Source organism: Euwallacea fornicatus, chromosome 28, assembly GCF_040115645.1.
Source record: "Euwallacea fornicatus isolate EFF26 chromosome 28, ASM4011564v1, whole genome shotgun sequence".
Taxonomy (NCBI): Eukaryota; Metazoa; Arthropoda; class Insecta; order Coleoptera; family Curculionidae; genus Euwallacea; species Euwallacea fornicatus.
The window spans coordinates 1-54,615 of NC_089568.1; the positions used below are offsets into that span (position 1 = coordinate 1).

The window sequence follows — 54,615 nt, forward strand, 5'->3', positions numbered from 1 at the left end:
AGGAACTATAGCAAAACTTTTGGGGTTCGAGTATAAGGTTATACCAGCTAATACTTTGGCAGTGTCTGATCGCCCCGCAAACATTTTTAAGGTAAATGCTATAAATATCGATTGCAGTATAGCTGAAAGGTCTTTTTTAAATGGTACACCAGTTCATGTAATACATCAGTTTTTTCCCAGTGTACCACCCGGTTTTAAAATAATTGAAACTCCCCAGAATGTCATTTATTTTCTCGTAATTGTGAATATTATAGATAAAATAACTGTAAAACTAGTTGATCAAGAAGGTAATTTGATTAATTTTCAAGAAGAATCCGTGACGTTAAGACTTCATCTTAAACGCTTGGACTCGGGCTGGTAATTTTGTATAATAGAACACCAAACCTAGATTTTGGCAGAACGCTTAATATCCTCGGTAAACAACAAAACTCTGATAGTACAAAAAAATACACAAGAGGGTTAACACCTTTGAATAAACGGTTTCTTATTTCCCTGGGATTTACATTAAAAAATGGAACATATAAACGTTCAAGAAAAAGTTCTTATTGATGATTCAATTTTGAGTTGGGAAGTGCTCTCTTTTGAACCATTCAATCCCACTAAATTGGGGTTGAATGATGAAATTAGAATATCTTTACAACAAACCGGGAAATATCCTTTACCATGCAAAAGTGAACTTTACCTCGAATTAAAGGTTACTAAAGAGGATGGTATGCCACTTACAAATACATACTTGATAAATAATGCCGCTGCGTTTTTATTCAAAGAGTTGAGATATGTTTTAAATGGAGTGACAATTGACTCAGTGCGAGATATTGGTATAACATCAACCATGAAAGGTTATTTATCATATAATTTAAATGAAAGCGTTAAGCTTCAAAATGCTGGATGGTATCCAGCGGAAAAAAAAAGAAAAAATCATTATGGTAGACTCTAATGGAAATGTTTCTTTATGTATTCCTCTCAAGATGTACTCTGGTTTCTTTGAAGATTACAAGAAAATAATTTTAAATTCACATCAAGAATTAATTCTAGTTAGAGCCAACGACGATTCCAATGCATTGGTGCAAACAGCAGAATCTACAGAAAAACCGAGACTTACGATAACAAAACTCTGTTGGAGAGTTCCACACTTGACAGTAGCAATTCCACAGGAATTAGCACTTACAAAAATTATTGACAAAAATATTGACATCCTACTAACTTTTCGAAGTTGGGAATTAGTTGAATATCCGGAGTTATTAGAAACCACCAGACATAATTGGCCGGTAAAGACATCAACCAAAATTGAAACTCCTCGCCATGTTATACTTGCATTTCAAAAAGATAAAAGAGACAATCTTAAAAAGGATATGAGCAAATTTGATCACTGTGACCTACGAAATGTAAATGTCTATTTAAATTCTGAAAGATATCCGTATGGTGATTTGCAACTGGATTTTAAAAACAATAAATTTGCAACGCTGTATGAAATATTTTCTGAATTTCGTCAGGTTTACTATAATAACACACAAGAATCGATTTTCACTCCATCAGAATTCAAAGATAAAGCACCCCTTGTTTATATCAATTGCACCCATCAAAGGGATTTACTTCAAACTGGACCAGTCACTATGAGAGTGGAATTTGAAACTGCAGAAAAAATGTCTGATAAAACGACGGCCTATTGTCTCATTATTCATGACAAAATATTTAGTTACAATCCACTTACAAAAATTGTAAAACAGCTTTAAATTCCCACCACAAATGACTATGTATATTAGGTATTAGAAAAAATATTGGGTTTAATTGAAAGATTGTTTATAAAAATACTACAAGTCATTTTGAGCATTTTGGTAAATAGACTTGAATCCTTTTTAGAAAATCCATGAAATCTTAAATGTTGGATTAGAGAATATTCTATCATGAAATCTACTTTCCTAAAGTTTGAACAATTAAAAATGTGATGACAGTTTTGAATATTCGAAGATGTAAAGATAACAAAAAGTGTTAAAGAACTTTAATGGGCATGCTTGCTAACAGCTATAAAATGGAGGATAATTCCGCAATACATATCAAAATGTTTTCAGAATTCAAAGTGAATTTGTCTATTTACATAGAAAATTTACAAAAATTAAAGCAACAAATTAAAAACTATACCAACAAAAAAACAATGTTTAAAAAGTTTGAAGAATTAAAAGTATGAAAGTATTGGTGATTGATGTGCAAGGGTTTTTAGTGGAAAATAAATTTATTCCCAAAGAACTAGCAGCGATAGCGATATAGCGATGAAGAAAAAATATGTCACTATATTTTTAAACCACCACACAAAATATCTCTCCTATCACCTGAGTGCTATAAACAAGCGGTTTGGTTAATGAGGAATCACCATCGGCTTCCATGGGATCAAGGATATACTCCCATTCATGAGTTTTCCAAGATAATAAGAAGTTTAACAGAAAAAGCAAAACATGTGTATGTAAAGGGGAAGGAAAAAGCTGATTATGTTAGAAAGTACTCAGTCAAGCCGGTTTTAAAACTAGAAGAAGGATTAAAAATTCAACATGCAGAAGCTAGATGTTTGTATCATATTAAATCTACATGTATTTGTGCATTATCTAATGTCTATTTTTTATATGAAAACTATTTAAATGTTTGAATAAAACCAATTTATTTAATAATTCTTTAACATCTTTTATACATTTTATCCTTCATTTCCTGGTTTCTTTTGGTATAAACTTTAATACTTCATCTAAAGAATCTTCTAATCCTAAATCTTCTAACGTTGTTAAAAAGGTTCTTAAATCAGATGTATGCAAAAACATATTACAGGCTTGTACTGCGTTTCGATATTTTTCACCGATTTCTTTACATTCTTCATATGTATATAATTTTTCCATTCCATATATGGTTTCGTGTTCTGCATCAAACTTCAAATCTCTAAAATGTTGGGCTAAGTTTTCTATTGATGAAACCAAATTAAAGGCTGGTTTTTCTTGAACATAAGCTGACCACATCTTAATCGATACTGAAATACTGTAATACGTGCAGTGTATTATGTTGTCAAATGATATTACCATATTTTGTTAACTATAATCACTTAGATAGAGGAAGTCATTGTGATGGAATCTCAATCTATCAATAAAAGTGTTATTTTTGTAATAAAATATTAACCTTACATAATATTATTGATTAACACTATACATCAGTCTTAAAAACACTGATAGTTGTAAAATAAGGTTTGCCTAAAATTATTCTTTCAAAGAGAGAAGATTAAATACTGTTAAGACAAATTGATAAAGCAACTACTTTGGGTAGGTATAAGATATTATTCACTCTAGGGGATCAAGTTTTTTATTTTTACATTATTATTGAATGCAAAAACAGAAAATTAATATCAAAAAGTTCCCATATGATTACCATACAAGTAAGTAAAAACCCAAAATTGGTTAAACACCTAATTTGGGATGGTATAAGATATTATTCATTTTAAAAGATAAAGTTTTTTATTATTACATTATTATTGAATGCAAAAAACAGAAAATTGATATCAAAATCTTGTCCATTAAGGGATTATTTTTTATATGTCGGTGCTGAAATAAATACGATCGGATCGAGCACTTCGTCATCATTTTAGTTTCATCAACCAAACATAGGAAGTGTAAAATTTATTTAATACTTCTATTATAACATGTGTAGCAAACCAAACGTTTATTTCTTAAAATCACTATGTGAAGAGGGTCCAGCTAATATACATCATCAAGTGGTGATTGGAAAAAAATCCAACCAACAACCAATTGTGACACTTCTTCAGGGGGCAAAACAAATTCTAATTTCACCAATACTAGTGGAAGATGAGTTGGATGGTAAGGAGGAGGAAGAGGAGCTACACAAAATATTATCTGAAGGTACAACAAATCCTTCTAATGATTCAAAAACTCTTCAGAACCTTGCACAATCACCACTAATATTGGATGAAATAGAAGAGGCCATAAGCAATTTAAATAATTCTTTATGTTGTAATGAAAGCACTGAAGCTCAAAAATGGGTGTTTGAAAAAAAGTAATCCAGAGGAAATTATAATGGACGAAAAAAAACAGCAGGACACGAGAGCATCTCGTTGGGAAGAACATCAAAAACGTTTGACTTTGCTCGAACAATCCATGGATGCAACCAAAGATAAAATAAAGGATCTTGAAACACTAATAAAGCTTCAACAAATAAGAAAAAGAAAGTTAATCGAACTTTATTCGAATATAAATGAAAAAGAAACACTTCGAGAAAAAATCAACAAAAGAAAATTGTAAATAAAATTTTTACCTTTTATTTTTGTGAAACAGATATGGACAACAAATCAGAGATGTTTCAAGAACCTCTTTCGAACCAAGTAAATGATGTGAACCAGGATGTAGAGGCAAGTCGATCACACGATGAGAAGCGGGATGGTCAATCAACTTCCACCCCTTTAGTTGATGAGAGCTGGGACATAGAAGAAACCCCAACATACAATCCAGAATTATATGTTCTCAACAACCCAATCATTCGAACTATAAGAGGAAAAACAAAAAAATTAAGAAAACAGTTTATTTTAAGTGAGCGAGAAAGGTGGATGAAATTTAAATAAACCATATATTATTTAATACCGTCTTTTTATTACCTAATCACAATCGGAATCAAACATTCGAATGAAAATTTTAATAACCCCTATAAGAATATATTCATCAAGAACAGGTAAACCACCATGTTAATATTCATCGTTGAATGAGACACACACACACACACCCTTGTTATATGATTAAAAATATAAATATCCACTTTATTATTCACTAGTGTTTATTAAGTCACTTTACACATACTTAAATAATAATATGATGTCTGTATACTTTATTACAAAAATAACACTTTTCTTGAGAGTCTGGGGGTCCATCAACATGTGTTCTCCATTCTGGTCGATTATAATGAACAAAACATGGTAACTTCACTTGAAGGGCAAAGTTTGTCTTATATTCCGTTGGAAGTTTTCCCCAAATATCCAACAATTCGAAAGAATTTGCAAATTGTATTAGATAATCTATGGGTAGAGATTTAAGTTCTTCTTGACTAAAATTTCTCAGTGACTTTTCTCCACTCATATGTGTCATCATAACAGATACTGAAGGACAACAATTCATGCTTTCGGACAAGATGTTTCGAGTTACTAATTATTCTGTGACATGTCAAAAATAGTTTATGGAGAAGTAAAGAGGTGGGGGAAGTAAAGTGGTGGGGGGAAGCGAGCCAAAATCGGTAATAACACACTACTGATCTCTCATGCAGTCGGGAGTCTCAAGAGCCGCAAGGCTCCGGAGATGGACGAGATACCGAACGAGGTCTTGAAGCTGTACCTTGGGGCAATCCCCCAGAGTATGGCAGATTGCGTAACGCGCATCTTGACCTCGGGCGTGTTCCCCAAAATTTGGAAGAGAGCCCGTCTGGTGCTGGTAGAGAAACCGAAGTGGGAACCGAGCGCGGAACCCTCGTACCGGCCCATTTGCCTAATCGACGGACTCGGAAGGATTGCGGAAAAGGTGATCAAGACCAGACTTCTGGAAGAGGTGATGGCGCACGGAATGATAAGCGAGAGACAGTGTGGGTTTGTGAAAGGCAGGAGCATCATTGATGCCATGCTGACCGTGACGAAGATCGTGGAGGACATCAAGTGGAAACATTGCACACAAGCGGGCTTCTGCGTTATGGTAACTATCGATGTAAAGAACGCGTTTAACACGGCGCCGTGGGACCTCATCATCCGAGTGATGAAGAGGTCCCCTATAAGCAGGTACTTGACGGACGTCGTCCAGTCATACCTGCAAGACCGATTTTTCGAGTTGCCGAACGGGGAGGTCCGTGAGTTGTCGTGTGGTGTTCCTCAGGGATCCGTTCTTGGTCCCGTCCTGTGGAACCTGTTCTACGACGAGCTGCTGACGGTGGGTTATCCAGACGGCGTCACTCCGGTGGCGTAAGCGGACGACTTGTCGTTAGTAGTCACGGCAAGGGACAGGGAAACTCTGGAGAGGAGAGTTAGGGGGGCCATGGAACTGGTCTCCGACACGTTCCGAGCCAAAGGTCTCAGCATGGCTACGGACAAGACAGAGATGGTGCTTCTGGTGGGAAGAAGATTGCTGAGGAGCTTGAGTCTCTAGGTGGATGGTGTCAGGTACGAAAGTCAGGAATGTGTGAAGTACCTGGGAGTGTGGTTCGGTAGGGATACTCGCTTCGGCGAGCATAACCGCCGAACTGCCGACAAGGTGCGCGGGATTCTACGGAAACTCGAGGGAATCCTGCCCAGAGTAAACGGATTGGCGTTTGAAAGGAGGCGAGTGCTTGTGACGGCGGCGGCGTCGGTCCTGCTGTACGCGGTTCCGGTGTGGCACACCGAGCTGACGTACCGAAAGTACAACGCCATCTTGGAACGAACAAACAGATCGCTCGCAATCAGGGTGGCGTGTGCATACAGGACGGCTCCGGGCGCGGCGATGTTGGTTTTGGCTAAAATACCGCCGGTGAGACTGCGAGTGGAAGAGAGAAGAAGGGTGTGGGAGCGAGGTAAGAATTCAAGGAGTGAAGCGAGCGATTGGGTGATTAGCGAATGGGAGAAAGAGTGGGCCAAGTACGATGGCAAGATGAAACTATTCGTACCCAGCGTAAGGCGGTGGTTCGAATGTAAGTGGACAAGACCGGGTTACGCGCTGTCGCAGGTGTTTACTGGGCACGGTGTGTTCGATAAATACCTGCACAAAATCGGAGTCGAAAGAAGTAACCACTGCTGGTTCTGTGGGGACGAAACCGAGAGCGTGACGGACACCCCGGAGCACACGCTGTGGAAGTGTCCGCAGTGGGAGGGGTATCGTGTGGAGGCCAGGGAGAGGGGACTCAACCTGGAACGAAACATGATCGAGCGTGAATTGGTGGAGACAGAGGAGAAGTGGATGGCATTTGAAAGAATGGTGGGAAAGATCATGTGGGATAAGATTGTAAGAGGGAGAGAACGGAAATCGGAAAGAGTGCAGGAGCAGAGCAACCTCGGCGGCACATAGTCCGCGAGCAGAGTGGAACGGGCCCTGAAGGAATGCCGAAAGGCGATACCGGGGCGAAGAGGGGAGGTGGTTTTAGTGGGTAGGCGGGCGACATAATGGTCGGTCGAATCCCACACTACCTGGCTGCACGTCGAAGCCAGGTGTCTTAAAAAGATTCCCACCTCCTCGCAAAAAAAAATTAAAAAATAATAAAAAATAACTGAAATTCGCGAAACTGGAGGATTTCGACGTCTTAGCAGGTCGTAAAAACAAAGTCTAAAAAACTAGACAAGGCCTCTGAAGCGAAGAAAATAAATGTCCCGGCGAAAGAAAAAGTAATTGTAGCACAAATGTGCAGACTTTGAGCCGAGTTCGGTCCCGAAAAATGATTGGCGCTCCACCACATACAGGGGATGTTGCTGACGAGTTTCAAAAAGATGATTCAGTTCATCTTCTGCGACAGTCCGAAAATACGGATTTTCACTACCAAATTAAAGACAGCCGAGGATAAGCACTCCACCCTGACAAGAAAGAAAAACTTCGTGATGTACGCAATTGTCGTGAACAAATAAAATGAAAACACGGCTGAAACGATCAAAAAGATTAATTCATCCTTTGGGCAGGAACGCCAACAAGAACAAAATAAAAATCATCAAGTTTAACAGAGAGGGAAACCTTACGATTACCATAGATAAAGACGAAACGACACTGGAAGAAATCGGCAGAGACGTCGCGAAGTCTCTCAGGAAAGATAGCGTATGCTTCCTGAAGGAGCGATAGGAGAAGCTCTTTATTTTTAACAGAGGCATGGGTGCTTCTGTCTCTAAACAGGAAGTATTCCACACTCTTAGGGCGGTAGTTTCCGACCTTAAAGAATCAGAAGTCACGATCAGAGAAATGCATCCGTACGCATGATCGAAAGAAGCAGTTACCGTGCGTCTGCATGAAAAGGACGCGGCCCCTATCCTACAAGGTACTTTGCGCAGGGCACTCGTCAGGTCCAAATTCCAGCGGCACCTGAAGATGGAATGATGCGCGAAATGCTGAGCGCATGATTGTATTTAAATAAGGTGGTTACCAAACCAAATGATGAGCTTTCACATAGTCAATTTAAGGTAAATTAACGTTATTTTGTCGTTCTGTAATGGTAGTGTCAGTGTTGTTTGGCGAGCGTAAGTCGTAATGTGAATACGACACAGATGTCGTAATATGAATACGACAGGGCCCCCTGGGGGTTGGGTGGTGAGTCCACTTTAAATACCTTCCACATCCTAAGGTGGGGTGCGCGTCCGAAGGGATGCATGGCTGGATGGGAGTCCAGTTCCTAGCGGCTCCGATAGGGTTCACCCTCATCCAGTGAACATAGGTGTGGCGAGCCTACGGATACCTAAGTTGGAATTGTACTAAGCCCCAAATGCAATTTGTCCAATCACCCTATCCTTGATGAATTTCGACTCCACGGAGTGTCCTTGAACTTATCCAGCATCCTGGAAGAACCCATCCTAATATCCTGTACTTACTCACGATTAACCTGGATTGAAGAGAAGATGAGAAAGGAATATAAAAGAAAAATGGTGAGTGACTTTAAACAAGAGGTATCCCAGGCGGGTATTAATCCCACCATTGGTTTCGATCGAGTGAGAGTCCCGGTGACCGATGCTGGTCCAGTGGATTTTGGGGAGGGCCAAAACCACTTTGGACAAGCAAGGACAGGAGAGAGAGGTAATGGAGGGGAGGGGAGGGTTCGCAAGGAGCGAGAAGCTCAAGCGGACGTCAACCAAGGAACGGAGACAGGTGAGTGAGGGAGCGATGGGGGCGAAGCTCTCTGGAGCTTCCTCAGAAGAAGGACCTCCTCTTGCGAGTATACCCTTGGGGGAAAAACGGAGGAGGGTGGAGAAGAGCTTCTCCACCATATATGAGGGTAGACCCCTGGTAAAGGTTGTGGTAGAAAAGATGCAGGTCCTCGACCACGTCGTGAAAGCGTTGCAGACAGAATTAGGAGCTGCTTGACACCGTGATGACGATGAGGTGCGCGCTGCGAGCTGTGGTGCGCAGTGAAAGGGCGGAAGAGGCTGAGAAGAGGTGAAGGGGAGGGGTAAAGGCAGCTACCTGTACTACGCAGACGGACACTCCAGAGGAAAGAAGGGTAGAGGAACAGCAGGACAAGATCCGTAACCTAGTCGCTTCTGGGGAGCTGCTTGAGGCTCTCCGGTAGAGGTGGGAAGCGGGTCATTTCCTACAAACCGAGGTGGAACACGGTGACCCCATGTCGGAGGAGAACCATAGTGACTTGGAAGTAGTAGTGGGGGAGAGGGCAGTCCGCTCAAGGAGCGGGTGTTGGCCTAGCTTCTTGAATTGGTGGAACTGGGGGACAAATACGAGGCGGGGACAATGCCCATCCTTGTGTAGTCCTGCCGGATGCGCAGGGGAAGGAGGACGGAGACGCTGGAGCGATACGTCTTCTACCGATAACTGGGGGGGGATCATGGGTCCGGAAGAGGTTTTCGGAGCGCTGAAGGAGGTCGCGAAAACCGCCCAAATGGAAAGGAGAACGAAGGTGGTTGTCCCTCAGGTCTCGGGATCTGATCCTGGGAAACTTAGGAAGCTGGGGGAGCTCGCTGTGGAGGGTAGCGAGGTTAAACTCTGTTTCTATTTGCAAGAGGCCAAGGAGACGGATAGGGGGAAGGGAAGTAGGGAGGAAGAAGGGGTCATCTTTGCGGCGAGGGAGGAAGGAACCTCTTACCTGGAAGTCCTGAGGAGAGTTAGACAGGTGGTGGCCAAGGGAGGCAACGAGGTAAAGGAAGGGACCGTCAGGGAAATGAAAAAGGGTGAGGTGCTCCTAACGGTATCGCAGAGCGAAAAAGGGGGAGAACTGCGTGAGCTGCACGCCAAGGAGCTGGGAAGAAGTCGGATGATGGGAGGAACGGGGAGATCTGCGGCCTTCCTCGTGCACGGCCTGAACGAGGTTGCCACGAGCGAGGAGATGGTTGGGACGGAGGCGACCGTGGCAGGGGTGGAAAGGTGGTGGCTAAGGCCGCTCAGTCTCAGACCCAGCTTTGGAAATTACCAAACCGCCACGCTCCTTGTGGAGGGAGAAGCAGGGAGGAGGATGCGGAGGATTATAGACCTTCAGGTGGGCATCTCCAGGTACCGTCTGACGGAACGGCGGGAGACCGGCCGCTGCTTTAGATAATAGGAGGTTGGGCACAGGGCGGGCGAGTGTAGGGGGGGGGGCCACTCGCGAAATTGTGTGTGAAATGCGCGCAGGGAGACCACATGATCGCGACCTGTCGCACCAAGAGATACTGCCCCCTATGCAAGGAAGGGGAGCACAGTGCCGGGGGGGCAGGGTATCCAAGAGCGGAGGGAGACAGAAAGTTGGGGGCGAACCCAAAGATGGGTGCAAACCCGAGGCTGGGAACGAATCCAAAGCCGAAGAGGAACTCAAGGCGGGGGGTGAGTCCGGAGTCGGGGGGGAACCTGCAGATGGGGCTGAGCCTGTGGCATACCTTGTTTAGGTCAGTGATGGAATTCAATTACCTAATTCTTCCGTAATAGTTAATGGTTCATCTATAATAATGTCGACATGTAGTTTGTTTATAGGTGTTTAGTTGCTAAGATAGTTTTATCTCAAGTTTTAGCAAACCACCATTTATTATTGTATTTTTTAAATATTTAGAATAGTTAGTGTATGTCATAGATTTAGATATATTAAGTTTTTGAACACTAACAAAAACCAGTTATCAATAAAGTCTCTCGTCTTCAACATCTTTTAATACAAAAGATTTTTGTTCGTACGTATTACGACATACTATTTTTCTGGGAAATGCAACAAGATGCAATGATGATGTGTTGTGTCATCATAAAGGTCTCGTCGAGTTGATTAATTTGACACTTTGTTTAAGAAATTTGGTCCTCATTTGCTGAAGTTATCGAGCTTCAAAATTTAAAGTCACAAAATTTGTGTGTTTGAACACATAAAGTACTGTTTATCTTAGAAATTCAACAAGATGCAATCATGATGTGTTATGTCATCTTAAAGATCTCATCAAGCTGATTAATTTGACAGTTTGTTTAAGAAATTTGTAGTTTATTTGCCGAAATTATGGAGCTTCAAAGTTTGAAAAATCAAAAAAGTTGCGTGTTTGAACACATAAAGTGCTAGTAAAGTTTGAACATTAATATTATCGGCGAATGAGCTCCAAATGCCTTCAAAATTGAATCATAGAATTAGTTCATCGAGCTCTTTCAAATGACTAATAATGCTACATTGCATCTTGGTGAGTTTTCGAGATAAAAAGTAATTTATGTGCTCGAACATACAACTTTTTTGGACTTTTCAAGCTTTGAACTTCAATATCTTCGATGAATGAGCTCTAAACGCCTTCAAAATTGAATCAAAGGATCACCTCGATTAGTTCTTTCAGATAACTAATAATGCTATATTGCATCTCGGTGAGTTTTCGAGATAAAAAGTAATTTATGTGCTCAAACAGACAACTTTTTTGGGCTTTTAAAGCTTTGAACCTCAATTTAATCGGCGAATGAGCCCTAAATGCCTTTAAAATTGAATCTCGGTGAGTTTTCGAGATAAAAAGTACAATAGTTTATTTGCTCAAACACTCATATTTTCCGACTTTTCAATTTTGAACCATTATAACTTCGGCAAATAATGTTCAAATTTCGTCAGTAGTGACTCAAATGAATCAGCTCGGCCTGCTCTTTCATATAACTTCGAAGTTTTGATAGTAACTTACTCATTTTTCGAAATAAAGAGTAATTTGTGTGCTCGAACAAACATATTTTCTGACTTTTCAATCTTTAAACCCCAATAACTTTGGCAAATAATGTTAAAATTTCGGTGCCGTTGTGCTGATTAAGGAACAATTTCAAATTATTAACAATTATTTTCGTATGTTAATTTCATTCCCTAACAGATTGCAGTTCTGTTCTACCGACCGCGTCAAATACGGTTTCAAATCTTCATCAATTTCATGTTAGAACCAGCCACAATTAACACATTCTTTCACTCTCCATGAATAATGGCTCTCTTTACTCATCTTTTAAGCAACACCGCGGGAGTTAAAAGGAGCTCCAAGATAACTCATCGGTAATTCTTAACAATAAACTCCACGCCAGTCTCGACTAGATCTAACCGAGATTAATCCCTTTGTAGAGGCTCGGGCGAAAACGTTTCGAGGACGAGCTATGGCGGACGGTGACATTCTTGTCACCACCTTCAGGATCTCTAATGATCGACCGCAAACCCCCGAACCAACCTCACTGAGCACCATCTGATTTCTCCTATTAAATGACGACTGACCTCGCAATTTGTCATGATTCGATCACGTGAAGGGAGAGAAAGTATTTGGCAGTACCCACACTTGTTATTTGGTGCCTTATTGAAACTCGATATACAGGACGATTCGTAAGCGACGCAGGACAGGTGCGTGTGGAAGACCTCAGCACATGTCTATTTTTTATATGAACTTTCTTCTAATGCCCGCGGTTGCTGAGGGTCGACTTCAAAAGGTGAATAAAAAAAATTGAAAAAATTCTGTATTTCAGGAAGGCCGTGAATTACCATATTTGTTTCATTGAGGTCTTCACTTGCTGGAAATTTGAAGTGGCTGAAACCCCAAATCAGAGGGGGTTTAGGGCCCCTTAGAATTATATGAATTTTTTGAACTTTACACACCTTGAATTTAACACACCACTGAGATTTAACAACTTGAGAGTAAAGTTAATTTTGCTCTTTTTTGTGCTGCTGCGCATTTTTTGAGAAAACGTTCGTTATTAAGAAAAAAAATGCGATTTGGCGTCGAAATCAATCAAATCGAGCAGAAAGAAATTACGCGCCTTAGAGGCAAAAAAGCCATGTCCGACTGCTCTTCAATTGTGCTATTGCTGAAATGCGACTCTTGTCAATTGCAGCATTCTCATTTGGAAAAAATCTGCAAAAGATAAATAAAAATAGGTTTCATTATTAATAAATGCTAAATAAAGTTTATACAAACGTTAACAGTATAATTACAGTAAATTCCGGTCGTAAAGTACTCTGTAGGGAGCAAAAATTGGGTACTCTGCAACCGGAGGTACGCTGTAAATATATAATAAAAAAATTCATATTTTTTACATCTTATGTATGTTACGCACATACGCCTTTATGTATCTTAAAGTTTGAACAAATCTAATTGCACGTAGTTCCTCACGTACACATTATATAAACTTTTGAGTGTAACACATATGAACGAATACGTGAATGAAATTTTCCAAAAAAAAATCCTCGACTACTTCAACTTTGTTTTCAAAAAGTACCTTCTGTGACGTATCGTTTGTGTCGGTAACGTCACTCGTATGCAAAATATATGACGTCGTCAATAAATTTTTTAAACGACACCCCCGACTTTTTTTTCCGGCATGCGAAGGTGCGTTATTTCTACTTCATGACTTATAGGAAATTATTAGTGTGTTACTCAACAAAACTTTCGAGAAAATAAAACTGGAAATTTGAAAATGAACTATTTAATTTATTTCAATAAATGCTCAAATTGAGCACCGTTTTGAATTCGACAACATCCTGAGAGGTCAACAATTCCTGGTTGGATTCCGTGTAAAACCTCCGGTACAATATTGTTGCATTGAATTCTTATCCTGTCTTTTCGCTCTTCAATGTCGACCGGTGTACACTACATTTTCAAGGTGACCCCAAAGAAAAAAATCTAACGGATTGAGGTCTGGAGATCTCGGCGGCCACTCGATGATACCACATTTTTCAATCTATTTATTCGGAAATATCTGATCAAAATATTCGCAAACAATGACAGAATAATGTGGTGGAACCTCGTCCTGTTGAAGGCATAAAGGCCGTATAAGGTTAAGGGGTCAATTCGGCTCTCACGGGCGATCGATTTGAAATTTTTACCAATTGTCCCTATCATTCAAAGGACTTACCACATAAAATTTCAACTTCCTAAGTCTCACCATTTAAGAGTAGGATGGGGTTGAGGGTGAAAACTTTAAAACGCCATATCTCGGGAACTATTCATCGTACAGTGTAGGGCAAAATGGTGCGTCTTTCAGTAAGCACCTTCTTATTTTCATATACTTGCAAATTTATCGGTTGATGCCAAAGGGCCGAAATCTCAAAAAAAAGCTTAGGTGGTTTTAGAGGAGTTCGCATTTTGGTACACTAACCATTTTTGCACATTGTGTAAAGGACCTCTCGAAGTATCTACCCACGTTAAATCAGATTTGTACCAAACTCAATATTTGAGATATAACAATTCAAAGTATACGCAGACCACGATGCAAACAAACACGGTATTTATCGCAATAAACTATTTTTTCTCACTTGTCGTCTTAGTATATGTCAGAAGAAATTTCCTTCTTATGAAAAAGAAATAAAATAAAACACAAATTTACGACAGTCTTCTTTATTCGACAACGATTGGATATGGAATGTCCCGTCGCAAGGTGTCGGGGTCATTCCAGTGTATCTGTTTTTCTTCAAAAACCGCTACACCATCCACATTCTTCTCACGCTTACACCCCTTAGTCATTCCTTTTCACACCCCATATGATCTCCAAGGGGACACTTTAAAGTGTCCGTGACATACCACATGTGCCCAAGGATAAGACATAACACCATCCTTGTAAGATAGCAGATTTATTGCTCTTGCTTTGAACGAATTAATAACCAACCCCGTATCACTTTTTTTATGAAAGCTCACATATACCTGTACGCATTGCAATAAACTATTGTGCCTAGTGGTGTGTACCTAGTATGTATATTTGTTATGCCAACGTTCACATCTTGCTAAATGCTGGATAAGATATTTGGCGTATCGATTGTATGGTTTATATTATTTTTTCGATTACGAATCGAGTCTCTAAAAGGGAAAGAACTGATTCGCTAGTCTATGCGATCAGACACCTTGTATTTTTTTTTGTCATTAAAATCTCGTTACCGAATCGTTAGTTTCAATTTTAAAAATTCCCGAAAATGAAATTTACACACAACATAACTTATTTATTTGGAAATTTTCGATTAATTTTTCGCAGTTTTTAAAAATTTATTATTATTGTTGAGGTATTTTTTTTGGTCTCCGTAGAGAACAAGAAATATACACTTCTACAAAGTAGTGAGAACTTTATTGAGTAGATCCTTATGGTACGAGTGGCAAAAATGAACTTACTTATAAAAAACACCGGGCCAATGCAATTGACCTGCCAGTTAAGGTTCTTAGAATTAGACAATACACATGTGCAAGCAATAAGAAAGAACTTTCACCAAGAACTACCCCAGTCTGACATCTATAATAAAGGATTGCCAGGTGAGTTCCCATATGGCCCTTTCTAGAAAGAACCAAGTAAATCGCTAAATTCTTGCAACATGAACAAAAGGCAAGCAGAAACAAAACATTCAAAGTACAAGCAGTGTAGCATCATAATTTCAACAATTATTTATTTTAAATTATGGAATCTAATGATTCATTACCTTCCACATCAGGTGCTGTTTTCTGCTGCGTTAATTATATGAATTATATGAATTTAGACTTATAAGTTATTGATATTTATATACCTATACTTTGAATCTTTATATCCCAAATATTGAATTTGGTACAAATCTGATTCAACGTGGGTAGATACTTCGAGAGGTCCTTTACACAATGTGCAAAAATAGTTAGTGTACCAAAATGCGAACTCCTCTAAAACCACCTAAGTTTTTTTTTGAGATTTCGGCCCTTTGGCATCAACCGATAAATTTGCAAGTATATGAAAATAAGAAGGTGCTTACTGAAAGACGCACCATTTTGCCCTACGCTGTACAATGAATAGTTCCCGAGATATGGCGTTTTAAAATTTTCACCCTCAACCCCATCCTACACTTAAATGGTGAGACTTAGGAAGTTGAAATTTTATGTGGTAAGTTCTTTAAATGATAGGGACAATTGGTAAAAATTTCAAATCGATCGCCCTTGGGGGCCGAATTGACCCCTTAACTTTACACGGCCTTTGCGTTAATCACTCTTGGGTTGTTTATATCCAAAAATAAGTGTGTCAGTGTAGGAACCAAACGTTCTTGTGAAAATCGAAGGAATTGGAGGCCATCTAAATTTCCGTTGCAAAAAACATCATATTATTCTTCCATAGGTTAATTTTCCCAAAATACTCTGAGCCTCTCTCACCCATTGAGGATTTTCTGATGCCCAGTACCTGCAATTCTGACCATTCACTGCCCCATTTAATGTGAAAACAGCCTTGTCGGAGAAAAGGACATTTTTGAAATAGAATTAGATGATAGTTATTAATATTTATCAAAACCTCGCAAAACCATATTCTTCAATCTGAGTCGTCTTCACTTAATTCTTGTACCTGGTGTGATTTGAAAAGATGCCATTTTCCTACCTTCAATATTTTATTCACCATGGTAGACATGTGGTGAGAAGATTTTCGCTAATCTGACGAACGCCACTGTGTGGATTTTCTTCCATGCTCAAAAGAACATTTAATTTAAGCTGTTCATTAAATTTAGGAGCTCCATTTCCTGGTCGATCGTTAACAGGTTCGGTCTCTCGAAATTTCCTTTCCACCCTACCAATTGTCTATTGCGTTGTGAACAACTCACACGCTTCTTGAAGTGATGGGTCTCTCTGTACCTTATCAGCATTAAAATTTCAATTCTTTGGGCAATCGTTAAGGTCAATTCTGAAAATAAATGGAATCAGAGTTAAATGTGACAATCCCCGGTATGTAAATGCAACTTTGTTGCTAGAAATAGAAGAATTTTATTTAAAATATTTTCCAAAATTTACATACAAAATCTGTAATTATTTACAATCTGTTTTGCTACCTTTAGTACATTTTATTCAGTAAAAAAGGCACCCGAGGGACTGTTTTTGATTCACAAAGTATTCGTGTTCAAATGAGGTAGTTTATTTTCGGATTTTGAATTTTATTTTCTCGAAATTTTTGTTATGTAATGTATTATACTAAGAATTGTTAGGATTATAATAAACAACCATATATGAAATTTGAATTCCTTTCGGCATCTTTAATGTTAGTTTTAAGACCAATATCGTTTTCTACTGAACGCATCATTCAGGTGATAGATTTGTATGTTTGCATAATCAGCATTAAACTAATGATTTTTGTTTTTGCCCTTTTTCAGTTTAGTTCAATACAGTTAGTCATTTCTAAGCTTTGATACCATACACTAGTTTAATAAACTTCTTATTAAAACGTTACGAAGGATTTTTCTTTAACAGTTACTGTTGGGTTATGAGGATAAAAGAAAAAACACTAATTCTTAATGATATTCTATTTTCTGATATGCGCGGTCCGATAGAGTTTAAAGAGTGTCTTATTATATCAGGACGTAGAAAATAAATGAATTGAATAAACAAGCATCGCTCTAAAAACACATAAGTCGAACCTGTGTGTTTATACAGGGTGTCTCTAAAAGGTTTGTACAAAATTGTACCACAGATTTCAGAGGTCAAAACATGACGATTTAACCCAATTTACCTTAGTCCAAAAGTGAACGGTTTTCGAAATACAGGGCGTCAAAGTGAAAAGAAAAAAAAGCAAAAAAATTAGTTTCTTGGTTGGTAATGCTGCTATCTACACAAAATGTCGTATCGGGCGGTTTTTGGGGATAAGAAATCAGAATTCGTTTACATTTTCGATGAACAATGTAGAGGGCGTTGTCAGCGCTCGATGAACCCTCTTTAAAAGGGCATAATTTTTTCATCACCCGGTATAAAATTTATTTATGACTAAACTTGTGTTTTCCTACATTTTTTAAGGAAAAAAGATCTCTTGTTAAAAATCTCTACAAGGCTTCCTTCTTGAAATATTGGAAGCTTAAAGTTCGCTGCATGTCTTGAACAATAATTTTAATGTACTACATATCTATTCTTACAGTTGGATCGAAAAAATCAAAACTTTAAAAAATCTTCAATTCGTATCTTTACCAATATAAGTGACATAAATTTACTCCACATCCTGCGTACAGTCTAAGTTCGGAAAGTGTAAACGCTACCAAGCCGACATGGACACTCTGTCGGGATTTTAAGAGTTTGCGTATACATGCTAGAATATAGGGGTAACGCGACGCGCAATCGGTGCCAACGGAGTAATATACGATTCCGTTACTGAGTGAACACGTAGGAAAGGACCAGTATTCAAATCCGACAAAGTAACTGGTCTTAGGTACTGAGTACAAGATGATATTGTTTAACTGATTTATTTTACTTTTATATTGTGACTCCATGGTCGCATAGCCTGTACTACTCTCTCGCGAGCCACCAACCTCCTTTTATCATGAACCCCAGTCGCGAATCTCCTGGGGGTGGCTCTCGAGCGGATAGTGCACCACAACTCTGTGGTGCACTATCCGCTCGAGAGCCGAGCACTCCGAGAACCCGCACCGACAAGTGACACACGTGTGGCAATTGACGGGGGTGGGAATATCAAAAAGCCGTTAGCTTAGAAGAGAAAAAGGGAAACCCCAGGAGATTCGCGACTGGGGTTCAGGATAAAAGGAGGTTGGTGGTTCGCGGGCGACCAGTACAGGCTGTGCAATCACATAACAACTATTTAAATAAATCTGTAAAAAGTATCATCTTGTACTCTGTTCTGAAATCCAATTCCTTGTCGACACCGACTGCGCGTTGCGTTACTCCCAATTCGATCGGTATACGCAAGCACCAGGAATCCCGACAACTCTAATCAATGTCAATGAGGTTAACTCTCTAGAACGATCTCTCGACTACGGCATCGCAAACTGTAAATGTTTTGTTTCGTTTTGTGTTTAATTTTAACGATTTGTCTTTGATTTGCGTTTGCTGATGTAATTTACTCAGTTTTAACAGTTTTAAAAGCATTATAAAATTCTATGAAGGCCCACCCAAACACTAATTATCACTATACAAAATGTTTTTTACTGCAAATTACATACATGTAAGATTTTCGGTTCAAGGATGAAGAGAAACGACACAATTTTCAGAGCACTTCTTTATTCCCCGTGAACCAAAAATGGAATCCCTATACAACCCGGTATCCATACACAGAACACATCCCCTCTTTGTGAGAGAACCGATAAGATGGAAGGGCCGTCCACCCTTTTTACCACGGGTACCAAACCCCTAAACGTCATTCTCACCTACGTTAAAGGAATTTATAAACAACCCACTCTTCCCATGCTAATCTGGGAAAGAGTTTGGTACCAAAAGTCTGTACCATTTTCAGATAATGCTAATTAATGATCTTAACATAAACAAGAAATGCGAAGAGATTCATGACAGCCTTTTTACCACTTTCTCGCACTTATCTTGGGAGGAATTTAGAGCCAGAACCCCATGATATTTTCAGATAATTGATTAATTGTTTCAACATGGATAAAGAATGCTCACATACATATCAGTAGTCTCTTGAGCCTGAAAGTGAAATTGGGTAAGTTATCCCTGATATATATTTGTTCAAAAAGTGCATTTGCTTTTTTCCTTTTAGACCTGTTTTGCAAGCGATCGATTTCAAAGTTGATGAGCAGCGTTGATGCATGAGTAAAAAGAGAGTTATGTTTTAATTTTATGAGATTGCCTGAATCACAATAAAATGTTACATTTTGTTCTTAGAAGTTATCCAAATTGTCATTTCATTTTGGTGTATCCGATTTTGATCCAGTCGATAAAACCTTGTTAATAGAGGAACTTATAAACAATGAAGAATGATATTAATCACTGTACCTCGTCGCTTTGGGAAGCTGGGAATGCTGAAAACGTTCCTTGAGATACAGATAAACGAAAACGGACAAAGTACCGAGCCATTCTGGAGAGGGCGAATCGCCTTCTCGCACTCAGGGTGGCCTGTGCTTACAGGACGGCCCCGACGGCGGCAGTGCTTGTCCTGGCCAAGATACCGCCGGCGAGAATGAGGATTGGAGAGAGATGCATGACTTGGAAAAGAGGGGGAGCACAGGGGAGAAAGAGGGAAGCGAGAGAATGGGTGATGAGAGAGTGGGAAGAAGAGTGGGATAAGTACGACGGTTCGGTGAAAACCTTTGTGCCCAGCGTGAGAAAGTGGTGCGAGTGCGAATGGACGAAAAGTAGCTACGCGCTGTCTCAGATATTCACCGGACACGGTGTCTTCGGCAAGTACCTGAAGCGAATACGTGCGGAGACGAATGCGGAGTGTTGGTTCTGCGACGAAAGGGAGGACACTCCGGAGCACACGTTCTGGAGATGTCCAGAGTGGGAGGAATTTCGTGCGGAGACCAGGGTGGGAGGACTCGCCCTGAACCAAAACACGATAGGGCAAGAGTTGGTGACAAGCAGAGTCAAGTGGGGTGCGTTTGAGAGAATGACAGAAAAAATAGTGAGTGCTAAAATCAAAAGGGGGAATGAAAGACAGAAGAATGGGGTGCAGAACGTCGAGTCCGCACCTAGTCCGGAGTAGCGGGGTGCCCTGAAGTAATGCTTAACGGCGGTTCCGGGGCGGAAGAGGAGAGGTGGTTTTAGTGGGTAGGCGGGCGACTTCGGCCATTCCGAAAGCTCGAATCCCACACTACCTGGCCCCAACCAAATCCTGGGTCAGGTGTCTTAAGATTTCCACCTCCTCGAAAAAAAAAAAAACGAAAACGGACAGGCCATTGATCCTAAGGCTTCGGCTAATTACAACATCTTCAAAAACAACAATTTATTAATTTTCCAAAAAGTAGACTTTTTGGAATCAGTTTGTCTGTCGAGCCTTGCTTACTGGAATATCCTATTTTGCTATTGTCAGTTTGTCTGGAGCTAATAACATTTTAAAGTTTATGTTTTTAGAGAATCATCCATTTTTTGAATTTTACGGTTTGACTGAGACAGAAGTAAATAGTCTATTTGAAAATTTTTTTTATAAATCAAAAAGATCGCGATTTAGTTAAATTACATTACAACGGTTATTCTAGTTTGAGCTAAATAAAATTATATTCTATATGGTCAATTCTGAATTACTTGAAATTTGGGCGTGTAGAAAGTTATTGGCAACAATCTGGTTTACTAGAACGACTTGAGGAGGTTATGCTGATTCCTAAAATAAAATATTTAATTGAGATATTGCTTCAAACAAGAGGGATTTATAGGGGTAAAATTCTAAAAAAAATAAAATTGGACGATATCGTGAAATAAAAAAAAGTCTTTTGGCACCTACTGATTCGCAACAATTAGGTCTTAAGGATCCTGCTCTATATATTTCGTTTCTTTTACAACAGGGTTATCTCACCTACATAAAAAGAATTAGCGATGAAGAATGTGAACTAAAAATTCCCAATTTTGAAGCAGCAAAAGAGTTCAGAGAGGCTATAACCAGTTTTTATGATCAGTCACTGGATCAAAGTATAAATGATTGTGCAAATGAAATTAATAATTTATCTCCAAATTAAAAAAAAAATAGAGTTTAACGATTCGCGAAGTCTTTTCAAGAGGCGATTGAAAAGTTAAACGATAAAATTATAAAAAATAACAAAGATGTCTTTCATTGCTTGTTATTTAATGTTTTGTGCAAAAGCCATTACTCGATAGGTACAGAATTGTGTTTTCACAATGGCAGGCCCGATTTAATTTTATGTCGTGGTAATTTAGGTATTATTTTAGAACTAAAGTATAACAAATGTTCTAGTGAAGTGCTATGACAAATTATTGATAATAAATATTTTGATTTATTCGAAAAGAAACCACGTTTTGATAAGATTGAACAGCGTATCTACATAGGAATAAATGTTGGAAAAAATATGGATGTTAACATGAGTTATCTTCACAATGGCGCAAACTTAGATCAGGACGAACATATTTAACTTTTAAGAATCTATAAAATTATGTCTTTATCTACAGTGTTGAAAAAAAGTATGGAAACTTTAATATATTAACATTTTTCTATAATATATTTAATTGAAATTGAACCTTTTAATGTCTAAAAGGTAAATAAGTCTACTTAAACAAATATGAAATTCCATTCTAAAAATAATTTTATTATTGTCAATATTTTTAACAAAAACAAAAATGTGCTGGAAAAAAGTATGGAAACTATTCATAAACAAGTTTATTTTTCTCTTAATGGTGTGCGATCTTCCAAAAGTACGGTGTATTTCAATTGAATCTTGTTTCCACAATGCCCAAAAGAGCATATTTCTCGTTTGACTTGAAACAAAAAGTTGTTGATTTATATCAAATGAATAAGAAGAAAAGTGAAATTGCAAGATCTCTTCTGATTAGTAAAAGTGCTGTGACGAAGATAATAGCCAAATTTAAGAAGCAGGGCAGTGTAGAAAACTTGCCCAAGACTGGTCGTCTCCGTAAAACCACCCCAGAAATTGATAAAGCGATATTAAGGATTTCAAAACAAAATCCAAGAAAATCCTCTAGACAAATTACTGTTGAAATTTCGGAACCGTTTGATATTCAAATAACCAGCAGTACGATACAAAATAGATTAATTAGTGGAGGACTTCATGGACGTGTTGCAGTAAAAAAACCATTATTATCCCCAACAAGAATCGAAAGGCTCGAAGGCTGTTTACGAGAAATCATCTGCATTGAAGCAAACAACAATTTAATACGGTCTTTTGGAGCGGTGAAAGCAAGTTCTACTTGTTCGGATCTGATGGAAGACAATATGTAAGGCGCCCCACAGGTGCTAGATTTAAAGCAAAATATCAAATTCCCACCGTGAAGCATGGAGGTGGTAATGTCCAAGTTTGGAGTTGTTTTTCGAGATCTGGCGTTGGGCCGATCATTCTAATTGAAGGGCGTATGGATCGATTTCAATATAAAGACATTCTAGAGAACAAAATGTTACAGTTTGCAGAAGAAGAAATGCCGATTAGATGGGTTTTCAGCAGGACAATGATCCCAAGCATTCTGCAAAGATACTAAAAGAATGGTTTTTGCAGAAAAATATTACCAAACTTGAATGGCCATCTCAGTCTCCAGATTTGATCCCAATTGAACATTTGTGGAATATTTTCTATCAACGGATTCGAACCCATTCAAATATTAAAAATTTGAAAGAACTCTTCGAAATAATTAAATAGGAATGGTCTAAAATACCAAACAAGACACTTCAACAATTAATAGCTTCTATGCGCAAACGATGCCAAGCAGTTCGAGATGCTAACGGTTACTCTACAAAATATTAATAACTTTTTTGTTGTAATCGTGTTCTTAAAACGTAAAAGTTTTCATACTTTTTTCCATCACTGTAGATATACAGGATGTTAAAATTTTTTTTTTTAATATTTAAAGAGGTAATAGTAAGGACTAAAATAAGCAAAAAAGTCTTGGTAAACTTGTTTTGTGAATAAGTGGTAAACATGGGTCCGCAAAGTAACGGTTTCAGAGATATGGAAGGATATTTTTTTTTACCCAATTTTTTTATATTGCAGAAACTTGAATTTTCTTATCATGGTATAAACATTAAGTATTTAATTGTTGTCTGTATACAAGTTTTCATTTGCTATGGCTGTTTACTCTAACGCAGAATTAACCGATATACATTTCATGTATGGTCGTGCTAACGGCTTTGCCACCAAAGAGCGACGACTTTATGCTGAATTTTTATGCTTATCCAAATCGCCAGATCCCTTCACATCGTATGTTTGGTATAATTCATCAAAGATTGCGTGATACCGGTTCATTGAACAAACAATGCTATTTTTCCAGGAGATCAAGGTGAGTATCTCCTAGAGTAGAAGAAGAAATTTTAGCACGGATAGAGCATAATCCAGGGACGAGTGTACGAAAAATATCAGCTGCGTGTTCCTTTTGTTTGGATAACCCTCTACGAGGAGCTATTTTATCCATACCATGTACAACGAGTACAGGTCTTAAATCCAATTGATCATCAATCACATTTGGTTTTTTGCCGTTGGTTTCTAAGCAGTAATGCTGAAAACCCCCATTTTCTGGCCAACATTTTTTTTACTGATTAGGCCGGATTCACACGAAATGGAGTTGTTCATTTTCACAATACACATACTCTGACTTTCAAAAAAACCGCAACACCAAGAAGAACACATCGTACACGTTTGAAATTCTGGCATTACGTCGGGTCAGGTAATAGATAAAAAGATCAAAATATCAAAAGAAAATTATTGTGAATAAGTGAAAAAATTTAATAATAATTTAATAATGGGTGGTATCTCCTCTTAAATTAATACATTCCTGTAAGCGACGTGGCATTCTTAGAATTAAATTCCTGTGGTGTTGTATCCCAGGCAATCTGCTCTGCTCGCGGAGTTCATCTATGGTCTCTGGAGGGCGAGCTACACGTTGTAGTCTCCGACCCATTATATCCCATACATGCTCTATTGGGGACAAATCTGGAGACCGAGCTGGCCAAGGCAAAGTATCCAAATTTTCAGCTTCCAAATATCTCAAAGTATCGTTGGCTACATGTTGTCACGCATTATCCTGTTGAAATGTGCTTCCAGGATGGTCGTGCATGTGTGGTACAAGAACCGGTTCTAAGACACTATTAATGTACCTCTGAGCATTTAATCTATCATAAATGAAAACAAGAGGAGACCGACTACTATACTGGATGGCACCCCAAACCATGACACCTGGTGTTAAATCAGAGTGACGCCTTTCCAAAAAGTCCAAATTTAATCGCTCTCCTCTGCGCCTTCTAACACGTAACCGTCCATCAGATCGCCGTAAACAAAATCGGCTCTCATCACTGAACACGATTCTTCTCCATTCATCCACCCATTACACTCTCAGACGACACCACTCCAGTCGGGCCACCCTGTGGTTTTGTGATAATGGAAGCCGACGCATAGGACGATATGATTGATATGATTTAGTCCAAAACTTCGAATTCTGCGATACATGGTACTAAGGGAGACCCTTCGATTTAGGGTGGCTACCTAGTTAGGACCAAGAGACAGAATTGTTTCAAACGTTGCTGAACGACGAAGTCGCCGGTCTTCGCGTTGGTTCGTCATTCTTGGACGGCCACTACCACGATGACGATTTACTGACCCTTCATCAGACCAATCTCTCCAAGCTCTTAACACTGTTGATGCGTTTCGATCCAATCTACGTGCAATTTCGCGGCAAGGTAAACCTGCCTCATGCATACCAACAATTCTTCCCCTTTCAAAGGGAGTTAACTGCCGATAAACTGCATTTTGGCGTACACGAGGCATTTGGCACAACCACACATTTAATATGGTACTAACAAAAGTACCTTTATCGCTATCCGCCTGTAAAAAAATTTGCAAAAAAAACGATCGTCACACATAAAAAAGTAAAGGAAAACTTCATATCGAATTAAAATACGAACTTGAAATTTTTATCATTTTTTTCTCTTTACAAATCTAAAATCATACCAAAATTTCAAATACATTCAATGCGTTCTTCTTGGTGTTGCGGTTTTTTTGAAAGTCAGTGTATTTCTGCAACTAAGCCTTAGTCATGGTTACATGCTACAAGTCAGTTAATAAATCGTATTAATGTTTAAAGGGTTGTCCTAATTACACGACTTTCGGGAAATCCCACGTGTTTACCTTGGTAAGCAGGTATCTAGTCCATCCTGGACTCTCGTACAATAATTCGCGGGTGGTATCTCCAACCTCCAAGGAAGGAACCCCTGCATATCGATCAACAGACGGCAAACAAAAAGTCTGTCGAAAAAAAAACTGCGAATTAAAACTGGAAAATATTATTCCAACAGTAAAGCACGGTGCCGGTTCTCTGACGGTATGGGGTTGTATGTCCGAATCTGGGGTGGAGAATTTGGTCTTTATTGTAAACATCCTGGACCGTTTTGGTTATCTGAATATATTGAAAGACAATTTGATCCCCTCAGTTCGCAAAATGTGCTTACAAGACCAATGGATTTTCCAGCAAGATCGAGACCCGAAACGTACCAGTGGGATTGTTAGAGAATGGCTACTCTATCATGTTCCTCACCAACTTAATTCTCCACCCCAATCACCTGACACAGACCCTATAGAAAATTAATGGGATTATTTAGATCGTCGAGTCAGGAAACACAAAATTTCAAATAGGAACGACCTGAAGAGAATTCTGCTGGAAGAGTGGAACAAAATACCAACAGAATATTTAAAAAAATTAGTAAGATCAATGCCCAATAGACTAAAGGCCGCGTTGGAAAGTAAAGGGGGACCAACAAAATATTATTTTTATTTATTGTTACTTTTTCTAAAATTAAAGTTATCCGTATGTATACTTTTTTGTCCGTGAAATGAACGTTTTGTTATATTTTTCAGAGATTTGACTATTATGGTCGATAGATTGATATAGTACGTTGTTATACAGGGTGTCTCTAAAAGGTCTGTACAAAATTCTACCACAGATTTCTGAGGTCAAAACATGACGTTATAACCCAATTTACCTTAGTCCAAAAGTGGACGGTTTTCGAAATACAGGGCGTCAAAGTGAAAAGAAAAAAAAGCAAAAAAAATTATTTCTTGGTTGGTAATGCTGCTATCTACACAAAATGTCGTATCGGGCGGTTTTCGGGGATAAGAAATCAGAATCCGTTTACATTTTCGATGCACAATGTAGAGGGCGTTGTCAGCGCTCGATGAACCCTCTTTAAAAGGGCATAAATTTCTCATCACCCGGAATAAAATTTATTTATGACTAAACTTGTGTTTTCCTACATTTTTTAAGGAAAAAAGGTCTCTTGTTAAAAATTTCTACGAGGCTTCCTTCTTGAGATATTTGTAGCTTAAAGTTCGCTGCATGTCTGTAAACAATAATTTTAATGTACTACATATCTATTCTTACAGTTGGATCGAACAAAATCAAAACATAAAAATAGGTTACAAATTACTTGAAAACATAGATACCAAACATAAACACAAAAAAATTATACTTTTAGTAGATATTCGAAATGACCACCATTGACTTTTTTTTTACTATAAATGTGCGCAACTATTTAAATCAACAGTACCCACGAAGATGGATAGGTAGAGGAAATGATGCTCCGGTACAATGGCCACCGCGCTCACCGGATTTAACTCCGATGGATTATTTTTTATGGGGGACTCTCGTCGGTTACTCATCAGTGGTTGTTCGAAAGTAAGAAATTTTGGTATCACCATAAAGCCCTTCAAAAAACCTTTAATTTGATGTATAACTCGACCCCCCTTCCCATTTAAAATTTCAGGGGTGGTTCATCCCCTGCCCAGGGGGCGAAGGCAACCACCGTAAATATCTAATAAAAAATCTTCCCCCTCCACACTAAAGTTGACGTGTCCGAGCATTTTTGCATAACTTTTTTATTAACCGAGAAAACAGCTCTGTTTCGTTTTAGTTGGCGCACCCTGTAGATTAAACTTTACATGTAATATTTAGTAATAAAATGTTGCTATTTACGAAAGTTTTTTCTCGCGCTGTATCTTCGGAACAAAAAGGCTTCTAAAAATCATCAAAAGGCAAAATACTCTAAGAGTAGTCTTTCAAACAACCCTCTGGACTTTTGACGTTTGTTTGATGAAAACCCTGTGTATTAAAGTGTGTATATTTAATTTAAATATATCCATTTATTATCTCGAAGAGTTCTCGGTTCAATATTTCTAATTTTTCGAAAACTTCAAGTCCAGTGTACTATCAATAAATCTAATTAAATGGAATTACCTGTAACCCCACATTTACCAGTAAGGACATTTCAACTTTTATCCAGCACATATTCGTTGTGCTGCGATTTGTGTCGTTGGTCGCAAATCTCAGACTTTCAAAACACTTCACTAATTGGTACATATGTCCATATTTTTCATGGTTTATACAACTTAAAAGCAGGTTACCTTACGTAAATCTCTAAAAAGGACACTAAAAAAAAGAAACTAATTGTGAGTGAACAGATTTTGTGACCTTTTTAATTTTTTCAATACAGGCGAAATTGAAAATTGTACAATTGACACCTCTTGTGTTTTTCAGTTATCTTATAAGTTATCAAGCAGGAAAAAATGGAACCTTGCACATTTTTTTAATGTAAAATCCAGTCTTCTGCTCATTTTTTCTCAGATCTCCTCTTTTTCAAGAAAATTCCCAAAGTTGAAAATTCTTAATTGGGGAATCCTGAATGTCAATTGCTAGTCACATTCTACTCACTAAGAGCTCTCCAGAAATACAGGGCGTTCCCGAATTGTACGGCGTTATTTGGACTATGTATTCTCTGGTACAAAATAAGGAAAAAAAATTATTCATTTGCGAATTCAATCAACTCTACAGGTTCCACGATGTTTCAAAATTGTAATCTGTGATTATCCACATTTTTTTTTGTGTAAGTTTCTCATCTTTTAACAGTCTCACAGTCACCCGAGCGCTATACGAAGTACCTAAGAATCATGGATTCGTCTGGCTGTATGCGCCATTCGACAGAGGCCATTTTGAACAGTTCCCCTAAATGCTTAATGGTTTAAGAAATATCTTTATGCCAGTATATCGATAATAAATTGACTTAAGACATACGCTTTTATGAACATTCTTCTTTATTTTGTATTGGAGAATACACACCACAAGTAGTGCTGCGCAATTCTGAAATTGCGTGGGATCCGTAGATTTGATCGAATTTATAGATAAATTAATTTATGAGGAAACTAAACGAGATTCGGCCAAAAGTCAAGGGACATTAAATTTAAGGTAATAAATTGAAGATCTTAATGAAAAATATTAACGTTTGCCAGTGGTGAACTAGCAAATATTTTTAAAGGATTTCATGTACTAAGACCTCAGTGAATTCACTACCTTGTAGAGTAGTTAGGGACAATCTACTCTCGTATTCAACAGCACCTATTATCGAATACGCATGTAAAATTTAAAAGCTTTATTTGCAATAGCTAAAACAATAAAATAAAAACCGAATTTTTTCTTAACTTTTAACACCCGGCAATTCCACTACCGATCAGATCGGATACATACTTACATAGTATATGATTTTTTCCCTGATTTTGTACCAGAAAATACATAGCTCAAATAGTGCCGCGCAATTCCTAAGCACCCCGTATAATAGTCGGCACTGTATTTCAAATCGAAGGTTAGAATTCACATTTTTTTTAAACAGGCTTTGGATTGCCAGTAAGAAGTATTGAATGGTGATTTATCCAGATGGAATGCCACTTTTCAAGAAACACATGAGTTAGTTCAATTTTTGTCATGAAATATTTTTTTATTGTAGTCTAACAGGCACGGAAAGTGAACAAGGTAAGCGTTACGCAATGCACAGGGTGCCCCTCAAAAAGTGCCCCTCCCTCTCTAACTTTTTAATGTATTGAAATAGAATTTTTTTTTTAACTAAAAGCGCTTGAAAGTTCATGCATTTTTCCAAGATTGGCAGCAGTTTTATACTGGGTGTTTAGTAAACGTGTGCTAACTCAACATTGCATTTTTTGAACAATTAAGGATTACTTTTTTTACATATGTAAATTTTACGTTTTATTACTAATTCAACGATATACAGTAGAGGACAAAAGTGGAGCAACAAACATATTCTTGAAAATATTCAAGGTTTGGTACGACTTATTCATAAACTAGTAATATCAAAATGATGTTGGGGTATCTAGAAATAACGCTGCAAAAAATTATAAGTTTATTCCTGAATTCAAGGCATTTAACAACAAAAACGAATAAATGCCGGACAAAAGTAGAGCAACAATATATAAAAATTCCTTCTGACGTCTTTTTTTAACAAACACTTTTGAGTTATTGTGTTTAGTATTATTAGTGAAAACCAGCAAACATGCCTCGTGGTAAATCTCTCTCAGTACAACTGAAACAATTAATTGTTTCCAAGTTTGAACCTGGAATGTTCCAAAGTAAAATTGCTAAAGAATTAAATCTTAATCGCTCTATAATCTGTAGAGTATTGAGCGCCTACAATATTCGCAAAAGTGTGGTGAGTCCTCCAAAAACAGGTCGTCCTCGAAAGACAACAAGAGTTCAAGACAATGAAATTGTGAACATCTCGAAAGGGGATCCATATAAAACAGCAGTTGATATTGCACAGGAATGATGTGTCTTTGGTGTTTCTGTAAGATCGATTCAAAGACGCTTACAAGGAAAAAGTTTGAATGCACGCAGACCCGCTAAAAAACCCTTCGTTTCTAAGAAGAACAGGATGGCCCGGCTCCGTTTTGCAAATGACCATCTTAACTGGAGTTTTGGAAAATGGAAAACTGTGCTGTTCTCTGACGACAGTAAATTTAATTTGTATTCGTCGGATGGAATTCCATATGTCAGGCGTCCTCCAAATGAAAGGTACAAGCCAAAGTACACTAAAGGCACAATTAAATTTGGTGGGAGTAACGTATTAGTGTGGGGATCATTTTCCGGGTTTGGAATGGGACCATTGGTAAAAATAGAGGGCATTATGGACCGGTTTAAATATCTGGAGATATTAATGGATCATATGCTTCCGTTTGCAGAGAAAAACATGTCATTTTCATGGATTTTTCAACATGACAATGACCTGAAGCATACTGCAAAAATAATTAAAAAATATTTAAAAGGGCAACGGGTAAATGTAATGCAGTGGCCTGCCCAAAGTCCCGACCTGAGTCCAATAGAGAACTTATGGGAGATAGTAGACCATAAGATAAGGGCACAGAATCCACAAAGATTTAGAAACTCCGCAGAATTATTCACCGCCATTTCAACTCCATGGAGTTCCATTTCAGAAGAAACCATCACCAAATTAATAAAGTCCATGAGGAATACAGTTGGCAAAAAAAGTATTTGCACACCAGATAAATTACCTTTAATATGGGATTAAAATATACTTCTGACAAATTAGGTATATGATTTCGAATATTACTTTATATAACATATATTTAACCAAAAGAAAATTTAAAACAAATATCTCATCCCAGTTCTAGAAATAAAATAGTTATTTTTTAATGCAAAATAAGTATTTGCACATCCTGCACGTTCATGATAATCGATTAACATCGTGGCTGAAAACAGCAAAAAATGCATTGGAATGTTGTTTTTGTCTGTATATTTTCTTCTGATTACTTGTTCAAATTTAGTACCACGACAAATTCATTGCAGCCAGCATGCTTTCGAAGAAAAGCGAAATCAATTGTCAAACAAGACAGGAAATTGTTATTTTGAGTAATCAGGAAAAAGTTAAAGAGAGATTGCATCAAAATTAAAACTAAACTTCTCCACAGTTAGATACGTAATCAAAAGGCACGAAAAGACCGGAACAGTTAATAATAAACCTCGAAGTGGTCGTCCTCATAAATTAACTACGAGAGATAAGAGTCACATTGTAAAAAACATTCAAAAAAACCCTCATCAAAGTGCTAGAACCCTTGTCGAAGACATCGCGTCATCATCTGGAAAGATTGTTACACCACAGACCATAAGAAATGTTCTCCATGAAGCCAGTCTTCGAGGGAGGCGACCTAGAAAAAAGCCATTTATAAGCAAAAATAGCCAAGCAAAGCGGTTAGAGTTTGCCCGAAGATATAGAGATATGCCCCTGGACTTCTGGAGAAATGTTGTGTTTTCCGATGAAAGTAAATTCGAGATTTTTAAGCCAGCTAGTATTCTGACCGTTTGGAGAAAAAAGAATACGGCTCTAGATTCGAAAAACGTTCTTAATACAGTTAAGCATGGTGGTGGAAATGTTATGGTTTGGGGATATATGGCATGGAGTGGTGTTGGAAATCTACAAATCATAGAAGACACCATGACTGCGCGCAGCTATGTGGATGTGTTGCAACGCAATTTCATGCCGAGTGCCCAAAAATTAGGATTGGAAAATAAATTTTACTTTCAACAGTATTAGCCGAGAGTGGTTGCTCTACAATGCACCAAGAAGGCTTTTAACACCATCTCAATCACCTGACCTTAACCCAATTGAAAATTTATGGCACTTGGTAGACCAGAAAATAAGATCCAAATATGTATACAGTAGAAAAGCTTTTAAAACGCTAATAAATGAAGCCTGGAATGATATGTCTCCAGATATTACAAAAACACTTGTAGAATCGATGCCTTGACGTTTAGAGGCCGTCATTAGAGCTAAAGGCATGCATACAAGATATTAAGACCCTACTTGTTTAAATTGTTGTTATAACACTATTTCTGCGTTTGTTGTTTGTACAATGTGCAAGTACTTTTTTGCATTAAAAATAATTTGTTTATTGCTATAACTAGGATTAGATTTTTATTTTCAATTTTGTTTTGGTTAAATGTATGTAGTATGAAGTAGCATTGAAAATTATATACTTGATTTGCCAGGAGTATGTTGTAATTTAATTTTAAAAGGAATTTTTCTAGTATGCAAATACTTTTTTTGCCAACTGTATGCATTTTAAATCATAGTATATAGAATAATTGGGTCTAACAGATGTTATAGTAAATGTAGAGCCAAATTTTACTTTTTAAATTGCATTAAATTTTGTTTTATTTACATGTTTTTATATCGTCAGAAAAATAACAGGTCAAAAAAGTATTCGTATACCAAGATAAATTTCAAATGTTTAACATTCTTTATTCGCTTGAATTTTAAAATTTATGCATTAGTAGTTTAGTGTTAGTGTGTTTTACAAGTTAGATAAATTAACTGCAATATTAATCATTAAAATGCCCCGAAAATGTTCTGAAGTAAGTCTTGACATGCGTAATCTGATTTTTGACCTCCATAAAGAGGGAAAATCTTTACGTGAAATTGCTAAACATGTAAAAAAACCCATAGTACCGTTCAATACATAGCAAACAAATTTAAAAATACGGGAAATGTACTATCAAATCGCAGTAAAGGGAGACCAAGGAAACTAAACAATCGGCAACGCAACTAAATTATCCGCAGTATAAAAAAAAAATCATCAAAAAGTGCTGCAAAAATTGCATCAGATTTGGAAAATACTACTGGCGTCAAAATATCTGTCCAATGTGTTAGAAATGTACTAAAAGAAGCTGGATTTAATGGTCGAATAGCTAAAAAGAAACCTTGGGTTAATGAGATCAATAGAAAGAAAAGAGTACAATTTGCAAGAGAGCACTTAAATAAGCCAATGGAGTTCTGGCGAAGGGTTATCTTGTCTGATGAAAGTAAATTTAACATTTTTGGATCAGATGGGCGAATTCATGTATGGAGAAAAGTCGGAGATGCCCTGAAAAAACAATATTTAAAGCCAACTATGAAACATGGCAGTGGAAGTCAAATGGTTTGGGGTTGTATGTCTTGGGGAGGTATCGGCAAACTTCATTTTATTGATGGAATCATGGACAGGTTTATGTACCGAGCTATTTTAGATGAAAATTTAGAACAAAGTGTTATTAATTTGGGAATTGTAGACGCTTATTGGTTCCAACAGGACAACGACCCGACGCATTCGTCGAAGCTTGTTCAAGAATGGTTGCTATATAACGTGCCCCACGTGTTGAAAACACCTCCCCAGTCACCCGACCTCAATCCTATTGAGAACTTGTGATCACATTTAGAGAAGAAAATAAGGAAACATGTTATATCCAACAAAGATGATTTGCGAAGAGTTCTTCAGGAAGAATGGTCTCTAATTTCTAATGAGGTCACTCAAAATTTAGTATCCTCAATGCCACGACGTTTGCAGAGTGTTATTGATTCCAAAGGATATCCAACCAAATACTGAGAAACATATCTTCATTTGTTATTTAATGGAAATTTTATTTTTTAGTAGCTGTACGAATACTTTTTTGGTTTATGTTTTGATTCTGAAATAAATATTTATGTTATACTAAAATATATACTGTGATTTCTCAATTATGTTATAATATTCTAATAGAGGAAGACTGGAACTACTTTAATTGCACATACAATTAAATTCACAATTTCATTAAAATTTGTTATATTGATTTGTCTGACAAAACTCTAGGTGTACGAATACTTTCTGTACCCACTGTATATGTCGGAGATTTATTAGTCCTTAAGTGATAAAGTGTAACATTACGAGCTGATAATATGACGAAGGGCAGGCTGACAGGGCCATCTTAAGACGAAGCACTGTCGAACGTGGTCGCTACCACCAAGGGCGAAATCAAGGGGCCATGTGTGCGAGCCTTCGTGGGAAACAGGGACTAGCAGGTACCTTATCCCTCGGATTTGAAGGACTCGCGAGATCTGGAAAACGATTGATGATCCGACATCAGAAGTGGGATTCAACCGCGAACAAGGTGATAGTGCTCAGTGGCGTGTTTTGTTCGAAACCCAAAACAAAAACATGTTAGAGTTGATAAAGGCAGTGCGATTTCCTCAGCCTAGTGTCTTCAACGCGCTAATTGTGTCATTACCGAAGTTCGACCCGGACGCTGATGCTTGGTCTACCATCGTGGAAATGTGCTTTTCGGGAAACCCATTGAAGGGAAGTGAACTAGTTTTGGCACTAAGTAGCGCTTTGGAAGGAAATGCTTCCCAGTGGTTGTCGCAAATATGTATGTTTTCCCGGTATTACGTGGGCTCAATTTAAAGAATTATTCATAGAACGGTTTCGAGGTTCTGAAACCCCTACTGCAACCCTTATCAATCTACTCAACAGTCGCCCAAGGGATAATGAATCTCTCTCGGTCTACACCAGCCGGCTGATCACATTATTGATGTCAAGATGGAAAACAATGAATACAGAAGAAATCGCTATATCATTGGTCCTGGCTCATGTGGCACAGTTTGACAGTCGGTTACAACGCATGTCTTTCACCACAAAAGTAACAACCAGGCAAGAGCTACACCAACAGCTGAAAGCATGCTCTTTTAAACTGAAAAATCTCTCCGAACCATCCAAGTTCGAAAACAAAAGGGCAAAATATCCTGGTATAAAATGCCATTCTTGTGGTAAACTTGGGCATAAAATAGCAGAGTGTAGGGTGAAGAAAGACAGATTAAAATTACCTTCAAACAGCAAGGGAACGACTGATAGTATGTCGACCACAAGGGGAAAAACGACTTGTTTTAAGTGCGGGGAAATATGCTATATTTCTACAGTGTGTCCCAAAAATACTAGTGAAAAACGAGTTAATGTGTGTAGTGTGTTGGAGCCCATTGGCAAGCTCGTGCAATCTGGTGAGTCGTATCCATTTTGTTTCGATTAAGGCGCTGAATGTTCTCTGATAAAAGAGACTGTAGCACGAAAATTTTCAGGCAAGAGATATAATAACTTGGTAGTCCTAAAGGGTATAGGGTAACGGTAACGTTAATAGTACCTTACAGATACTAAGTCGGGTACAAATAGACAATTTCTTTTTGGAAATATTGTTCCATGTCATTCCTGATGATTGTTTAAAACATGATGTACTGATAGGTCAGAATCTTATGGTTCAAGGCTTTAACATTAGCATTACGCGGGACAGTTTAATTATCTCTAGAAGTAAAGTCACACAACAATCAAAACGAATACAGAGTAGCAAAGAGAAATCTCAAAATACAAATTCAGGAAGCGAAAAGAAGAAACTGGAACAAAATCATTAAGGAATTGGAAGAAGATATCTGGGGGCGGGCATACAGGATTTTAGCCAGACAAAGCAGCGTGAATCCACAGTACAGGTTACTAGATGAGATGCAAATGAAAGAGGCAAAAAGACTATTCATAGAAAGGATTCAGCCGGAATGGGAGTCGATAATTATAAATGAAGAAGAAGTACCACTTTTTGTAACAGACGAAATAAAGAAGGCGATAAGGAAACTTAAAAGGGGAAAGGCACCAGAAACGGATAATATAACAGCAGAAGTTTTGAAACCATTAATTGAAGAAGAGGCGGATGCGTTCAAAGAAATCTTTAACCGAATTATAAAAACAGGAATCATTCCCAAAGCGTGGAAAGAAAGTAAGCTGATACTGTTAGAAAAAGGAAAGAAATCGACAGAAAAAAGGAAATCCTACCGACCCATATCGTTGGTAAACGCAATCGATAAAGTTTTAGAACATTTATTATTGGACAGATTAAAAAAAGAGATAGCAAACAAAAAGGAGTTACATGAAAATCAATACGGATATCGGAAAGGAAGATCGACGATTGACGCGGTAAAAAATATAGTGAACGTGGTGAACAAAATCAGACAGAGATCCCACAAAAAAAGAAAGATTTGTATACTGATAACTTTTGATGTACGAAATGCGTTTAATTCAGCGACATGGGAGGGGATAATAGAAAAATTAAAGAGAAGAGGCGTTAGCGGTTACATGCTGAGGGTAATACAGAATTATTTAAATAACAGAAGTATCCGGATAGGTAAGACTGCTCAGATGGAAATAACTTACGGGGTTCCCCAAGGATCCATACTGGGGCCATTCCTTTGGAATTTGTATTATGACGACATTCTAAGAATCGAAGATAATCCAGACATTAGAATAGTAGGCTATGCTGACGATTTGGCCGTCAGTATTACAGGCAATGACGAGTTAGATATAAAATTAAAAATAATAACAACAGTAAATAAAATAAAAGAATGGATGGAGATGCATAATTTAAAGTTGGCAGCAGGAAAAACAGAAACAGTACTCTTGGTCACGAAAAGGAAACTTAAAGAAATCACATTTAAAATACAGAACGTTAGCATAACAACGAAAAAGTCAATAAAATACTTGGGAATAAATTTAGACAAAAACCTAAGATTTAAAGAACGTATATCACAAAGTGTAAGAAAAGCAGAACAAACAGCTATGAGTTTGAGTCGAATCTTGCCTAATCTAGAAGGACCGTCGAGTAGTAAAAGAAAAACAATAGCAGCTACAATAAACTCAATAATTTTATACGGGGCATCAGTATGGGAGGAAGCTTTGAATTTTGAGAATAACAGAAAACAGTTTAGGGGGTTCATAGAAGGGCAATTTTGAGGATGATTTCAGGATACCGCACTATATCGTACGAGGCAGCAGCAGTGATAGGGGGGATGACATCAATAGTACTCTTAGCGAAGGAAAGAAAAAACACTTATAATAAATCAGGACTAGATATTAAAAAGGAAAAAAATAATATATTAAAGACATGGCAATCGGAATGGGATGCGCTAAAAGATAAAGGAATGTGGACAAAAGTATTGATACCAAACATAGAGATGTGGATAACCAGAAAACATGGTGAAGTGAATTATTACCTAATACAAATATTATCGGGACATGGATGCTTTAAACATTATTTGAAAAGAATACGTAAGGTAGAGAGTACACAATGCGAATACTGCCCAGAAGAAGACACAGCACGGCACACATTTTTCAAATGTCCAAGATGGAGAACAGAACGGTGCATAGTAGAGGAGAGAGTAGGGGAAAAATTAAAACCGGAAAATATCATGACAATAATGATTGAGAAGATGGAAAACTGGAAACTGATAAGTGATTTGGCAAAGAGGATAGTGATACAGAAGAAGCATGACGAGAGAAAGAAAAATAAAATAAATAAAATAAATAAATAAATAGAATAAATAATAATGTAGGGTTGTAGATATTAGTTGTAAGTTAGGATTAAGGAGTTAGGGGGAGGACTTAGAACAATCTACCCTTGCGGTGCGCCCATGGTGAGCGTCAACCACTTGACGACCATTGAGCGTGTGGCGCCAAGACGACGGACGGTACCTTCCAGCAGTGTCAGCGACAAGGGTCGTCGTTTCTACTGACTGTAGTGGTTGGGTATGATATGCGATGGCTAATCAATGGTACGCCTATGGTTCGCCACCCTGGGCACTTGTCCTGAAGGAGGCGAATAAGAGCGTGGGATAAAGGGGATGAGAGAGGCTTTTTGGGACTCTCTTCCGCGAACCTCTGCCTGACACACTTGTAAATACATGTACATACTAATAAACGACACTTACGATTATTTCTGACCTGTGATTTCATTAACATCTTAAATTCTAGTAGAATCGAAAACCTATCGATCCTACATTTGGGGGCTCGTCCGGGATTACAGCAATCAGAAAAATCATAAGAGTGCGTGAGATCGTATTGGTAGTGCGGGTAATAGTAAAGTGCGTGAAATTAGTGAGCCATGGAAAGTATAATTGACCAGGTTGCAAGTGGAGTGGCCGGAATAGAACTGGTAGACGACCAGCTTCTCGGAATGAGAGTTTCGGAGCTTAGAGAAGAGCTAAAACGACGAAACTTGCGAATAACGGGTCGAAAGCCTGAGCTATTAGCGAGACTGAGAGCAGCACTTTTATTAGAAAGAGACCAAGTGGCCGACGGCGAGGAAGAGCAAATAGACCACGAGGACGACGAGGAAGAGGAGCAGGAACTGGAGGCCGCTTCGGCATGGAGGTGCAGAGCTGCAGACAATGGTCACCATGGAGGACGTGTCCGGACCCCTGCAGGCAGCCGTCGAGGGAATGCTGACGATCAAGACGGCGACGATGGCACCGATGACGAGTATGTCCGTCGCGTACCGGTGATGCAGAGACGAAATGCGTCACGACAGGTATTGCTATCCTTCAGAGATGTGGAAGGATCTCTGGACAAGTTCAGCGGCGATAGCCACTCAAATATCCAACGGTGGTTGGATGATTTTGAAGAAATGGCTGCGCTATGTAGATGGAACGAAGTCCAGAAAATCACCTATGCCAAGCAATTGCTGGAGGGATCAGCGAAATTGTTTGTGCAGTACGAAAGGTGCGGAAGGACGTGGGCCAAATTAAAGAGAGCCTTAAAGGACGAATTCGAAGAAGCCGTGGACTCCTTGCAGGTTCATAGGGACCTCAGCAAGAGAAGAAAGAGACCCGAAGAAACGCTGCAAGAATACACATATAGAATGTTGCAAATCGCGGCGCCGGCAAATTTTGACGTGAGGACAGTGATCCAATATATAGTTGAGGGCATCCCAGATGATGCGATCAATAAAGCCGTGCTCTATGGGGCCAAAGACATCAGGCAGTTGAAGGAGAGGTTTTGCCAATACGAACGGCTAAAACAGGATATGGCCAAAACAAGAGCCAGAACAGCCGACAATAGAGCATGCAGGACGAGACATGAAGAAAGCCAACCTAAAATGAAAACTGGAGTTTCAGTGGGAGCAGCTAAGAAGCATTGTTTTAACTGCGGTGCGGAAGGACACGTGAGCACCGGGTGTCCCGTGAAAGAACAAGGGAAAAAGTGCTTCAAGTGCGGTGTTTTTGGACATGTCGCCGCGGAATGCGCGAAGGTGACCCGAGATGTGTTCGTGGTGTCGCGACCGCGCAAAGAGAAATATCAAAAGGAAGTGACAGTTAAGGACGGTAAGATCTTAGCGTTAGTGGACACCGGTAGCGATCTGACGTTGATGAAAAAGAGTGAATACGAGAGGTTGGGGTCACCCCCGTTAGCAAGTAAGAGAGTGTGTTTTGAGGGTCTAGGGTCTGAGGTGAATGAGTCGATAGGGCCGTTTGCCACTAGCATGTTAGCGGGATGCGACGAGTTTGCCGTTGAGTTTCACGTGGTTGCCAATCCCATACTCAAACATCCAGTTATTTTGGGGACTGACTTTTTAAACCACGTAGAACTTCGCATCCGGCGGGGTGAAGTCACTTTTCTTAAACTAAACGATCGAGATGACCTTAACGTGAGTCCATTTAAGTCGCCTCGCATATTTAAAATTAACACCATCGATGAGGCGAACGAGGTTGATTTAGGACACATTAAAGACCAGCTTTATAGGGACGAAATCGTAAAAGTCATTGAGACTTATAAGCCAGAAACGAAATGCGTTGTAGGCATACGGGCGAAAATTGTCTTAAAGTCGGACATGCCTGTAACGTCGCGACCGCGTAGATTAGCACCATTGGAAAGAAAAGAAGTGAATGAGCTTATGAATGTGTGGATGACAGAAGGGGTTATTAGGCCGTCTAGTTCAGAATACGCGAGTCCGATTGTCATAGTTCGGAAAAAGGATGGCACCATGCGTGTGTGCGTAGACTATCGTAAACTGAATAAGTTGATATTAAGGCCACTTTCCCCGCTGCCGTTAATTGAAGACCAAATAGATGCGTTAGCCGAAGGGGTATATTTTACTGTGCTTGATCTGAAAAATGGTTTTTTCCACGTACCAGTTCACGGCGACAGTATAAAATATACAGCGTTCGTAACGCCCGACGGACAGTATGAATTTCTTAAGTTGCCATTCGGGTTATGCATTTCACCCTCAGTATTTCAGAATTTTATCAATGTAGTTTTCAAAGAACTGATACAATCTGGACTTGTGGTTCTGTATATGGATGACGTAATTATCTTGGCGAAAACTATGAAAGAAGGGCTGGAAAGATTCAAAATGGTTATCGAGGTCGCCGCCAACCACGGGTTAATAATTAAATGGAAAAAATGCCAATTTCTTAAGGACACAGTGGACTATTTGGGGCATATAATATCTAGGGGTACTGTGAGACCGTCGAAGTTGAAAACAACAGCTGTACAGAACTTTCCGACGCCTAAGAATGTTAAGAGCGTGCAAAGTTTCTTGGGGCTCACCGGGTATTTCCGAAAATTTATTCCCCAGTACTCCATTATAGCTCGACCGTTAACTGATTTGACAAAAAAGGACTGTAAATTCAATTTTGGGTTAAGGGAGATTGAGGCTTTCGGAAGATTAAAGGCCGCATTGATAGACGATCCGGTCCTGAAGATATACCGAACGGGGGCAGAGACGGAGTTGCACACAGATGCGTCGTGTATAGGGTATGGCATGATTCTAATGCAGAGGGATTGCAATGACGGCAAATTCCACCCTGTCTATTATGCTAGCGGTAAAACGACCGAGGCGGAGTGCAAGTACTGTAGTTACGAGTTAGAGGTATTAGCGATAGTAAGGGCATTAGAAAAATTTAGAATCTATTTATTGTATATACCGTTTAAGATTGTAACCGATTGCCAAGCATTCGCCGCCACTATGAGAAAGGAGAAAATATATTTGAGGGTAGCGAGGTGGGTGCTATTGTTACAAGAGTTTAATTACGAAGTAGTTCATAGACCAGGCAAGAACATGTCGCATGTAGACGCGCTTAGTAGAAACCCTTTACCTATAAGTTTGTATATTTCTGAAAATGACGACGGTTTGATTGCGCGATTGAGAAGTGCTCAGGACAGAGATGAAGATTTAAAACGAATTATCAACGCCACAACGCGCAATGAAGCCGACGGCTTTTTGTTAAAAAATAAGCTATTGTATAAGAACGTGGATGGAGAAAGTTTGGTAGTAGTTCCTAAGAGTATGGAGACGCAGGTAATTAGGAGGGCTCATGATCGGGGACATTTTGGGATAACCAAAACTGAAGCGGTAGTCAAAAGAGACTTCTGGTTTAAGGGGATGCGTCCAAAAGTGGAACAAGTAGTCGCGAGCTGCCTTGATTGTATCCTGGCTGAAAGGAAGCATGGTAAGCTAGAGGGATTCCTGCACCCCGTTTGCAAAGGCGACGTTCCACTCGACACGTACCACATAGACCACGTGGGACCAATGACTGGCACGCAGAAAAAATACAAACACATATTAGTAGTCATAGACGCTTTTAGCAAATTTGTGTGGTTGTATCCGACTAAGTCGACAGGTACCGCGGAGGTACTGCATCGACTGCGAGGCCAATCCAATGTTTTCGGAAATCCTAGAAGGATTATTTCTGATCGAGGAACAGCCTTCACGTCTAATGACTTCCAGGATTACTGCAAAAGCGAAAAAATCGAACACTCCCTAATAGCGACGGGGATTCCACGAGGAAATGGGCAAGTCGAAAGGGTAAATCGCACTCTTATTCCGCTATTAACCAAGATGGCCGCGCCAACGCCGGACACATGGTACAAACACGTAGACAATGTGCAAAGATACCTGAACGCGACGCCAAATCGCAGTACGGGCAAATCACCGTGTCAATTGTTGTTTGGAGTTGCCATGAGGTTGAAAGAGGATGTGAACCTAAAGGAATTACTAGAGGAAGAGTGGATTACCCAGGTCGAAGAGGACCGCGAGGAATTAAGACAAACGGCAAGGAACCGCATAGAGAAAGTCCAACAAGAGAATCGCCGCGGGTTCAATAAGAGTCGTAAAGCAGCCAAGGCGTACAAGGAAGGAGATTGGGTGGCTATTCAGCGGACACAATTTGGGCCAGGATTAAAACTAAAAGGGAAGTTTTTGGGCCCTTATCAGATTGTAAAAGTACTAAGAAGCGACCGCTACCTAGTTGAGAAGGTTAGCGAGCACGAGGGGCCACAGCGAACATCAACATCAGCCGACCACATGAAACCATGGGGTATGGGTTTTGCTAACAAAGAATCCGACGAAGACAATTGAGGGCAATTGTCGCGGCAGGATGGCCGAATGTAGGATCACGAAACCGGGCCATAATTCAATTGACCATCGACAGTTCCTAGATTTCTGTATTCGTCCTTTCCGTTCGCAATGCCGCGTCTCATACTTAAACCATTATGATAAGGCAATTATAGTGATCATCCTTGGGCATCTGGTACCCAGATGTGACCAAGCGGGGTGAGAACCCAAGTAGCAGTAAGTTTAGTTAGTAAAAGAAGAGGCTGACCCGGGCAGTCCCAAAAACCGACGAGTTGAGATAAGACAGGGCTCGGTCAGCTTGCTTTTCTTTTCTTTTGTTCCTTTTTTCGTTAATAAACGCACACTTATAGCTTTATTTCTTGAACTGTGATTTCTTTAGTAGATATAACCACCATCCCATATCTACTCTAGTATTGGAGTTTGATATCCCATTAAATCCCGATACTACATTATTATGATAATGTGGACATTCCGGAATCAACCGGACTATTGGAACTATTGCTACTGTTAAGACTTGAGGGGCCAAGACTTGATATGTTAGTTAATGTAAGTCCCAAAGCTATGCCCCTGCACATCTTGTATTTGCTTGCTTCCCAGATGTCACGACCCGCCATAGTTGATACAAATGTTTTATTAGTCAAAATTCCTCGGCTTTGTGTTCTTCAAAAGAAACTATATTGTGAGGCAATCAAACTATAAAATGTGCATGGGATGTAGTCCTTGAATATCGAAATATCCCATCGTTACCCTTAGCGGTAGACAAAATTGAGGGTACCGTCACGTTCCGTTCGGAACGACGGCCATATTCCGGTCACGGGATAATCTGTTCTGGTCGTCGTTCTGGGCATAATGGGATTCCTTCAAGGGAAAGTCATCCCGAGTAGTAGTACGCCCATGTCGGTTGGCCATTACCTCCCAGTACTTAAGGGCTGGGAGAGGGTGGAATCTCTCTCTTTTATTTCTGCTCGTCTGCACAGCTACAACTCTGACCATTATCGCTGACGGTTCAACACCTCAAACACCCGACAAAGAAAAATTCGTACTAATACTCGGCCACGTAACCAAGTAATCTCGTGTTCGCTTCAAGTTTAGTTTAGTAATAACTATTTACGAATCATTTAATAAATAGTGCAATAGTTTGACGGGTTGTCCTAATTCCGAGATTTTCGGGAGATCCCACGTGTACCTCGCTAAGCAGGTATATAGTCCGTCCTGGACTCTCGTAACATAAAAGTACAACGTCGGTAACGTGAACCGACAAGTACTACAAGTAGTGCTCGCGTGTAAGCGCTCTCGTATAATAACTCGCGGGTGGTATCTCCAACCTCCAAGGAAGGAACCCCTGCCTATCGTTCAACAGCTACAAAATGAACAAAACCTAAATATACTTGTATACATATACAGGGTGACTCTAGATAAGTGGGACAAGCAAATGTCTTGAAATCGGGAAGATCTACAAAAAAAATGTTCAAACAAAGTCTTCTTCATTTTCGGGGCCTCAACTTTTTATGTCAATTTGTTTTTTCCAAGGTCACCTTCACCTGTCCTTTGGGACAAAAATGTTTCAGAACGTAACACTTTTTATCGTGTTTTGAATCGGTTCTTAGAAACAGACAATTTGGAGAGAAAGAAAAACGTGAAAACGCTCAACCACTTCATCTGAATGAGAATTATCAAATTGGCGTCTTAGGTGCAGTAGCCGCAAATTCTCACGTTCTCAAAGTACCGTTTGGCGTATTTTACACGCACATAAATTTCATCCATTCCACGTAAGTCTGCATCAAGAATTACACGGTGATGATTTCCGAAATCGAGTGACTTTTTGTACTTGGATACAAAGAAGACTCCATGAAAATGCGATTTTTTTTTCAAATGTACTATTTTCTGACGAATTCTGCTTCACAAACCACGGTGAAGTGACTCGCCACAACATGCATTATTAGTCGGTTGAGAATCCACGCCGGTTTCGTGTAGTGGAAAGTGTTGGATTCCCATCCACATCGCCATGTTATTTATGGTTCAAAAATTTGCCACTCCTTCTCGAAGAAGTTAATTCAGGGCAAAGGTTGACAATGTGGGTTCAACATGACGGTTGCCTCGCTCGTTATGCTAGAAATGTCAAAGAAGTTAACTGGCCAGCCCGATCGCCAGGTTTGACTTCAGCAGATTTTGTTTTGTGGGGTCATTTAAAACAAGTAGTTTATAATCGAGTACCAAATACTTCCAAAGACATGAAAATTCGAATTAAAAACGCTTGTCGAAACATTACAACTGAAATGCTGAAAAATAAGAAGCAATCACTTCAAAACAGAATTGTTAAGTGCCTTGATCAGTAGGGGAACCATTTCAAACATCTGTTGGACTGAATTTTTTTATACTAAATTAAAATTCACTACAAAATTAATAAAAGTGTTAAAATAAATGATTAAAGTTTAATGAAATGTTTCTTATTTTGTACCTGTTATTATTATCAATTTCGTTAATTTTAGCACAAAATGTTTCAAGTAAAAACATTTTTACTGCCAACAAAGAATTCAAATCTCCAAAAAAAGTTGAGTGTTACATTTGAAAAAATGAAGTTGACCCCCAAGGACAGGTGAAGGAGACCTTGGAAAATGTCTTGAAATCGGGAAGATCTACAAGAAAAACGTTCAAATGAAGTCTTCTTTATTTTTGGAACCTCCTTGATAAAGAAGACAGTTGAAGTTGACCTCGAAAAAAAACAAATTGACATAAAAAGTTGAGGCTCCAAAAATAAAGAAGACTTCGAACATTTTTATGTAGTTCTTCTCGATTTCAAAATATTTACTTGTCCCACTTATCTAGAATTACTCTGTATGCATGTAATTTCTCACCTAAATTGTAAAAACGTTTCCAATGCTGCCACGAAATTCTGCTTTTCTACCAGACTTGCAAATTGCAATGATACAGTCTCTTCTCCACGGTAGACGTAAAGCTCTACAATCAGTGTTTGTTCATCTTCGTCGTCCGATTCACCGTTATCAAACGTCGTTATATCGGTGTCCTTTAGAAAGAAAAACCCTTTCCCATTTTCGTCTTCGAAATTCACAGTAACGCCCTGATATATTGTTACGATTACGTCTGCCAGTTCGACAGCCCCTCTTTGGTATTTCACGACGTTGAAGCTCGACATTTTCTTCTTCACTATCTTAGCCTTCTGCCGTTCACGTTGGAAATGACGAAAATCCATTATCAGTTTTTTCATATCCATTTTATCTAAAAAAGAACTACCTTCACTGGTTTTTATCACTGGTTTAATGCGTACGAACCTATTCCGAGTCCCATCGGCCGTCCGTCGCTCTATCGTCTCTTCTGGTTCCAATAACAAGACCAGACGCGCACGTTGCATGTATAAATAGTTGCCTACGTTGCGTGCAGGATCGTACATATAATTATATGGTGCCTTTATAAATGTTTGTCCGCCACGTGATCTGCAATCTAGACAACCAAACATACAACGGGTGGTAACTTGTTCAGTTGCTAATGTCGGGCCTATAGGAGTTTATATGTACCGAGGAGATGTAGGGGTAACACAACGTGTAATCGGTGCTAACGGGGTAATGTATAATTCCGTTACTAGTCGTGCTCGTGGGAAAGAGTCGGTATCCAAACCCGACGAAGAAACTGACCTTGGGTACTGAGTACCCGTTTGTACTACTTAACTATTTTGTTTTCACTTCTACCATTGCTACTCTAATTTTTCCCCGCCTGTAGTCTCGACCCTCGTGCAGATGATGGTCATGCCGTTAGTTTTTTGAAGCTGCTTAATCCTTTTTTTCTCTCACCTCCGGCATTCGTCAATCGCCACTCGTGTAAGTGTCATTTGTCAGTGCGGGTTCTCGGAGTGGACGGCTCTCGAGCGAACAGTGCACCACACTGGAAGTGAATTCACTAAATAAAATCAGCTGACAATCCTTGTTTATAAGCTCGGGTCTTGAGGGTTATGTTATTGTTATGATTGGATATTCTGCATGAACTTTCCATTTATTTTAATCGTCATTTGCCAACAAAAACAAATCTGCTTTTCAAAATTTAATGCATTTTATACAAACAGATAACGCAGAGAAGACACTAATTTTAAGCACTGACAAGTAAGTTAAAACTTAAGAAATTGGAAGGATTATAGTTTACATTCATCATCAGCGGTTCGACTCGATTCTCCGTTATATTGCCTAATTTCCACGTTTTGGTTTCTACTTGGTTCCATTTACATGGTTTACTGCATCTTTGCTATTTGCCAACAGTAATATCATTTACGACGTCATCAAAAGTGTTCTTCACATCGACATATTTAAATGTTATGATCGGCTACAAAGTTCTTAACGTCCCTCTATATAATTTCTATCGGGTTAAGTTCACAATGGTCAGGTGGGAGTCTCCACACTGTTTTATTTTTAGCCTTGGCCACTTCGTCCACCATGTATTTGTTGTATTTTCCTTTATGTTCGTTAACTATTAACAGAAGTTCTGCCTTAAATAAATCCTCTTCACAATTGATGTGTTTAGATCGAAGCCATTGTTGTACTTTAAATTTTCTTGACGCCATTGTAGGAATTCCTTCTAACTTTCTAAAATCATTTGGGGCGTTATTTAATAACGTGACTCTATTTTCCTGGAGTTGAGGTAATACTCTTTTGAACAATTTTTCAAAAGAGCTTCCGTTCATTTCTTCATGGTAGTCTTCGGCCTTTTTCGATTCAAATGCTCGTCGTCAAAAAGTCGTTTGGAACAAATCCAGAAAATTGTGGGATTTTCAGTTAGTTAGGTCCTATAATTTTGGCTATATACAGTGGTGAACATAAGTATGGAAACATTTCCTTACTCGAAAATATTTATTAACACACTGTATATGAACAATAAAATAAAGTTGTAGTGTATACTCAAAAAATGCCTTAAGAATTTTGTTTATAAATATTCGAATCCGTATCTACTTTCGCCTCGATTGAATTTTTCGACTAACACTCGAATAATTCAAAATCAAATATAAGTTTTTTTCATTTATTTTGTACAAGTATATATACATATTTACAAATTCCTAAAATCTACTCCACATCCTGAGAGAGATCGGACAGCGAAAATACTTCGCACCTGATATCCGACAGGCTGATGGGACTCGGAATAGGTTCGTACGCATTAAACCAGTGATAAAAACCAGTGAAGGTAGTTTTTTTTTAAGATAAAATGGATATGAAAAAACTGATAATGGATTTTCGTCACTTCCAACGTGAACGGCAAAGGCTATGTCGTGAAATACCAAAGAGGGGCTGCTATCGAACTGGCAGACGTAATCGTAAGAATATATCAGGGCGCCATTATGGCATTTAAAGACGAAAATTGGAAAGGGTTTTTCTATCTAAAGGACACCGATATAACGACGTTTGATAACGGTGAATCGGACGACGAAGATGAACAAACACTGATTGTAGAGCTTTACATCTACCGTGGAGAAGAGACTGTATCATTACAATTTGCAAGTGGAAAGTGGAAAAGCAGAACTTCGTGGTAGTTGTTTTGTGGTCTTCGTCGTTTAGTTTTCCAAATTCTGTTGTTTCTTGAATAAATTCCATCCTCTATCGCCATTTCTCTATTTCTCTAATTCGTTCCAGAAAAATTACAGGTTGTTCCTAAAAATGAAAATCTTAATATTAATGTCTGCTTAATGTCATAAAGACTATCGTTTTTTATTATTTTAGTAAGAAAATAAGCACTCTTTTCCTAATTGTTTTTATTTTTCTCGCAATAACAACATATATTCAAACGTTATTTTGTTTATGTTTTTAAATTCATAAAAAAAATACTAATTTTACTAAATTTTAAAATTGAAACAAATATAATTATTTTTGAAGTAAAAAACTTTTTCACTTCCAGAAAAAATAAAATGTTTAATTAATGCTTTTTTTGGGAAATACCTGAATTTTATCAAAAGTTAAAACAAAATGATGGTTTTTTTTAATGAAATAGGAATTTAAAATTAAAAGTTTCGTGTCAGTCATGAAAACATTATTATTCTACAGGGTAGTTCAGGTTACTTTCCAGTCGATCTCCCAAAAAAATGGGGGAAAACAATTACCAAAATTACCAAATTCATCCATTCATTACATGAATTGTTTACAAAACATGCATTAAGAAATAATGAGAACTAGTCTCTCTACTAATCTATTCACCTAGATAGCATATTGTTTGCCTAGCCTGTATCCAGAAATCCATACAGCTTACCTCCACTGATCTGTTAACTTATTTAATTATCTGCATTTAGATCAAAATGAATATTATGACTGGCAAATAAATAGTTTTAATGATCAAAGTTATTGAAACTCCACTATCTTAAGCTACTTTCGACCCAGCAACCACACATTCGCCTTATCGGGAGTACCTTTCTTCTAGAATTTTAAGAGCGTTAATTATCGTGGTGAGAAGTTAAAGATTGGTCTCATGTACCAAAGTAACAGTTTGAGCAACCTTGTACAGAATCATCAATCAGTGGGAACGAAACATTCCACTTTTTTATAATTTCCTATACTTAATGGAAAAAAATTATTATTGACATATACAATTTAAAAATATGTACTGTTAGAAAAATTGTTCAACATGAAGAGCAAAAGAAATGGAACATTGTATACCGCGCGAATCTGAATTGACCTCCTTCAGTTAACTTTTGAACTTTTTTTAAAATTCAAAATCAGCATAAAAAGGACAAAACATAATAGCTGTTGACATTTGTTTGGTTTTTTAGATGTTATTTATGTCATCGGTAATGCAAAATAGCAGATTTTTTTAAATTCGAATATGGGTCAAGTGAGACTTCAAATTAAACATCTTTCAAAGCTATACGAAATGGTGTATTGCGATTCAAAATCTAGCGATTAGTTTTTGAGAAAAAGAGTAAAATTGGCAAATTGGGTAAAAAATTCAATACATGTACATATAATATAACAATTACATTACTTTTAACAAACAAATTGAATTAATTTGATGTATATTATCAATCATGATGTTATCATTCAATCTAATAAAATAATATTGTTTACAACTATAAACACTCTAATCCTTTTCTCCGATTTTTGACATGGAAAATAAGTTATAATGGGTTTTAATTGGGTGTATTAGAAAACAATTTTTACGGCATAAATAGAGCTTTTATTCTCTATATTTTGAGTCTTGGTTTTTTGAAATCGAGTTACAAATGCAAAAGTTACATTATACATTACAGGTGTTTTCATTTGAAATGAGTCACACTGTGTATAAGAGCACCAGAAATGCATGGATGGCATCCAAACATTTTAAAAACTGGTTCTATCAACAATTGCTCCCCGAAGTAACATTATATTAATTCTATATGTATAGTATACGCCTTTCCGGATACTAAATTAATTTCAGGTTAAGTGTTTCTTAAAGTCTTAAAATCTCCCTGAAAAAACTTGATTACTGTTAGAGAATGCCCCATAGCATCCAGCCATTAAAGAATTGAAAAAGTGACGGATGTTTTTTGTAATCTTCGTGCCACCAAGCGTCACCCCTCTAAACCAACCTATGGATCAGAATATACCAAGGCTTATAAAACTGTACTACAGAAACAGTATTCTGAGTTCCATCGTCGCTGTAGACGATACAATGGGAGAAGCTTTGAAGAAATTTACTTTATGAGATGCAGTTATTAATTTGACAGTTTCACGGAAAAAGTTATGTCCTTCAAACTATTATGAAATACTAGCAAAATACAAAAACAAAAACTAATGCGGTTGATAAAAACGATTTGGCGTTGTCTATTATAAAGCAGCATTTCGATGAAGAAAAAGTCTTTATAATGCCCTAGAAGAGACTATCGTGCTTCTACAAGCTATAGTACCCTTTAAATGTACAATTTTTAATGTGAAAGAATAGAATGAAGACGCAATAGTAGAAGATTTAAATCTGGAAGGCAAATGTAACACCGATAATGACTCTCAAAAAAGTGATGGTGAAATCCAAGAAGAACTACTTAATAAGGTTTCACACTCCGACGCAATTCAAGCTCTAAAAGTAGCAACGGAATGGATTAAACAAAATGTTTTAATCGTTACTGAAATAATTATCCTAAATATGTATGTGAGCATTCTCTGTCCATGTTGAAACTATTAATCAATTATCTGAAAGTATCACGGGGCTCTGGCTCTAAATTCCTCCCAAGATAAGTGCGAGAAAATGGTAAAAGGGCTATCATGAATTCCCTACCAAGCTATTCCCCGGATTAGCGTGGGAAGAGAGGGTTGTTTACAAATTCCTTTAGCGTAGGTGAGAATAACGTTTAGGGGTTTGGTACCCGTGGGAAAAAGGGTGGACAGCCCTTCCATTTTATCGGTTCTCTCAAAAAGAGGGGATGTGTGCTGTATATGGATACCGGGTTGTATCGGGATTCCATTTTTGGTTCGCGAAGAATAAAGAAGTGCTCTGAGAATTGTTTTTTTCATCTCCACCCTTGGACATAGAATCTTACATGTATATGAAAAAGCGATTGTGGCAACGGTTTTTATTAAACAAGACCAAATTAAAATAATATCATATTTTTCATTAAAGAATTTGTCATATTTGTAAACATATATATAATTATACGGGGTGTTCCTAATTATCGTGTACTGTTGGATAATGCTTTCTTTTATAAGGCAAAATTTATGAAGGTATCACCACTTCCATAAGACACATATTTTAGATAGATATGTTTGGTCTAGTCCCTCCAGGATTATATAATCACACCAGGTTCGATGTATGGGTGTCTGGAGCGATGCTTGATATTTTTTTTTTGCGTCCTGATATAATAAGACACTCTTCTATTATCTGTCGGACCGTGCATATCAGAAATAGTTGATCATTAGTAATAACAGTTTTTTTCTTTTAATCCCCATCACCGAAGATGTACATACGAAAGGGGGTAATTCTTTGGCTCATTTCACGACTAAAATGTCATATAAACGTAGGATCGCGAAAGCTTCGTTACCAATCTACAGGGTGTTTAAATTTTAAAAAAAGTCAGGTTTTTCTTTACAGCTTCTGTAGTTTTTGAGATAGTTGGTTAAAATTTGTAATATAGTTTATGACGGAGAACTTACATCATTGATCAAGTCAAATAATTTTGTTAATCTATAGAATGATATTTTTTCAGTGGTCGGGGCCTCTTTTCTCTCTGACCATTTAGCAATGCGTGGATGGTAAATGCTACAATACACGATGACTTCTTAATTTTATTAATAAACTGTTTAAGATCTTGTAGTTTTTTCGTATCTACATCGGTTATTGAAAAAAAAAAAAACAAAAAAAAATGAATTTTTGGTCAGATTGTCAACATTTCCGGTAGATTGGACTTTCCAATGATTTTTTGTATTCTTATTATAACGACTATACTGTAAATAGCGATAGAAGTTAAACGGTAATTTTTATTTATTTTTTCTAAGCACTCATTTACCAATACTTTTGTGACTTTTTGGAAAATACATAAAATATTATCTGAATCTGCAAACTTTAATTTTCATTTTTGATTATGTTTAGAATGACGTGTAAATTTTTTCGGTAATTAAAAAATGTATTTTTTAATAAGTAATCAACTTTTCCATATTACATTATACAAAAGTAGTCGTTAAGCAGCATAAATAAATAAATAATGTCAATGTTCAGTTAAAAGAAACAAATCAGTCTTCATAGAGACTGCAAGCAGTAAATGGAAAAGAATGAATTAAGGCACCATTCCTTTAATTGAGTTAATAAAAATATACAGTATAAATGAAATATTAGAAATTTTGACTTTATGTGAACCTAAAAATTAAGTTATTCATTGCCAGCTGATTTGTGCTAAGCTCTTTACATGGATCTGTTTCATCATCAAAATAATAATACACCTAAAACCTTAATAATGCTTAACGAAGCTTTATAATAGCCCATGAGTTTCATTTCACAGAAATGTGTATTTGACTTCAATTTAAATTCTTTGTCAATTGTAGGTATAAAAATTTGCTGTGTAAAATTATAAAAATTACCGTTATCAAGGTAACATTGTTTTACCTTAATATGTATATTGCACATTACACACCTATTACAAAACCTGATAATTTCAAAATCAAAATGAAAAGACTGAACTAATGCAAGAATAACATATGGATGGATGTTCTATTTCAAACTTCAAAACTTTACAATGTTGTTCTTTTGATTTTGTTCAATCACTTATTTAACAATATTTTTAAAGTTTACAATTATCAATATCCAACGTGACTATTTTCACTTAAATATAAGCCAACTCCAACAAAAAGACTGTTCAGTCCTTATCAAGTGGCTAAAAGACCGTTTCAAGCAAAAAAAAAATGTATTCAACCCAAAAAAAAAGGTAAAATCTCATTCCCGAGAAATTTCAACCGCACAATTATCAGCTTTTTCAAATGAACCATTAATGGTAATATTATTACTTTGGTCGGATCCCTAAATATTATTGTCACTTCTGGCCGAACCTCTTGGAATTCACTAAAAACTCAAACATGTTCGCAAAAGTCAAAATATATAAAAATCCTCGAGGTGAATGGAGCACTGGGTTCTTTATTTTTTAAAATAAAGAACCCAGTGCTCGGAATATATAATAGAATACTTCGAGGAAAACAAGAAGATTTGCAAATCACTATATTGCACACTCTACTTATAAATACATATATATATTATAAATTACCATTTTACATGATGCCTCTCCTAAATAACGTTATAGCAGTGAAGTAATGACGGTGTATGATTTCGACCACAAAACATGGAAAATATATACATATTTAAGTGGTGCTCGGATAGTAAACATTTGTCAACTTTAATGTTGCTTAGGGCTAAACATTTTTTTTTTCTGACTACATAGTAAAGTATAAGTAGCACTTTAATAACAGTTCCAATTATTTGGATCAAAAGAAAGGATAACGTGTTATTCGGAAGAAATCTAATTGTGACCTGACCTATATCAAATGGAACACTAATGGTGACTTTTTTATTTTGAATGTCTTGACATTATCACCATTGCCGACAGAATGTCCTGAAATTTTCCAAAAACCCAAGGAAAAATCACTCAGAAAATCCGGATATATGTAATTCGTGAAGATTGATAGATAGAAGAGAAATGAAGACTTCAATGCCCAGAATACATGACTCATAGGCACTTATATGAAAAAATAATGAGGTTTGCAAATCACTACATCGCATATTCCACTCATTAACATATTATTAATTTACATTTCATGTGGTACGAGGAAAATATAGTTAAGAGTAGTGGGACTATTAAGGTGAACTATTTTAAGCAGGAAGTATGAAAAACGTTCAAGTGGTGCCTGGGTAGAAAATCTTTATCAATTATAATGTCCCTGAGGACTGGTACTAGAAATTTATTTCCATTACCTACAGCACGAATAACATTTTAATATTAATAGCTGTTTTAAGTATTTAGCAGTAAATTAATTTGTAATAATTACCTTAAAATCTCACACAGTCATTAACAAGACTTAAGCCGCTATCGTTTCAACCTTACCGCCTCGCCGGCCGGGATCAAAGAAAGATTCAGTCAGAATCACAGAAGTAAAGTAGTAGTAGAAATGTATTCGATACGAATCGATACATCGATATCGATATACGGAATAACATCAGTACACTATTTATTAGGTATATTATCGATCGTTCGACAGTTTTATAATTTAAATGCAGTTTTAAAATTAAGTTTTTAGTATTGAGAATTTCTTACCGTTATACCTTTCTTGAAGTTGAGATTTTATATCGGCAATTCAAAAATCGATTCGCCTCTGATTGAAAAAACACGAATTGAAGCATATTGTATTCCCAATCTACTAATTCACTAAATTTAGATAGGATTACTCATCGTTCTCCTTATATTTTTGTTGCATATTTCATTGTTCAAACTCATTTCGTCTTGTTTTTCGACTCTTTTAGGTTGTTTTTATATTTTTTTACTAACATTTAGCTCCCTTTCTAATCAACTGTACGAACAGAAGTGTTGCACGTAGTAAATACATTTTTGTAAATTTAATTAATTATCTATGGTAGATTAGAAGATAAAAATTCATGAACATTATATAATTGTTCACAACATATTTATTGATCACAATAATGAAATAAATATTGTTAAAAATAAATTTAAAAGCATTTAGAGAGTCTTTTACATTAAAAATGCAGGTGTACGAATAGAACTGTTGTATACTGTAGGTACCTTTCCAACATCGCCGTATTTTATGCCCCTGAATCGATTTAGTTCTCTGCCTCTCTACCTGTCGATCCTTTTTTTCAATTTATTTCCGTTAGTAAGCCTCGAATGGATCTATATATAGTTT

General features: G+C 37.8%; 1 protein-coding gene and 1 long non-coding RNA gene across 4 annotated transcripts; one reads left to right on the plus strand and one right to left on the minus strand.

Moving 5' to 3' along the window:
* Positions 1 to 18,683: 18,683 nt before the first annotated feature.
* LOC136347311 (uncharacterized) lies at positions 18,684 to 19,677 on the plus strand. Its single transcript, XR_010733470.1, has 2 exons — positions 18,684 to 19,493; positions 19,551 to 19,677. It is a non-coding gene; the product is annotated as an uncharacterized lncRNA (long non-coding RNA).
* Positions 19,678 to 25,555: 5,878 nt separating this feature from the next.
* Positions 25,556 to 53,815, minus strand: LOC136347331 (uncharacterized). 3 transcript variants are annotated; one of them, XR_010733475.1, is made up of 4 exons: positions 53,746 to 53,815; positions 45,556 to 47,910; positions 45,121 to 45,502; positions 25,739 to 26,795 (listed from the first exon to the last, which is right to left on the minus strand). XR_010733475.1 is itself a non-coding variant. In XM_066297233.1 (3 exons), exons 1-3 carry the CDS (start codon positions 45,569 to 45,571, stop codon positions 25,584 to 25,586), a joined length of 519 nt encoding a protein of 172 aa, XP_066153330.1. In that variant the 5' UTR covers positions 45,572 to 46,113; the 3' UTR covers positions 25,556 to 25,583. The 3 variants fall into 3 exon arrangements, 1 of the variants encoding a protein (XP_066153330.1); XR_010733474.1 differs by lacking the exon at positions 25,739 to 26,795 and adding an exon at positions 42,727 to 42,766; XM_066297233.1 differs by lacking the exons at positions 25,739 to 26,795; positions 53,746 to 53,815 and adding an exon at positions 25,556 to 25,704 and having other exon boundaries at positions 45,556 to 46,113.
* Positions 53,816 to 54,615: the final 800 nt, after the last annotated feature.

Bases quoted from the DNA above. Each gene is read 5' to 3' on its own strand.
- LOC136347331 (XM_066297233.1), bottom strand. The intron at 25,705-45,120 runs GTGAGAAATTAC...TTTTTTCGACAG, and splicing joins GAAACGTTTTTACAATTTAG to ACTTTTTGTTTGCCGTCTGT.